Source organism: Rhamphochromis longiceps, linkage group LG4, assembly GCF_057381845.1.
Source record: "Rhamphochromis longiceps isolate RC_006_pf linkage group LG4, R_longiceps_female_GT1.1, whole genome shotgun sequence".
Classification (NCBI taxonomy): Eukaryota; Metazoa; Chordata; class Actinopteri; order Cichliformes; family Cichlidae; genus Rhamphochromis; species Rhamphochromis longiceps.
In genome coordinates, this window is record NC_140560.1 from 9,837,500 (window position 1) to 9,899,845 (window position 62,346).

Consider the following 62,346-nt stretch of genomic DNA (forward strand, 5'->3'; position numbering starts at 1 on the left):
AAAAAGACGTCTTGACTTTTCATCTCGGGATTTTAGAGAAAAAAGTCATTACCCCGGTTGTTTTCACTTGCCCTTCTTTTTTTATCAGACAGTGTGTAGCCTATACCTTATAGCTGCTTTATGTCATATGCTCACAAATGCAGCCACCATTACTGCTGCGGCACAGTGGAAGTGAACCCACTTGGGAATAATGTGAAAGCTGATTGCACTGAAGCTGAGTCCAATGCTGTACGGCCTTCAGGCCTACTGGGACAGATTGCCATTATCAGTCCCACTGACGCTCATGAGCAATCAGTTTCAGCATCCCCTCATTCCCTCAGAAGAAATGCACCATTGTAATATAAACCTCAGACACATAGCATTACACTGTAAAGATGGAATTCAGATCAGGAAACATAAAACCAAGAAAGCGAGAGATATACAGACTTGAGTTTCACCATCTGGAGCCTGATCACTCTGTCTTTAGCAGAATCGTCGTAGTGTTTTAACTCCTGACTAGTTTGAATTTTATTGCATTTGAATTTTATTTTTCATTTCAGTTTAGTGAAGAAGATTTGAATAATTCAGCATAGATATAACAAAAGAAACACAACATGTTTTAAATCCAGCTAGCTCAGTCCTGTAGACATCTCAAATCTGAATCAAGATTTGCACCAAAGCCTCTTATCAGGAAGGTTTTGATAACAAATATGACTGTCTTGATGTACGCTCAATCATCCAAGGAAAGGAAATTGTTACATCCAGATGAAGGCTGATGCAGGACATCTGTGAGGACAGTGAGACCGTGGTCGGTGTGTGGTAGAAGCTACATCTGGGATCAGCTCTGAGCTCCTTGTCTGCGATGGTGATGGATGGTTTAACCAATGAGGTCAGGCAGGAGTCTATGTCAACAAAGATGTTTGCAGATGATACTGGGATCTGTAGTGATAGTAGAGAGTCGGTGGAAGTATGCGCTAGAGAGAAAAAGAAGGAAAATCAGTTGAAGTAAAACACTATACGTGTGTGAATGAGAGGGAGATGGGTGGAACATGGGTGGAGTCGAGGTCCTGAAGATGGGTGATCTGAAATACCTGGGCTCAGCCATCCGAAGCAATGGAGAATGCAGAGGGGAGGTGAAGAAGAGAGTGCAGGCAGAGTGGTTTAAAGCAAGTTTCAGGGGTGATTTGTGGCAGAAGAATAGCAGAAAAAGTAATAGTGAAGGTTTACATGATGGTAGTGAGATCTGCAGCCATGTATGGTTTGGACAGCTGTGATGGTTTCATTGGGAGTGACCACAAGGCAGAGAAGTATAACGGCATTGATCAGATGGACAATTCAGGTTGAGTGGTTTGGAGGTAAAGTTAAGAAGGCATGGTTGGGTTTCATTATCTAGGAAGCTACTTGAGTTATAGGTCCTTCAGATTTTTAGGGTAAATATCTGGAACTATGGATATGCACTGACACATGATTGAAGTTTCTAAAATGTTTAGAGGTCCTTGTGGGCCAGGTGAGTGCTGGGGTTTTTCCACAGAGTACCAGTTTCCACCCCTGGGTGGAGTCGCTGCGTTCCTGCATGTCTCCACACCTGCTGGCAATTGAGCTGCCAGTACTGAAGACCAGCGCTCACCACTACTCGTCGCCAAGTCTTCAGCTAACCACAGTTAGTGCTGGCCGCCATAGTGTTTCACAGGAAGAGATTTTGTTCATAGAAATATTTATTCAACCTGTGTTTTCCTACCCTCAGCCATCCTGTTGTCTGCCACCTCCATCCTCTGACAATACACTCCTTCTTCCTGGAGCGGATTTGTACTCAGCAGCTCTTTGCAACATAGCAGCTCTTGGATTCACTCACCTGCCTGCCCTCCTGTTGCAGTACTCAACAGATCACCTCCTCCTGGAGCCCAAACTGCCTCCTGGTCTTGTTTCCTGTCCCGTGGCCCTGTGCCAATCCCCTCTTTAAAATTCCCCAGTGCCTTTATAAATCTAGTATTTCACATAGTTCAGTATCACTCCTGTTTGTTAGGTTATTAAAGTCTCGTGTTATTCCCCATAGTTCACAGTATTTTTTATAGTTCACAGTTGCGTTATTGTCTCGCCCTTAAAACAACATTCTGTTAATTACCCTCACCCGTGCCTCTGTGTGTGATCTGCATTTGAGTCTTGTCTGGTTCAGCCTCGACCGTGACAGTCCGACCTCTAACATCAGATTCGGAGGCCAGTAGAAACCACAGTTTCCTAGGTGGGTATTTTATTTACAGCTTCTAATTAGTGCTGTCCACGTTAATAATAATGGATTGGATTTATATAGAGCTTTTCAAGGCACCCAAAGCGCTTTACAATGCCACTATTCATTCACTCTTGCACTCACACACTGGTGGAAGCAAGCTACGCTTGTAGCCACAGCTGCCCTGGGGCAGACTGACAGAAGCGAGGCTGCCATATCGCGCCATCGGCCCCTCTGGCCAACACCAGTAGGAGGTAGGGTAAAGTGTCTTGCCCAAGGACACAACGACCAGGACAGAGAGCCCGGGGATCGAACCGGTGACCTTCCGGTTACAGATACGCTTCCCAACCCCCTGAGCCACGGTCGCCCACAACCATAACCGCATTAACGCGGAAAATCTCCGTTAGCGAGTTAACGCGGCTCGCCCTGTGCGTAGGGCTGCACGGCCTGAACGTGTAAGTGCAGTTAGCTCGTTAACGCATTAGTGCTGTGCAGCTAATGTCATCTTAACAAAATTAACGCTGACAGCACTACTTCTAATTTACAAGAGGTGAATTGTTTCACAGACATTAATGATTGAATGTGGGGAAAACACACACATTTTCCTCCAACCTGAATGCAGTATTCCTCAAGTATGACACCATGTACCAAGTACAAATGGCACTCATCCTGTCTTCTTGTATTTGCAAAAATTCATAATGGGAAAATGAGAAAATGGAAAATGAGAAGTATCATTGCCCTCCATGCAAAATGGTTTCCACGGGCCTCCAAATATTTTAGGGACCTTGTGGTAGGACTCGACTTAAGCGGTCAAAGAAGTGCAGGAGACTGATGCTGTCCAGTGTAGCAAGTGATTTATTCACCATTTTGTGGCCCAAACAATATTTACAAAGAAACAAATAAGAAACTCAACTCTATAATTAACTCAGTTCAAATAAACATAACTGAACTTAAATCAACAGAAATTAAGGTCAAACTGCACACAGCTACACTGACCTGGACCTTTCTCCTCTGAAACACCTGAGTTCTTCTGCTTAAATAGTCCACTTAACCAAACAATTTCTCCTCTGGACTATTCCATTCAGTAGGTAGGTAAGATGAACATGATTATATTCAAACCTCTACTACTCCTCTTTACTGGCAACATAAACTCTGGTGTAATCAATACATATTACAACAATAAATCTATTTCTTCTCAAACCCTCTAAAATCAACTTTATTAAATTATAAGAGTTCTTCACCTTCTGCACTTGGTCTCTTCCTGTGACCTCAGATGAACCCAGAAGGTATAAAGCAGGAAGTAAAACTACATTTCCTCCTTTTGTTTCTGCAAGACAGGTAGGTAAGGTAAGTTCTAAAAAATACAAATTTACAGTTGAAATAAAGAACATGTTAACTTAACAAACTTTTAGGAATTGATTTAAACCAAGATGTTATATCATATAATCTGTAAAAGTGCAAAACATAAACAAACCCGGGATAGTAGATGTTTGCCTATTGCAGATTACATGTGAAATATGGTTAAATCAAAACAAGAATGTTAACTAAGAATATAGACAAATGGTCTTCTCACCCACTTTGTCACAGACCTCAAGCATCCATCATTCAGTGCTAACTTGAGGACTCCTGAGAGCACATAGTCATAGTTTTTGATATTGGTCCTTCAAAGAACATCTAAAAGCATACTTTACCTTTATCCATTAAAATACTTTTTTTTACATTTTTGATTTTTTTTTTAGAAAATTGATGAGAGTAGGGACCTGAAGTATTGCATAAATTATAATAATAAAAATTGGATCTTCTCCATGGAACTTTTTGGAAAATTCATAATAGTCAGATGGGAAGTTAAAGGCCATTCAACTGTTTACTCTGTTGATCTTGATAAATAAAATTCAGCAAAGTTCACAGTGAAATGACAGTTTGTCAAACGTAGTTCAAATGTTTCCAAGGAAATTCATATCCGTTATTAATCTCCTAGGAGCCTGCAACAAAAAACAAAACACCTCAGTTTAGTTTTACTGTTTCTCGGTGAAGTCTGTTTAAAGCTGCACATCACCCACTATAAACATATCTACTCCAGAGGGACTGAAAAGACAAACATTTTGCAGTAGTGCTGTGAACAAAAATGATACTTTAGTCAGCAGCCATAGTCACGCTGAGAAACCGGAATAAATAATGCCCACAACACCAACACAAACAGAAGCCAGTATATTATACACATATGTACAGCCTGACAGTAACTGAGACAGCAGAATATGCTTTATGTTCATCTGAACACGGGCATTGACAGTAAGGGTTGTCTTAACCCCTGTGTGGCCCTTTAAAAATGCACCCCTTCCGAGCCCTGGGGACCATAAATGGTCCCGCCCCAAAAGTGCAATAAAAAGATTATATATTCATATTTTTTTCCACTTTAAATTGGTCAGTCTTTTAAAACTACTTCTCCCTGAAATATTCATATAAAGTTTTAATTATATTTTCGTTGTTTTAACCCTTTAAATCCCAGTTTTATTACATGAGCGCCGTTTTTTAGCCCCAAAAAACTAAATATTTTCCAAAAAAAACATTTGAAGTAATATTTCTTTGTTATTATAATTAGGCCTTTAGATGGACTAAAGATTGGCATATACAGTCATTTCGATCGCCTTTTTTTTTTTTTTTTTTCAGGACCAGAAAATGGTCTCCAGGCGGCAAATGCTCCTCCTCTAGGCCGAAATAAGTGCATGTTGCCGGGGTAAGTCGCGACGATCACCGGGGCACGATCACCGGGGACTGCTTTTTCCAGCCCACACGTCCGATACCACGTGACAACAAATACGTCATTTCCTGTTGACTAAAAAAAAAAATGCACCCTCTCATGGTCCTAGGGACCAAAAAATGGTCCCGCCCGATCAGCGGGCGAAGCCGCTGCTGCACGCCGGAAATGAGGCTTCATTTCCCGCAGGTCTGTCCAAGAAGCCCGCTGTTTTCCAGCAGGGATCAAATGTGGAGCAAGGGCGCCACCCGGTGGACAAATAAAAAAATTACAACTCTAAGGCTCATAGACCAAAACGAAGCGGAAACATACGTAATCACCAAGACATTAACGGTAATAATTCTGCAGTGAAAAATAGCGTTTATAATGGAAGTCAATGGGGACCAAAAATGGTCCCCAGGGCTCTAAGAGGATGTGTATTGTTAGCTTAGCCACTGAAGCTAATTTAAGGAAGTCAGACTTGAATTTTGAAATGAAATTATGCCAAACTTTTTTTTAGAGAATTTGGCTATATTCCATTCAACACAGTGCAAATGGCTTGTAACTGAAAACCTAAAGGGACCATTTATGGTCCCAGGGCCACAATAGGACTGAGTCTGGGGCACATTATCAGATTCAGAAAGCAGTTTTTTAGCCTTAGGGAGCTTATCAGTCCTCAGTAAGGCCACACAGATAGCTGTTAGTTAAATATTGAAGTCCTAGCCAACCCACTCACGTATCCCCAGATGATGAATGATACCCTGGAGGCGTCATGAGGAAGATCGGTGCCAGACTGTTAAGCTGTTTCTGCTGCTAAGTGTCTAACTATCCTGTGAGTTTATAGAATTAAATGCTGAGAGATCAAGTCAGTAGCATAGGCCAAAAACTAAAAATAGCTTTCCTCCCTCTTCCTGCATTAAAGTTTATCATCTTAATACCTTCATGCAGTATGCTGGTAAACTCTTTGAAACCTTTGGATTTGTTTGCAGATGCAATATCAAATGCTTTGTATACAAAACATCTCTAAACAGCTGTCTAAATAGCTGGACAAGCTGGGAATTAGGCTTATTTATTTATTGAAAATACAGATATTTTATGGTAGCGTAAAACCTGAAAGCTGTTACTTTCAAGAAATTTTCTAGGAAGCCCTTCTTTTTTATACCTGTAAAGAACTGATAATAAGGGCTCTTGATCCTGTCGGTAAAGTCTTAAAAGTGAACACATATTTTCCAGAATGTTAAAATAAGCTGTGGACAGAAAAAGTATATATAAAAGAAAAAATACAGACAAAAAGCAAATGAGCAGTCAGACTTTATTGTAATCGTTTAGCGACCTTCACTGCGGTGGAGTTCCTGCTGGGCAAGTAAGGCAAGTAGTGCTTGACCAGTGAAATCGGGGGGGGAAAAACAGACATCAATTGAAACAAAGGGAGTGAAAGGGATTTATCTCCCTTTAGACCCCAGTATACCTGCTGCAATGGTCACTATGCTCACCACTGTAACATTGTCTCACACTCACTTATATTTATACCAGCCGTTAAGGTTCAGCTCGGTTGTTTATCATGAGTGTGTTGATGTCCTGTAAACAATGGCCTGAACTTGTCAAGCTGCAAAGCCTGCAGGTTTATCCACAATGAGAATGTGCACATTGTGGATAAACCTGTGCTCTTCGATGGAAAACTGATCAGCATGCTAGAAAAACTGCTGCTGGCTTTGCTTTCACTGCTGTAAGATCAGTTGCCATCTAAGCATTTGTAGAAAGACAGCCAGCATTAGTAAGTAAATGGGTTTCTGTGAGTTATCATCATACCAGATAAGTTTGCTCTTACAAACAACTTTCACTAATATGTGTAGTGTAGAGGAGTTAGAGAGTAATGTGAAAAGGTTTAATAACTCCTTCCTTTTTTCTTTTAATGATAAATCCTTGCAAATTTATTCCTTCATTATTAAACACATAACATCTCCCATGTAGAGTGTACATATAGCCAGAGATGGCACGTAAAGAAGTAACAAATACTTTGTTACCTAACTATTTCTTTTTCTGACAGTTTTTATTGTCCTCGGTACTCCCTTCACACAAATATTTGTACTTTCTGTTCCTTGTATTTTCAAAATAGGCTCATTACCTGGATGGAAATCAGCCAAGGTAGCTCATGAAACATCTGTTTGCATGTCGTTGAATTCAGTCGTGTAAATCCAGAAGAGCAGCAGCAGCACAGGTCAGCTGATCACATAACAAGAGCTCAGAAATTAGTGTGAGTTGTGGGGGTCGTGTAGGGTTCCCTCACTTTAACCCCTTACTGTTCTCATTTTTCTGCTTAGGTGTAGAGGCAAAGTCACCCTCTAAAAGTGCTATACAAATACAGGCCATTTACAATGTGGGAAACAGGAAATAGTTTTGTTTTTTTATTTCTCTTTCACTGCTTGTGTCCTACATGGTAGACTCAAGCTGAGTCCATTCATTAGAATTAGAACTTAGACTGGAATAACATTTGTATTCTTGTGCACTGATATTTTACATTAATATATAAATGGGTTCAGATACCTTTGCATCAAAGTATTTGATAGAATTAATCTTCAATGAGCAACTTTTTCTTTCTTATTTAGTACATTAGAGTCTGCACTTCTCACTTTTACTTGAGTAATGAAGTTGCTTCTGTAGTGCAAATTTTACTGGAGTATGTTTTTTGTTTTTTTTTTACTTTGCTTCTACTTAAATAAAGAATGCCTGTACTTCTGCCACCTCTGCATATGTTCTGCAAATGTAACAAAGTTATTAAAAGAAGATTTCCTGGATCCAAACTGGAAGTTCCCTGACCACACACAGCGATCAGTCTCAATATTAAAACCACCTGCTTAAACTCAGGTCCCCTTCTTGCACCCAAAATACCTCTGAGCCACTGAGACATGGACTCAACAAGAGCTGCCGGTGTCCTGTGGTATGAGACATCCAATCTTGCCAGCATATCCTTTAAGTCTTCACAGCTGTGAGACGGAGTAGCCAAGGCTCAACTTGACCTTTCAGCGTCTCGCAGATGCTCAATCAGATTTAGCTTTGGAGAACTTGGAGACCAAGTCAACTTGAACTCTTTAAATCCCACACATCATTCCTGAAAAGGGTTTGTGCTGTGATCTTGATGAAAGAGGTCACTACCTTCAGAGAATACTTTTGCTTTGAAGGGATGCACGTAGCTGCGGGAATGTTTTGGTAGGTGTTACATGTTCAAGTAGCATCCACTTGGATGTCACGACCCAGTGTTTACGAGCAGAAAATTACCCAGTGTCCTTTTTTCCATTGTAGATAACTCTACTATCTTTCCCACAAGGGAACAATGAACACAACACTAAATCTAAAAAAGATGTAATTCATAGAACATGGCTCCTTCTTCTATTGCTCCATGACCTAGTTTGACACTTTTATTTGGTGCTTTGGAACAAAACTAGAATCTATCTACCTATCTACCTACCAACCAACCAACCAACCAACCATCCATCCATCCATCCAATAGAACTCCCTTAAATCCAAATGTCAGGCTTGACCTTTGACTTGTCTGGAGAAGTCATTGAGTCATCAAAGTCCTCTGAAATTCATCAGTGTCCGTTGTGACACTGTTGTAAAGACTTGCTGAGATATTGGAGTCTGTTCCAAAGTGGTGCCAGGTGGGTCAGTATCACGTCGAACACTCGACTATGAATTATGGCTCATGAATCACCACAGTGGACCATAAATACCCCTGACATAGATAGACGAACTGGCCCTGATGAGAAGCATGAACAAAGACTTTGCCTCCTCCTGTGTCTTATGTTTTACGGAGTCGTGGCTCAGTGAGGACATCCCGGACTGCGCGCTCAAGCTGGAGGGCTTTCATCTGCTGCGCGCGGACCGGCAGGCCGCTCTCTCCGGTAAAACCAAAGGTGGAGGTGTCTGCTTCTACATCAATAGTGGCTGGTGCACAGATGTAACAGTGATTGCTCAGCACTGCTCTCCCTCTCTGGAATATCTTTTTATTCACTGCAAACCGTTTTATTCTCCGCGGGAGTTTGCTTCATTCATCCTGGCCGCTGTTTACATCCCGCCAGACGCAGATGCGCAGGCAGCTCAGTGCGCACTCGCGGAGCAGATTCTCCACACGGAGCGGACATTCCCGGACTCTCTCATCATTGCTCTTGGGGACTTTAACAAAGCCAATCTGAGCCATGAGCTTCCAAAATATAAGCAGCATATTAAATGCCCGACCAGAGAGGAGAGAACATTAGACCACTGTTACAGTACGATCAGCGGGGCCTATCGCGCGGTGCCCCGCGCTTCACTCGGACTTTCTGACCACGTCATGATCCACCTAATCCCCGCGTACAGACAGAGGCTGAAGCTCTCCAAACCTGTCGTGAGGACTAAAAAACTGTGGAGCAACGAGGCTGTGGAGGAGCTTCGCACGTGTTTGGAGTCTACAGACTGGGACACAATGAAGGCTGCTTCTAACAGCTTGGACGAGTTTACGGACACTGTCACCTCCTATATCCACTTCTGTGAGGACAGCATTGTGCCATCACGCACCAGGGTGAGTTATAACAATGACAAACCCTGGTTTACTCCTAAACTCAAAAAGCTGTGGCTGGAAAAGAGTAAGGCGTTCAGAAGCGGAGACAGGGACTGCTACAGAGAGGCCAAGTACAGGTTCACTAAAGAAGTGGACATTGCCAAACATCAGCACTCTGAGAAGATGCAGCAGCAGATCTCAGAGAATGACTCGGCCTCTGTGTGGAAAGGTTTTAGGAATATCACCAACTACAAGCCTAAAACCCCCCACTCCACTGATGACTTGCTCTTAGCCAACACCCTTAACAACTTCTACTGCCGTTTTGACGAGCCATCAGGCAGCCTTCACACCTCCAACGGCCCCAACAATAGAGGCACTTTGGACACTCATTCCCCCACCTCTCCCCCCTCCATAGAGCCATCACCACCTTCAAACTGTTCACCTGCAACACCCGCCCCCTCACCCCACACAAAAGAGGATTTCACACCACCTCCTCCGACCACAACTCTTCATATTCATGAAGCAGATGTGAGGAAGCAGTTTAGGAGTCTGAATGCTCGGAAAGCTCCCGGCCCAGACGGTGTGTCTCCTGCCACCCTCAGACACTGTGCAAACGAGCTGGCCCCAGTGTTTTCTGGCATTTTCAACTCCTCACTGCAGGCATGTCATGTGCCTGCCTGCTTCAAGTCCTCTACCATAATCCCTGTCCCCAAGAAACCTAGGATCACTGGACTAAATGACTACAGACCCGTGGCTCTGACATCTGTGGTCATGAAGTCATTTGAGCGCCTAGTTCTCTCCCATCTCAAGACCCTCACGGCCCCCCTCCTGGACCCCCTGCAGTTTGCATATAGAGCCAACAGGTCTGTAGACGACGCCATCAACATGGCCCTACACTTCATCCTGCAGCATCTGGACTCCCCAGGAACCTACACCAGGATCCTGTTTGTGGACTTCAGCTCTGCCTTCAACACCATCCTTCCAGACCATCTCCGAGGCAAGCTTTCCCAGATGAATGTGCCTGATCCCATCTGCCGGTGGATCACTGACTTCCTGACGGACAGGAAGCAGCATGTGAGGCTGGGAAAGAATGTCTCGGACTCCCGGACCATCAGCACCGGCTCCCCTCAGGGCTGTGTTCTTTCTCCTCTGCTCTTCTCCCTGTACACCAACTGCTGCACCTCCACCCACCAGTCTGTCAAGCTAATCAAGTTTGCAGATGACACCACCGTCATTGGGCTCATCTCGGACGGGGACGAGTCTGCCTACAGGAGGGAGGTTGAACGTCTGGCGTCCTGGTGCAGCCACAACAACCTGGTGCTGAACGCCCAGAAGACAGTGGAGATTATTGTGGACTTCAGGAAGCACACAGCCCCACTCCCCCCCATCATCCTGACTGACACCCCCATCACCTCTGTGGACTCATTCCGCTTCCTGGGTACCACCATCACCCAGGACCTGAAGTGGGAGCCCACCATCACCTCCGTCATCAAGAAAGCCCAGCAGAGGATGTACTTCCTGAGGCAGCTGAAGAAATTCAACCTGCCAACACGGACGATGATACAATTCTACACTGCAATCATCGAGTCCATCCTCACCTCCTCCATCACCGTGTGGTACGCTGGAGCCACTATCAGGGACAAACAGAGACTGCAGCGTGTTGTGCGCTCTGCTGAGAAGGTGATTGGCTGCAGACTCCCATCTTTGCAGGACCTGTACACCTCCAGGACATTGCGGCGTGCAGCCCGGATCTCAGCTGACCCTTCTCACCCTGGACACAGTCTGTTTGACCTGCTCCCCTCAGGCAGGAGGCTCCGGTCCATTCGCACCAGAACCTCTCGCCACAAGAACAGTTTCTTCCCCTCTGCTGTCGGACACATGAACAATAACCATATGACTGTCCCCGCCACTATCACATGACCCTACGCTGTGTCACTGCATCATTTCATGTTTGGCACTGATCACCACCTGCACTCATGTATATATCTTTCTACGTAGCACTCATAATTCTTATTCTCATGTATATCTCATGCACATATCTTTCTTTCTACATAGCACTTTAATTCTTATTGTCTGCACTGAAGCACCGCAGCAATTTCCTAATGTTGTAAACCTCAACATCTGGCAATAAACCCATTCTGATTCTGATTCTGATTCTGATTCTGACATGAGCTCACTGCAGGTTCAGAGTGGTCTCTCAGACGGCACTTTACTTCCACCATTATCTAACACTTTCATCAGTGGATGAGGCTTCAGCTGACAAATCAAACTGATGAATTTTAAACAAATGGGACATGTATTTTAAACAAGTGTGGATTTATGCCCACAAGCCAAAGAGAGCTGCTGGGAACTTTGAGGTGAAATGTTGTCAGTAGTACTTGTGATTGTCTGACCAACTTTCCAGTTTGTTTACTTCGAACTTTTTGACAGTCTGTCCAAAGCATTTCCTGCTTTTCCTAAAGTTTGTGTACGTTCAGGACATCTGGGTCTGTTCCTGTGCAAATTCCTAGGCTAACAATAGTCCGGTTATGACGTTTCAAGTGGCACCTCAGGGATCCAAAGCTCTAATCTCTACAGAGAGATGGGAACTTGTTTTTACCCTCAGTTTTTTTTTCATTAGCTTCTCCAAACTAAACTCAAAACTAAACAAAGGAGAATAGTTGGAAGCATCATGGTGCTGGAAGCCCAAAAAGAGCCAAAAGAATATGCTTATATAGTTAATTTATTGAATTACTTAAAACTAGCCTTCACTTTTAATCCCCTTGAAATTATGAGAGCACAAAACAGTTTAAAGATAGGATTCTCTCTCTCGCACACCGAAAATGGACTAAAAAATTCAACGACACAGCTGAAGTATTTAGCATTTGGTTGACTGTGTTGTCTCGACCTGGTTTGACCCAGAGAATTATTCTTTATCCAGTTTTAATCATGTTGTAATTGTGTTTTTGAACTTTAAATTACTTTTTCAAATAAAGGATTTAAAAGTGATGAGGATAAAATTGGATTATGCTGAGAAGAACAAACATAAAGTGACTTCACATGGAAAAATGAAACGCTTCGACCTGTTGTTTTATAGTTATGGGTTCACGTTATTGATGGCCTTCTCTCTTTTTGGCTTACATTCCCAGTAAATCATGCTCAATATTCACATCATTACCAATATCACAGATATCAGTTATCTGTTTTCTTAACCACTTAGCAGTGGTGTGGGATGACATTCACAGAAGGGCGAGCAGGCATCTTCCTCCACTGTTTACACTGGATCTATTAAAGCATACAGTTTGTGTTGCCTGTCCGCTCTATGCAAACGTCCAGCCGGAAGAATTCTAAAATATTATTACTTCTTTAATTAAAACAATATCTACACTATTACCAAATATTATTTACGGTTAGCTGACGATGAAAGGTGGTGGAAGAATTTTTCAAAAAATTCCTTTAGGAAAGAGGGAATAAAACACTATGAAAACACCTCAGTAAACATAAAACTGTATTATTGGAAAGTGTAGAAGTAAAAATAATTATTCTGCAGAGAAATACCCCCCATTATAATTGATTAATATATGATATGATTATTGGGTTTTTTCTCTTTATGTATTATTGTAGGGTCTACCTTACAATATAAAGCGCCTTGAGGCGACTGTTGTTGTGATTTGGCGCTCTATAATTAAAATTAAATTGAAAAAAAATGAATTAACATGACTGCTGCTATGTTTAAGGTTGAGCTCCTCTTGCTTTGGTATTTGTGTTCGACCCCTTAGTGCCAGTGAAAGAAACTCTTCATGTTCCAGCACACCGAGATATTTTGGACAATTTCATCCTCCCAACTTTGTGGGAACAGTTTGGGAACGGCCCCATCCTATTACAACATGACTGCACAGCAGTCCACAAAGCGAGGTCTGTGAAGCAAGTTTGGTGTGTAAGAATTTGACCTCCTGACCTCAACCTGACAGGACACCTTTGGAGGTGAGCAGAGACTGTGAGCCAGGCCTTCTTGTTCCGCATCAGTGTCCGAATTCACTAATGGTCAACAATTTCCATAAACACACTTATGGACCTTATGGAAAGAAAGGTTTAAGCTGCCATGGGTGCAAAGGGTGGGGCAACATTACATTAAGGCCTATGCATTAAGATTGGCTGTCATTCAGGTTCATATGTGTGTGAAGTCGGGCAGACAAATGCATTTGTCAGTATTGTGCAGCTGCGGTTTTGGACTCTGCATTTTGAAGCATAAACAGTATTTTGGCCGTTGCCTTATTTGCAATGTTGGTCAAGTTACTTGAAAATAGTATTTAGTTAATATCATAGTAATTACTGATTACTTATCCAAGAAAGTAATCATGTTACTTTATTACTTAGTTACTTTCTAAAAACATGATATATAACCTGAATACGTTATAAAGCAATAGACCTTTCAGCCCAATTCTATTTTTTTCTGTATAATCATATAAAATTGAATCAAATGAAAAAGTCTCTTTTTAAAACTTGCACATCAAGCAAAAATGAAATTATATACAGCTGCCTTTGACTGGAAGAAATGTGTTTACACTCACTTTTCAAATAGATGCAAGTAAAACACAGCAAAAAATAAATAAAATCAAAGAGTCAGCGGCATTAAGTCCTGTTGCTCTTAAATCTATTTTTACCTGTTCAGCAGGAGTGGAGCAGGCGGAGGTTTGCCCGGTGCAGCAGCAGTCTTGTCAGTGGGGGATTCAGGGTTTCTCTGTGAATTTCCCAGCCCCATGGCAGCGTGCTCGGTGCTTGCTCAGATTTGAAGTTTAATTTTTCGCTGTAGAAAAAAGGTTTTCTTCCCACAGAGTGTACAGCAGACGCTCATGTTTTTGTCACTTTGTACAGAATCAAACTCAAAGTAATGTCGGTACTTCCAAGCTTCAGACGCTGCATGGTCGTACTCGCTACACTCCATATTATCCATTGTTGATCTACACACGTGTGTTGCTGCCACGAACGTCGCACATGCTTACGTCATCAGAGACACTCTCACAAACAAAATCCCGGTTTAGTAACGCAGTAACACAGCGTCACTGACATTTCAAATAGTACTTAAATAAAGAGTTTTAAGTCTTGAATTAAGCCAACAAGTGCTGCGTTTGTGTAGTAAAATATATTCTAATCATTGATATGAAACAATGTGGCATTCCAGGCTGCTTTGCATGGCTCATAATCAAAATCCCTGTGTAAAATATGAAGACAGTTTCTACTTCTGGATCCTCTCTGTTGATCTCTTTGGTGCTAAATAACAAACTAATTAAAAACATGAAAAATCAAAACTGAAACTGTCCCTTACGCTCACAGCAGACCAATCTTTTTTTTCCTGTTTTACGATGCCAACATCATTTTCAGTGCTGTTTAGTTGGCATTTTCATAAACAGCGCATTCTCAGTGACTCGTAGCTCCTTTGTTGTCATGACGTAGGCTTTCCCTGCTTTATTCACAGTTATGCAATGAGATTTATTCAGAGTGTTCTTGCACGCAACAGTTCTTTTAGTACCGATGCATTTCTTCTTTCTCTTCCTTTGTTTACATCTCTTTGTATTGTTAGAGTTTGGTAGATCTTTCCTTTCCCAGATTTCCTTTGTTTCATTCCTTTCTTCTTAATTACTGAGTTTCTTTCGTCATTTCCAAGTCAAACTGGAACTGCTATTTCCTTTGGTAATAATCATTTTGCTTACAAAACTCTGATGAGTTCTGAGTGCTGGTTTCCATGCAAACTGTCTGTTTTAAGAGCTTTTCCGGTCTGACCTCTTCAAGGTAATAGCTTTCTAATCAGGAAGATGAGTGCAATGACTGTTTATCTTCCTCCGAGTCACACTGAACCACTGCTCACAACAGCTGCATCAGTTTCTTCCATCTACCAATAACTTGGTAGGTGCTAAAATTAAAAGAGCCTCTTCACTGGTGGGCCTCACAGCATCAGCTTCTCAGCATAAATCTTGCATTTATTTTTAAAGTTCATGCAATAAGACTTGAAAGCCCCACTTATATGTTGACTTTTGTTTTCCTGTATTCTGCAGCACGTGTAAAGTATTTTTCCCTTTCAGAATGGCTCCACTGTCTGCATATAGCACAGGTTTAATGGATGATTAAGCGCTGCAGCACTAAAGGGCTTTTTGCACTCTCAAAGGGGCAATGGTTCTCTTTCTCAAAATCCAAACTCCAAATTTCCTGTACATTCAGGTCCACAATCCAATCATAAAGAAATTTGCTTGATTTTTAGCTTTTTAGAAGTCAGATATCTAATACTGACTTTGCACATGCAAAGTAAAAAGAATGATAATCCCTGTTTCCTGTCTGATGTGCGATAAAGGAATTAGAACAGAGGCAGTGACTTGTTAAATGTGGCGACTCTTGCCAAGGGCACAAAGCTGGAGTTCATCAAAAGATCATCACTTTGGTTTTACCAACAGATAAAAACTTCAAGGACCTCTGCTGCTTTCATCTGAACCCCTGTTTTGGTTCGAGTTTCTTTCTTTCTGTTTTTTCCATAACAAAATGACCGCAGTCAACTGCGATGACCTCGCTGAATTAAGGCCGCAGAGATTTCGCTCCAAAAAAGATTTGCGCTGCTGCTCAGGGATCGAGTTGTTTATGCGTTAGCTTGGTGCTATTTCTAAATGTTTACAGTACAGTCAGATACCGAAAGATAAATGCTTTTTTAACAGAAACGGATTTTCACATTCCTTTTTTGACACATCACGGTTGAAATTATGACGTGTGCTCTTAATGAACTGAATCCAAAGGGAGTTATTTACAATATAGAAAAGTCATCTGTAACAATTACCATCTGTGCCTCGGTGACAAAGCGCCAGAGTTTATTTAGTGTTGTGTAACTTTTCTTACATGGCAGTCTTGTTTTTTATTTGGATTCAGACCACAGCGTCTCATGTGCGCAAGGTGTTTGTGTACTGGCCGGCAGTCAGAGAGTAACATTTGCATCTGCACTAGTCATGGTGAAATATTTCTCTTTGTAGATCCAATCCAACACATAATTACTGTCAATTGAGCCTCTTTTTTTTATTCAAACATAAATAAAACTGTTACCAATATTTGTTCTTAAAGGACTTGATCCTTTCTTTTCTCTGATGGAATTTACTCTGGACAGCTCTAGGAAAAGTTGATGCAAACATCAGGCTGTGAAAGCTTTTTATGAAAACATACAGCGCTGGGAAAGAATCGCGAGCCATTTCATTTTGTTTTTGTGCTAGGAAAATGTGAAATAGGATCAGTGATTCTCTGAAATGCGCAAGCATTCATGGAAATACAGCATATAAGCCACAAAAACAATGCTAACAACCTTGAAAGTCAATATTTGGTGTGACCACCTTTATTCTTCATCACAGTCTGAATTGATGCTGATGGAGGTGGGTTGCTAAACAGCTTGCAGGGTCAGCAGTTACTGTATTGATGTGAAAGCAGTCATCAGCTGATGTAGACTAGCACTGAGATCAACTGCTAGAACTTACTTAATTATGTCGATTAAGAGAGAGAAGCTGAAGAGAGAGAAAAAATTCTGGGAACATGCAGGCAGGAAAAGTAATCATAACCAGTAATCACAACTTAATCAGAGTAATTACTTCCATCAGTTAGATAGGTAGAATTCAACAATATATCAAAGCTATCAATTTTTCCTGGCCTTCCAGGAAAAGCAGTTAACTGCAAATGTATTTATAGCGCCCTTTAATCAAAAACTCAAAAGCCAACTGTAATTTAACAGTGGGCGAGTATATTTATTATATGGAGAATAACCCTGCTCTCACGCTCTTCTCCAAATATCAGGCAATACTCCCCCATCTTCCCAACATACGTGGCACAATCCCCCAGGAAGCAGACCATAAAAGGAGTCCAAAGGGGCTGGGACCAGTTTGGCAGTTCCTGAATCCAAACCGCAGACAGGTTAAGTGCAGTTTGGAGGAGAGGTGAGAAACACATAAATTCATCAGTGACCTTTGGATTTTGTTATTAAAACTCTATCAAATTACCTTAGACAGTTTGCAAACGCAACCTGCTGTGTGGCCTCTTGGAGTCGTCTCATCTCACAGTGAATTTCCCATCACTGAAGAGAATAAAAACAATGTGATCCACACACAGATGTTCACAGGAACGTCACAGGACACTTTGGTCCTCTTGGATGGATGTGGGAGCAGCTTTTCCAAATAAAACAGAGGGGGGAAAAAAGCACTTCTGGTCCCAGGATATTTTCATTCACCGGAATCATCTGCCCACGCTGTAAAATCTATACAAACCTGCTTTGACAAAGTGTGTGTGTATAAATGCGGTACACTTGTGTTACATAAGTTTAAAACAATAAATAAATGAATAATAAAAGAGATTTGAGTTTACTGCTTGTCTCTTCATGTAATGCAAGTGAGAGCAAACTCATCAACCTCATCACTGATCAGAATAATTGCTTTTGCTTGAAGACGTGGATCCAGGAGAAGATGTCCTGGGTGTCCGGTCACAAGACGGTTCATTAATGTCTGTCACTCAAGTTCATTTACTTCTTCACTGAGAGAAAAGGGTCACAGTTCATGAATACAGTTACTCTGAGTCCTGTTATTCTGTGATGAAACATTTCTATCTTGATGGAAATGATCTCCTCCAGGATGACCGTGTCTCCATTCAGAGGGTCACTGCGTGTTTTGAGGAGTATGAAAATGATGTGAATCATCTGGTATCTACCCCGGTGAAGACTGAGGAAGAGTTTTGTCACCCATCTATACACAACCTGTTCAAACACCCCCTCCCCAAAAAAACGACAAATCCTTCACAGGATACTTTTTCAGATGCCTGGATCATTAGGAGAGTGCTGCGTATTTGTACTCCTACAACATGTGCTCAGCAGCTAGCTGCTGATTTATTCTGCTGTTGCTTGAGATATTGGGTCCTGTGTTTGTTAAAATCCCTGTGAAGACATCCATTGTGTGCTGATCAAGTCAGAAAGTGGAAAAATATAACATGTATGAAATCATTCTGGAGTACTCATCATTAATTAACATCATTGATTTCACTTCAAGACATGAATGTGGCTAACAAACATCGATCCAGGAAGCCCAAAACATTTAGTCCGTGTCTATCCTGCAGGGTCATTTGTCTCCTCCTGGAGCTTATTGGCAAACATTCGTAGCCCCTCCTCCTTTTACTCTTACATCTTATCCATACTCTGTTGATGCATTTGGCAACCTTTGTGGACAAAAATGAACACGCATAAAATCTCATAAAATCCTCATACATTTTGTTCGGCTTTTTTTTCATAAACCACTTAATCAACTCAAGCCCTTATCAAAATGATCAAAAATTATATCATTTTCACAATTTTAACTCTTTAAATGCCAGTTTAAACATTGAATTTTGAATTATTAAAAAAAAAACTACAAAGAACGAATTCTTTCCCATATAATAAATAGTACAGAGATGGAGCATTGGCGGTGATTAGAGTCTTGGACATATCAAAGATTAGCAACCAAACTGATTTGATTGGAATTTTTTTTGTGTAGTATCAGATACTCTCGACACCTTCATGGCCAAAAACACCCCTTTCACTTCCAAGGAACATTTTTTAATCTCTGCCTTTGCAGTATGAAACTATTCTGTATAGTCAGTATTTCATTTTGAAGAAAACTAGTGATATCTGACATTTCTTCTGTTTTCCATCAGATTAAACCTTGTTCACATTGTAGGTCAATAAATGAAATTATTGTATTTTTGCCTGTTATATTATGGAGCCCTGTGACCATCAGAGGCTCCAACAGTGATTGAAAGACACACAAATACGAAGCAATCTGAGCACTCTTAAAAGTATTTTACAAATGCGTACATCCAAACTTGAATAAATACTCACCATTTACGCACAATTTATTATAAGTTCAACTCAAGCAGGAGGGAGATGACTTTTTTTGGAACCGGAATGATTTTAAAGCCACCACAATCATTCCGGTTCCAAAAAAGTCATCTCCCTCCTGCTTTAATGACTACCGTCCTGTTGCACTTACTCCCATCCTGATGAAGTGCTTCGAACGACTAGTCATGCAACACATCAAGACTGTCCTGCCCCCCTCCCTGGATCCCTTCCAGTTTGCGTATCGGCCCAACCGCTCAACCGATGATGCCATCTCCACTGCACTCCACTCGGCACTCACACACCTGGACAAAAAAGACTCATATGTTCGAATGCTGTTCATAGATTTCAGTTCAGCATTCAACACTATAATCCCCCAACAGCTCATTCAAAAACTGGTCCAGCTGGGGCTCAACACCTCACTGTGCAACTGGCTGTTGGATTTCCTCACCGGAAGACCTCAAGCAGTACGGGTTGGCAGTAATACATCCAGCACCATCATTTTAAACACAGGGGCCCCGCAGGGATGTGTGCTGAGCCCCCTCCTCTTCACTCTGCTGACCCATGACTGCACTCCATCATACAGCTCCAACCTCTTCATCAAGTTTGCGGACGACACAACGGTGGTGGGTCTCATTAGCAACAGGGATGAGACTGACTACAGAAGTGAGGTGAGACGCCTGGCCACGTGGTGTGCTGACAACAATCTCTCTCTGAATGTGGAGAAGACGAAGGAGATTGTTGTGGACTTCAGGAGAATGCACACCTAACATGCTCCTCTGACCATTGACGGAGCGTCTGTGGAGAGAGTGAGCAGCACCAAGTTCTTGGGTGTGCACATCACAGAGGATCTCTCCTGGACGTACAACACCACAGCACTGGCCAAGAAATCACAGCAGCGTCTCTTCTTTCTCCGCAAACTAAGAAGAGCAGGAGCACCAGCCCCCATCATGCACACTTTCTACAGAGGCACCATCGAGAGCATCCTGTCGAGCTGCATCACTGTGTGGTTTGGAGCCTGCAATGCGTCCTGCCATAGAACCCTCCAACGCATAGTGAGAGCTGCAGAGAGGATCATTGGTGTCTCTCTCCCCTCCCTCCAGGACATTTACAGCACCCGTCTCACTAAAAAAGCCCTTTGCATAGCGGCTGATCCCACGCACCCAATGCAAAGCTTCTTCAAGCTGCTGCCGTCGGGGAGGAGACTGCGGAGTCTCCAGGCCAGGACCAGCAGGCTGAAGGACAGCTTCATCCATCAGGCTGTCAGGAAGCTTAACTCCCTCCCGATTCTGCCCCCTCTCCCCTCTCTCCTCCACGGTCTCACTGAACTCTGTCACACACACACAAACACACACACTCTCTGACTCACTCACTGGCCTGCACCAGTTACCAGTCACTTTGTGGAGCATTGGACTGCCATTACCTCATAAGACTTTGTTGTTACACTTTCTCTTACCGTACATTACTAAATCTCCATTTGCACTATTTGCCTATTTGCACTACTCTGCCTGGTTTACACTCAATGTCACTTACCCATTATATTGTATATTGTATAGCTTTCTTGTTATATGTAAAATTGTATTTATTTAAATTTTTACTTTTTAATTATTTTACTTGCATTTTTAATCACTTTTATATTTAAATATATTTAAATGTTCATTTGCTATTTATCTAGGGATTGAGAGTAACGCAATTTCTATTCTCTGTATGTCCTGTACATGTGGCAGAATCGACAAATAAAGTTGACTTTGACTTTGACTTTGACTCACAACTCATTTTACCTTTCTGTGCATACAAATGTTTAAAACTCCATGTCACTTCTCTGACTTCTCGCTCGCTCACAAAACCTATACGTGTGGACGAACCGCCTGATACGCACAGATCATGTCGCATGGCTACGTGAGGTTTTGAGACCTGCTTCACACAGAGCCACAAATTTAAGCTGCTTTCAAGTTCCAGAATAAAATTGGCACATCTGGACTTCTTTTTCTAAAAAAGAAAAAGAAAAAAAAACGTCATTTACCAATTACGGACACTATCGGTAACCTATAAAGGTTAATACATGTTTTAAATAATCTGCTCGGCTGCAGATAGAGAGAACAACATGGGTGCACTGTGGCTCATCCTCTGGAGTCAGAATTTGCTAAATAATCTCTGTATTTTTTGAATGTTTGTTTTTGAGGACAGCAGAGGCAGAAGCACCTCTTCAAACTCATCCCTACAAGATGACTTTTTCAACTATCAAAATGTTTACAAACTCACACACTCTCTCTCACTCACACACACACACACACACATAGAAAAATACAAAAAATACAAGCATTTCATGCATTAGCCTGCAATGTGAGCAAGGTTTCAATCTGTTGGAAAACAGTAGAAATGTCAGATATCACTAGTTTTCTTCGAAATGAAATACTGACTTACAGAATACATAGTTTTAAACTGCAAAGGCAAAGAGATTTAAAAAGTGGTTTCATTGGAAAATAAAGGGACGTGGACTGTGGACTATGAGAGATAAGATAAGATAAGATAACCTTTATTAGTCCCACACGTGGGAAATTTGTTAGAGGAAGCAGTACCTGGAGAGATACTGGCATTTAAAGAGTTAAAATTGTGAAAATGATATAATTTTTGATCATTTTGATAAGGGCTTGAGTTGATTAAGTGGTTTATGAAAAAAAAAAGCCGAAAAAAAAATTCTTGTATGAGGATTTTATGACAGATTTTATGCGTGTACATTTTTGAACACAAAGGTTGCCAAATACATCATCAGAGTATGGATAACATTTTGCTAAAAAGGTTCCCTCAAAACGTCATGCCACCAGCTGTAGTACAGCCAAAACGATCACCAAATTTAAAATAAAATGCACAAAAACACCAGAGGAGGGTGTTTTTGTACATTTCTTGTACATTTTTGGTACATTTTCAAGGGCTACGAATGTTTGCCAATAAGCTCCAGGAGGAGACAAATGACCCTGCAGGACAGATGTTAAATGTTTTGTGCTTCCTGGATCAATGTTTGTTAGCCACATTCATGTCTTGAAGTGAAATCAATGATGTTAATTAATGATGAGTACTCCAGAATGATCTCATACATGTTATATTTTTCCACTTTCTGACTTGATCAGCACACAATGGATGTCTTCACAGGGATTTTAACAAACACATGACCCAATATCGCAAGCAACAGCAGAATAAATCAGCAGCTAGCTGCTGAGCACATGTTGTAGGAGTACAAATACGCAGCACTCTCCTAATGATCCAGGCATCTGAAAAAGTATCCTGTGAAGGATTTGTCGTTTGTTTGGGGAGGGGGTGTTTGAACAGGTTGTGTATAGATGGGTGACAAAACTCTTCCTCAGTCTTCACCGGGGTAGATACCAGATGATTCACATCATTTTCATACTCCTCAAAACACGCAGTGACCCTCTGAATGGAGACACGGTCATCCTGGAGGAGATCATTTCTATCAAGATAGAAATGTTTCATCACAGAATAACAGGACTCAGAGTAACTGTATTCATGAACAGTGACCGTTTTCTCTCAGTGAAGAGGTAAATGAACTTGAGTGACAGACATTAATGAACCGTCTTGTGACCGGACACCCAGGACATCTTCTCCTGGATCCACGTCTTCAAGCAACAGTTTTGTCTTAAGCTTGGATTGCATTTTTACTTGTATTTGAAAGGCATTGCTTCTACTGACAAACACAGGAAGAATTGTTACTCAGTTCTCTACTTCCCATCAACTCCAGTATAGATTTTTAGAGTCTCTTTTGAGTCACTCTCACTGTTCTCAATGTCTTGTTTTACCTGCAGCAGGAAGCTATTATTTGTAAAATTGCTCTATTTACTGCTACTTCTTCATCATCAAACCACAGACTGACTGAGTCAGCCGCTAGAGTTTGGTGTAGCTGAAAGGATAAACTGTTTCTCTCACACTGGTGAAGACCCAAAACAGGGTTTTCAAAAAAAGAGTGAAAGAAATAAATGTTAGCTGCTATGTCAAAAATAAACAAGCATTAACAGGGCTGTATTTAGACTCCTAGATCAACTCACCATGTACATGGAAAACCCGATCTGCAAAGCTCTCTGATGTGGCTATGTATTTGGGAGACGGATGCTTGACGTTCATTTAGAGGCATGTTTATCACTTGGGAAATAAAAGTCCAATATTCTCTCTCCTTTAGCTGCTGAGTGCTCTGCTTTGTTCAACAGCTCGTTGCTACATTGTTTTTGTTGCTACTGGATAAAAGATGCTAACGTGCTATTAAGTGCTCCGCAGAGCTACGGGAACTGTGAAGCTGAGTGCAGGTAAACCTTTTCACACAGCACACAGTCAGAGTGCCACCTCTATCAGTTCTAAGATTGTAAGTATCAGGACATAAAAACAATCTGGTCCTTAGCAGGTCTAAAATGAGTTAGGTGCAACCTCGGTGAACAACAACACGACATATTACACTGTGTCATCGTCAGTGTTGGTTAAGTTATTTGAAAAAAGTAATCAGGAACTAATTACTGATTACTTCCCAAAAAAAATAATCCCATTACTTTACTGATTACTTATTTTCAAAAGTATTTAGTTACTTAGTTACTTTTTAAAAACACGATTTACAACCTGAATAGGTGATAGCGATAGATCTTTCAGTCCAATTCTTCTTTTTCTGCATAATCCATCATACAAAATGTAATCAAATGGAAAAGTCTCTTTTTAAAACTTGTTTTATTAGTTTTAATCTTTTAACTTTATGCATCAAGCAAAAATTTAATTATATGCAACATTCTCTGACTGGAAGAAATTTGTTTAACATTTAAACCTATTTTCTGCACATTCCAGCACATAAAATAAAATATTTTTTTGTGTTTATACTCAGTCTTTCAAATAAATGCAAGTGAAACACAGCAGAAAATAAATAAAATCAAAGACTCAGCGGTCCTGTTGCTCTATTTTAACCTGTATAGCAGGCGGATGTTTGCCCTGGTGCAGGTGTGCCACATCTCTGGTCATCGTTTATTTAACAAAAACAAAGCCATAATGCAGAAGCAGAGTGTGACAAACTAAATGCACCTTTACTGCTTCCACGGGAATTAAGAGCAGTCAGCAGTCAGAGCTGCCGGTCAGATGCACTTGATCAATTGATCATTAGCAGTTGATCAATTAATCACCTCGGCAGCGACCTTAGAAAAACAATTGTAGCTGCTCGTCAGTCTGGAAAGGGTTCTGAGCCCATTTCCAAATAATTTCAAGTCAATCATTCAATAGTAAGGAAGATAATTTACAAGTGGAAAAGATTTGGGACACTTTCCAATCTTCCCTGAAGAATTCCCTGTGAATTCACCCCGAGGTCATACCATGCAATGCCTAGAGAATCTGCAAATAACCCAAGACCTACATCTCAGACTCTGCGGGCCTTAGTTAGCATGTTAAAAGTTCATGAGAGTAAAAAGAAAAGAAAAACACTGAAAAAGGATGACTTGTCTGGAAGGGATACCAGTAGAAAGTCTCTTCTTCCTAAAAAGAACATGGTTTAGGTTGGCAAAGCAGCATCTGAACAAACACAAAGGGTGTGAAGGGGTGATGAGTCCAGCATGAACTTCTTGCTACACCAAAGTAATCTGGAGTCAAATAACAGCTAAAACTGGGCTGAAACAAAGTCATGGAACAGGAAACTGATCCTGAGCACAGCGGCAAATCTACAATAAAGTGGCTGAAAAAGAAAAGAAGCTTAGTGCTGCAATGGTCCAGTCAAAGTCGACCTGAGCGGGATCTTAAGACAGCTATCAATAAATGAATTCCTGCAAACCCGTAAAGAAAATTCCTTCACTGTGATGTGAGAGACTCATAAAGTCATACAGAAACCAACTACTTCAAGTTCTCACTGCTAAAGCTGATTGTACAGGCAGCTGGATCAGGAGCTTTTTACACGCTGCTTTTGCATTTTGGTTTAGTTTTTTTTTTTGAGGAATAACACACGTCGTATGTCATGTGTTGACATTAATCTGAAGAAGTGGATAGTTTTCATTATATTGTGTTATAGCGTTTTTCTTTTTATTAACATCGGTCCCATGTATTAGAGCATGCACAAATGTGTCCGCTTCCCCTTTTCACTTTACTTGATTTCCCTTCTGGAAGCTGTCATGATCAAAACCCCCAGAGCAGCTCAGTGTTCAGTTTTAGTTCTTTTCCAGGGGTAAGAATGAAAATTGAAGGCTGTGTATCGACGCCTGCTGAAGCCGTGGCATTTTGATCCTGATCACCGTTCTCAAGTAACTTTGCTGTTTTATTATTTACACTCTGTGATTTAGACAGAGATCATTTAAACACTGCTAACTAATATTCCCCCCTGCCACCTACAGCTGGGGTGCATCCCAAACCTGCTTGAAATGAATGCAAACTGGAGCTTGTATTCTAGCTCCCCCTAGCGGTTTGATAAAACAATTAACCAAAGGCTTTTGACACAGCCGTCAAACATCACCGCCGTGTGACGCAACAACATAACAATAAAGACAAAGATTCGGTGTCTGAAACTGAAATCACATTTATTGTTTGTTCTGGAGTTGATTTACTTAAAACTTAACCCTTCGTGTACAGTACAGTTCTTTTCTTGACTGCATCTTTTTCTTCTCAGTTAACATCGTCATCTATCTTTTTTTATTAACACTCACACACACACACTCTCACACACACGCACACACGCGCGCACACAAAACAGCCAGTTACACCAGCTGAGGCTTAATCGGGTGATCTTAAAAGGGAACTAATAATGCACCGGTCTCCAATTCACACCTCACGCAGCAGTGCAGCCACAAACCTGCAGGAGGCAACAGTGTCTATTACTCTGTGAATGCAGACAGGAAGAATTATATCTCACCTTGCAAAATGGTCCCCTTTAAGGCCCGCTTATTAGAGTCCTTTTGATACCAGGACGTGACAATCATATTAAAAGGTCTTCCTCGCGTTCAGTTCAACCAGCTCCCGACCTACAACGCACTCGCCAGCACCAAAAGTTTCAGCTTGGAGAGACTAACAGATAAAATAAAAAATACTCTAAGATTCACCTTGCAGGACTGCAAATACAGAAATGCACAGAGCAATAAAAAATACATAGCATCAAATGTTGAAATCAAATCACAATAGAGGAATTAAGATCACTTAATTTTTAAACTACCTCGCTAATAGAACTGCAGACGGCTCTACTAGCATCAACAGTTTCTTAAGTACATGTAGTTACTGTATATAGTATGCATCTATACTCCATAAAAGGGTTAAGGGTATCGTTTGGATCAAACAGTCACGTTTCAAGCATGGGCAACACTGGAACAAACTCTAAAAGGTTGCCCGCCTACATGGACCCTTTGAGTTACTGCTTCGGTTCAAGGTTGATATGAGAGAGACTACAGACCTCCGATCCTCAGGAGGCCGAGGTTGACTGCGTTTCTGCATTTGGACTGAGGGCTGACGGTTCTCCAGAGCCCTGCTTTGGAATCAAGTTTGGCTTGTGTTCACGTTTAATTGGAAAAATCTAACCCCCACGGAAACGAGAAGCCGCTTCAGCAGCCCGAGTCTTTAAAACTGGGGGATCCACCGTTGGTTCAGTCCATTGTTCTGCGTGGGGGGCCCTGGGGGAACCCGGTAGCTGTGCAGAGTTTCCTCCACTATCAGGTCCAATGTAAACAGCTTTTACAGAGGCAAGACAGGGAAGTAAACAGGCTCTTTGGCACATCCTAACAAGACGATGGATGCATGTAAGTCCAGACAGGCTCCCACATTTAGTTCGTTTTGACCTTAATGAGGTGTCTTTGTATCGAGCGCGTTTACGTCTGTCTCTCTCTCTCTCTCTTTTAAAATGGGGAAACAAATGCACATTTGCTCTGTATGTACACCGACATACAAACGAACACGCTGGCATAAAAGCGCACCGCCGGCCTATTTTCAAAAACATTCCTAAGTTATACTCTAGCTTTTAAATGACCTAGCTTACCACATTCAGAAGCAACATAATAAATAAATAATTTGGGTTACATTGAAAAAGGCAGGTAGAAAATGGCAACACTGTGAATGGAGATGTGTAACCTTGAATACTGTGGCCTCACGTCTCCAAGATTAAAAAGAAACTGCAGCCCTATCTGTTGAAAACAGCAGGCTGTGGAGTGGTAACATCGTGAAAGATAAAACTGTTACCTGATTTGTAGTACAGGGCCTGTGTTTGATTTGAGTATGAATGTGTGCGTTTAAGGTTTTGACAGGTGCTTTAAGCTACATTCAAGCGAAACATATATTTTGGGGAGAGTATTACTTCATAGAGTAAGGAGTTTCCCTTTTTGGGTGTGCTTCCACTTTTTGTTCCTTCAGTCAGTCGGAATGTGTCTTTGTCAATCCGCATTAGGGATGCACTGACTCCGGGACCTTACAGGTAACAATTTATCTAATTTTGTTTATGTTTTTGTTGTTCTTGGACAGGGGTTGCAAACCTGTGGTTCTTTTGCTCACTTCCTATGACACATTTTTTAAATTTGACGCATGAACAATACAGGATTCTTAAGACTGACACCGGTACTGATATTTGGTGCTTTAAAAACTCGAATATTTTTGTGCTTTCAGACGCACGAAACATACGCAGATTTGTCTAAAATTTGTTATGTGCAATTATTTCTTTGCCCTGCCCGACTCATCGCATCAGCTGGTTGTTGTTTTTGTGGCATTCTATACATTGTAGCCAACAGTGAAGTTGCAGAGTGCCCTCTGGTGGCCAAACTGTGCAACACTCATAACATTCATAACATGAAGGGTGTTTCTCCCACCTCATCGTTAGTTTAATTTTCATTTACTGGTTGTTCTAAAAGACAATATAGATAGGCTCAACTGGCTGATATCAGTGAGCTCAAGTTTAAATTTTGTATTTATTAGCGGATATCAATGTGATTGTTTGTAGATCAGATGGTTGATTGTAGCTGAAGGGGGGGAAAAGGAGCACTGCCTCCTACTAAACTAAATTTTAGTCAACATTAAATTTAAAATGGGGATTTTTACTTGTACTAATTTTAAAGCTGTTTGGTTGATGTTACTTTATTATCAAAAAGGTTTCTAATGCGATTCATTTGCAAAAACGCTAGCAGTGGCCTGTATAGCTTTGTCTAATTTCAAGTAAACACATGCTAATTGAATTTTTTTCCAGTGCTTAATAATTATTTCATTTTGTTGGCAATCCAAAACGATAGTAATCAATTTTCACTGTAGTTCTAAAATTTTTATAAATGTTGCAACACAAGGAATTACTGTAGTGCAAAGTTAAAGTAAGGATGATCACCGGTACCTCACACGTAATAAAGATTTTAATTATTTACCCTACTAGTAAGGTTGATATGCTAATTTATACTTCACTCGTGTCTTTCATTTTTAATTTAGGTTTCATTAAAATCCTCAAATAGGTTTGAACAAAAATTGCTCAAAGCCGTCTCTCTTGACAGTAATGGCTGCAGACCCCCGTTCTAGGAGAACAAAGAAATATTTATTAATTGACTTTTCAATATTTCCAATATTTGTTACCTTAACTTTACTGTCTGGAATATTTATTCAAACTATGCCTAAAAATTTAGTTTATTGAACATTTTCTGATGGATAAACTGAAAATAAATTGCACTTGGGGGAAAACCCCACAGCTGAGCCAGTCAACCAGAAAAAGTTGCCTCCTAGGTGATGCTGGCAATGTTTTCCATCTTTTACCTGTGGTCAATTTAAACCACAATATTTCAAAGATCAGGCACAGTTTGAATTTTTAATTTAAAAATTTTGTGACTTTAGTCTGGATTTCCCATGCTGTGTCCCTTTAATCACAACAGGCCACCGATTCCTGTAAGTCCCATCTTATTTGCCAATGAGCAGATATCGTTCAACGAGGCCAACATCGACCAATATCAGTGTTAGGCCCATATATCGGTGCATCCCTATATCATATTAACCTATTCAAATTGTATCATTAAGTGCTGAGTGTCCACATTAAAAGTGCCTTTATTAACACTAAGTGTTATCACATGTTTAAAGTCTGAACCGCAAGACTAGCATGATTAGAACTGTCGCTTAATCTCAGTCAGTCAAAGCTACCAACATCCTGGTAGCAATGGTCAAAATCTCACAGGTCTTTTAATGCGCTGTTCATAAGTAGAAGATTGGAGGGAAGGTTGTAGTAGACAAGGTGTTAAAGTTTAATAAAGGGTTATATTAAACCCTAAATCGCCCAGTGAATGAGAGAGGTACAGTAACGATCCACATCTGAACATTCAATATAAACAAGGCAAACACAAACATTAGTCCATCTCTCCTTATAACCTTGGACATTTCCCGTAATCACCCATCCCTGGTGTGCAGATAAGCCAGTGGAGCTTCGTTCTCATGGCAACGGGACTTAGTAACAGTCTAGAAAGCTGCTTCAAAAGGTGCTTGGGGCTCAGAGGGCTCTTTGGGAGGGAGAATGCTCCTCCTAAACACCACTTTGTGAAGGCCAAAGGACAGAAACGGGTGAACAAGTAGAAACTGGAAGAAATAAAATGAGTACAGGTGATGAATGTGAGCTTACGCTGTCTGGGTGGGGAGAGGAATAGGAGTTGGAGTTAGGGTTGGCTGCTCCTCTGAGACTTGAACTATCTCTGTGGCAGTGATGGCAGGAGCGCACTCGTCCACGGGCGAGGGGGAGAGGCTCTTGGGAGTCGTGTTGCTGTTTGAGGTGGAAGTGAGAGCCGGTGCGGTAGAGGTGGTTCTGGAGGTAGAGGTGGAGGCTGGGACAGAGGCCTGGACCGGCACAGGATCGTCAGCTAGGGCAGGTGGTTCGGTGGCTGTTGCTTTGGCAGCAGCGGGCTTGTTGTAGTTCATCTTGAGAATGTGCTGCTGGAGGTGTCTGATCCAGTCCTCCTGCACCGACAGTGGACCGTGGAACTCGACCTCACAGAATCTGATGAACAAAAACACACTTTTTAGGCTGGAAATTATCACTTACGGCGTTACCAATAGCCAGTAAAATGAATGCAACTACTTATGCTCTAACACAAAGAGATAAAACACAATCCGATGCCGCTAAGCCAGATTCTCTGTCTCTCAGCGGCGGCCCATTCTGCCACTTGTGCTGCAGCTATATCAGAACTTAAGCACTCATTCATGTTCCCTGAAAATCCCAAATGGTTCGCTCTTCTCAATATAGTGCATTAGCAACTAAAAGTGGAGTACTGCTCGACAGGGCGTGGGAACAGGGATTGCTGCTTGGGGGATTAACAGACTATTTAAAACATAGGCAGACAGTCCTATTAATGCTACAGTCTCCAAATTTCTAATGCTAAGAGCCCTGAACAGTTTTTCCTGGGTCCTGGAAAGCTATATCCCAAGACACAAGTTTCATATACCGGCACTTCAGGGTGTAGAACTTGCCCACCACTTTGACCAGCGGGTAGGAGGGTGGTTTGGGCACCAGGGCGGGGACGGTGCCTGTGCGCGGGGGCTTAGGAGGGCCGCTATCCCTCTCTGTCCCGTCCGGGCAAGATGGGTGCTTCAACGGCCGACGCTCAAAACCTGAGCAAGAGGAGGAGGTAACAAAGGAGGTTGGTGCAAAGTAGAGCTGCACCAAAATGCTTCAATGTCAGTATAGCTTAGAGGCAATTCAGTCATTTAAAGTCAAAAGGGGTTCAGTTTTCTGCCTAAACCTAAAAGATGTATAACATTGTAATATTTCCTTAACAATATAATGTAAAATGGTTAAACACTGACTGAAAAAAGGGAAAAATTAGGGTAATTTCGCCTGTCAAGGGCTTGTTAATGCCAGTATTAACAACTGATTTTTTGAGAATATATAATACATTGTATATGTATGCACCTATGTGATTGAGAGCCAAGACATATGCTCTATCCTCACGTACCTCTAGGCAGGCGGACATTGAGCTCACTGCGCGCCACCTGTGCTTGAAGCGTGTGGCCGCTGCCGAGCCGCGAGAGACTGGGACTGCTGCGACCAGCCCTGATGGGAGCACCCTGGAAGTTGGTACCAGTTTCTTCCTCTGCAGTCTTGGAAGAGCCCTGGCTGACTTCGTGGCTCAGTGGACGCACCAGGCTGACAGCCAAAGAAGAAGACCACTGAGAGGAGGAGGAGGAAGAGGAAGCCTTCTGCGATGAGATGGGGAGGATATGATCAGAATCCGCAGTGAGCGGTGAGCTGCTCTTCTGGAACATGGAAAGAATGAGTGATCCTATCAGCAGTAAATTACAAAAAGACTGGCGAGTCCTGGTGTACTTGTTACCATGTAAACAGAAACACTGGCACATTAACAAAAGTAAATAAGAACCCAGATAAGACTTTGAATTTCTTCCTATATACCAATAAGGCATATGAACAGAGTAAATATGTAACTTGGAAGCAAGAGTTAGCTTAGTTTCAAGCAAAAAAGTAGACGGTTAGCTAGGCTGGCTCTATCCAAAGGTAACAAAATCTACCACCAGTTCCTCTAAAGCTCATTACTTACTAATTAAAAAGTTATGTGACTTTTTTTGAAGTCATTTTGGGGAGGATATCTGCCAACAATTTCCTGGCCTGGTGCTGGGACTGACATGCTAATTTAAGCTAGCCAGGAACTAGCATTAGCCTCCTATTTAGTGCAGAGACAGTATTTAAACTACTATAATTTTTGTTGTTTTATCTTCACTTTCTTTAATTTAAGTGGGTTTATATCATCATCATCTGTCTATCTTTTTTCAGTAGATTAAGCTTATATTGCTATAAGGAGAACTGTGCTGTAATTTGCCCCTTTCAAGTACACAGCACCCATATTAGTGGGGTTCATAAGTACCTGGACACAAATTGTTCTCAGCAGCTGTTAATCAGCACAAAGTTAGTTAAAAGATGATCACCTGTGTCTGAGAGGTTTGAGGTGACGTTTAGATTGATACTGACTTTGTCTCTTCATAATCTGACAAGTCCTGTGCTCGATTTTGTCCAGTTCTGACACTTTCCACTTTACAGTATTGTAGGGTGGCTCAAACTCTATTTGTACTTTTCTGCATTTATAATTACATCAATTCTAACAAGATTCCCAGAACCACTGGCTGATCCACCTCTCAGTGTCAGGTCTTTGTTGGATTTCTTAAGGACTTCAGCTATAGGTTGTTTTTAAGGCCCACTACATTTGTCCTCCAGTTGTCCAGTTTAATCAATTTAAGAACACACCATTTTAGCCTAATTATTTGGGGGGTTCACCTTGTTGGTACAAAAATACTATTTTATGTCTCTCAAACTGTGTAATCTTTGACATTTTTAATAGATTCAGTTAAATAATGGGGAAATTTTTGTTTTTTGCAACAGGCTAGTTGGCTCTTTGCTAAGTTGTCCGTTATCTGTAGACACAACAAAGAAATGTTCAAAGACCTTCAGAAAGCCTGGAGAACTACTGGACTCCTTGGAAGCAAGATATATAGAAATGAGGGGGTGGCTCAAGACTTTTGTACAGAATGTTTAAGCCCTTAAAATCTGAGCACTACATGTTAAAAGGGTTTTATCTCCCACCTAGTTCTTTCAGCACGTATGCAAAAAATGTGTAATCATGCACATAATTACAATAATTACAGTCTGGACAGTGCATCTAACTACAACCAATCTAGCTGTGTTAATGAATTAGGCAGCTGTAACAGAAAAGATTCTCTCTACTTATTTTAAAATTACCGTATTACACACTATATATCCAGCTGTCCCAGCTGACCTTTCTCTCACACCTGTCATGTATAAAGCACTAATTAGAAGTCTGATTACAATAAAAGCACTTAGAAATTAACAGACCCTCCAATGAGCTTTACAAAACAAATGGATGAAAAAAATGTGATTAATAAGGAAGGCAAAAGATCTGCAGACATATGGGGACCTAATTTGGGCTTCTACTGACACCAATGCATCAAATAACGGGGACCTATAGCTGAGCTGAGCATCAGACTCGTTCTATTAACATGGATAACTGCAGATATTGGCAACACTTAAAACTCACTGATGGAGTTTCAACCATCAGTGAAAACCACAACCCTAGCCATTGTTGTTTTGGAGACCAGCAAAAAGGTTAACACTTTATAACACAACGCATGACTAAGGGTGTAATTCCCCTGCAATAAAATTTTATTTCAGTGTATTTTATTTGAAAGTACAATATAACAATATTTACCAACAAATTCCTTAAAGGCAGGAATGGCAGAATAAGGTGGTAACAAGTCAGGTTTTTACAGGAAGAAATTAAACAATCATACCAGTAAGTACATTTCAGCACTACGTATGCAATTATAGGTAGTACATGAGTAATTTTAAGCATAGCATAACCTAAGGTATTTTACAGAAAAGAAAAGAAATTGTAATGTAATGTAATTACATTTAAGTACTGCATAAGTAATTTAAAGTGGTGTGCAAATTTATTGCAATTTTGGAGAAACAATATTTCCCTATCTTGATGCATGCTCAATCATCCAGGTAAGTAGATCTCCAAAAGTTGACTCTGTTCATCTGGCCGTAGCGTTTTGAGGGAGAAACATTTCATCACTCATCCAAGTGACTTCTTCAGTCTCAGCTGACTGCAGGTTTCCCCAATCTTATAAACAGTACATTTGCATAATGACTGAAACCAGCACCACTGAAGGAACAATGGGCTGGCAGGTCAGTTCCTTAATCTTAATTATGCAAATTCTCATGACCATTGAGCAACAACCACTGACCAAAACCCACTGATCAAAGCTGACATGTACCGTAAACCTACACATACGGATCAGTATTTAAGGTTTGACTCTCATCATCCACTGGAGCACAACCTGGGTGTCATCAGGGCGCTACAACACAGAGCGAACACCATCCCCACAGACACAGCGGCCAGGGAGGCAGAAAAACAGCACATCAAGAAGGCCCTGAGTAAATGTGGTTATCCCAGCTGGACTTTTGTCAAAGCTGGGAAGGCGCCAAAAGAAAGCTCCAGCCGATCCAGGAGAGAAGGACAACCGCTGCCCAAGTGAAAACCTGTAGTGATCCCATATGTGTCAGGAGTATCGGAGCAGTTGAGACGCATTTTTTCTAAACACCGGGTTTCTGTGGCTTTTAAACCCCAAAACACGCTGCGCCAAAAATTGGTCCACCCCAAGGATCAGGTCCCCCGACACAAACAGAGTAACATAGTGTACGCTGTTAAGTGCCAGGAGGATTGCCAGGATTTATACATCGGGGAAACCAAACAACCTTTGGCGAAGCAGATGGCACAACACAGAAGAGCTACCTCGTCAGGCCAGGACTCTGCAGTCTATTTACACCTACAGGCCAGTGGACACTCTTTCAATGATGAGGATGTTCACATCTTGGACAGGGAGGAACGCTGGTTTGAGCGCAGAGTCAAGGAGGCCATTTACGTGAAAAGGGAAAGACCATCTCTGAATTGAGGAGGGGGCCTAAGGGTACATCTTTTGCCATCTTACAATGCTGTGATTGCAGCCATTCCCCAACTTTCTGTGAATGGTACTCATGGTTGTTGATCAATGGTCATGAGAATTTGCATAATTCTGATTAAGGAACTGACCTGCCAGCCCATTGTTCCTTCGGTTGGCTGGTTTCAGTCATTGTGCAAATGTACTGTTTATAAGATTGGGGAAACCTGCAGTCAGCTGAGACTGAAGAAGTCACCTGAATGAGTGACGAAACGTTTCTCCCACAAAACGCTACGTCCAGATGAACAGAATCAACTTTTGGAAGAATATTTCCCAAACTTACATCGTACATAAGCTGTGTATTTCGGGGTGAGGGTCATGTTATGGGTGAATTAAACCACTGTTAAAACATAGCTTTTAAAGAAAAGGAGTGTCTCTTTTCCTGTAAAATACCTGGAAGTTAGGCAATGCCAAGACTCTCCATAATATCACCCGGATGTTAAAAAGCACAGCATTCGATGCAAGATGGCGAAATATTATGTTTTTCTGCAAACCTACCAAGACATTCTGCAGTTATTAAAACTACTTACAGAATTATTTGTCTTCTTTCCTGTAAAATACCTTAAGTTATGCAATACTTTAAATTACTCATGTACTACCTAAAGCTATTTCCGCAGTACTTAAATTTACTTAGAGTATACTAATTTGTTTGTTTCCTGTAAAAACCTGGCTAAAAAAAACTTATTCCAGTGCACTTACCTTTAAATGTTTATAGGTAAATATAATTAAAACAAATAATAATGTGATTCCATTTAATGTGCTAAGTATGTGCTGCAATTGTGTCTATGTGTTTGTGTGGCAGGTACTAGCCAAGATATGCTCTGGCGCATGACCCCAGTGAAGCTAACTAGCTTTTAGCTAAATATACTGAAGAGACACGGCCTCTGGGTCTGAAAAGTCAAGCAAATGAGAAAGTACCTTAAACCTGCATTTTGAATAGGCACTGAAGGAATGTGCGGCTGCATAATGATTGTAAGTCAGAATGTATAAAAGTCTATTGAGAAAATGACCCTTGATCTATAAGCTCATTAAACGCTTTTCTAATGAGTTTACCACCTAAATTGCTAGTTTCAGGTTCTGATTCATATACCTCACTGTTCTTGTTGGGAAGTATGCTCCCATTTACAGTAAAACAGACAATAAAGCTGGATATGTGCACATCCACTCTTCACTTGTGTCATCTAGTCTCAAAGAATACACACTGTTTGCTATAGTGTACAGATACAAAGTTTTTGTAAATAAATACAACCTCAGAAAATACATTTTAATGATGTCAAACTTCCTCTTTTAGAAGAGTAGTCTACCCAACATTTACCTAAGAAAACAGCACATATACTATGAAGAAAATCTAAGAATCATTCCCCCAAATATCAACAAATCTCCAGCTTTAAATGTCACACAGCTGAGACACTGAAACTAAAGAGGCGACTTTTGCGACAGCACAGTTGGCCCAAGCAGACCTTAAAATCCACGATGATGTACTTGAAGAAACACTAAAGGCTTTGATGGGGCTCTTATGGTCCCCTGACTTAAATCATTGGAAACCTGTCATGCTGTGTATGCAACTAAGCCGAAAAGATCTCCAAGGACGAGTGACTGATCTCTCAATCAAGGACAGACAGGTTTAGCTCGCTACAGAAAGTGTTAGAAAGGCCTTTTTATCGCCCAAAGGGCAATACTGCCAACTGACTAGTGGCAAAACGTTTTGCCAAAACAGCTCCAATTAGATCAATTATCCCAAATAGTGCCTGGATCAGCAAACTTACTTATATAAGTTATATTGGCCTTACTGACTGGTCAGAATGTGTTGGTCTACATGTCTATAAAAAAGAGCTATCATCACAAAAGTTGTCTGAATGTGGGTGTTCAAAACGTGTGCTAATGCGGTATTTCTTCATCCAAGGCAGTCCAGGCTCACTGGGTTGATGACACCAATATTGTTTTGCGGTTTTTTCCTGTGATATTGGTTAGAATCATTCCAACATATCATACCAGTAAAGTGTAGAACCAGACAAACACTGAATTTCTGGAGCCAGTGTTAACAGAAGCATCAGGGGCGGTGACCCCCATTACAGCCAGCGGCAATGATCACAAAGAGAGAGACGGAACAAAAGATGAAACAGACAAATAAGACACAGGCCATACCTTTCCAATATGAAGTCTATACCTGCTTACAAATAGCCATATTTACTCCACTTTAAGACTTTAAGGAAAGTCTGAGTGCTGTGGTTCATGCATTTAATGTCTACCTACAGTGGTGTGTGTCTTGAGCCACCGCTCATTTCTTTATGTTTTGTTTTTAAGGAGCCAGACCTTCTTGCAATTTTGTAAAGTGGTCTTGTCGTGGTGTGCAATGAGGCATTTTTTTTTAAAAGTAGAGCAGATGAAGAGTATCTCAAAGTCGTGTGAAACAGAAAAATCCAGCAAAGGGATGACACACGACTTGAAAGATGCATCTGGACTTTTAATTGATCCATCTACTGTTCACTGACGGCTCATCAGAAATGCTCTCAGTGGAAGGGTGGCTGTCAAGAAGCCATTCTTAAGGAAGGGAAATGGAAAAAAGCTGATGTTATGCCAAATTACACAAGAATCTGAACAAAAATCAGTCTGATACGACTGATGAATCTTTTTTTTTGTTCAAATTAACATTAATATATATGGATGAAGTAGTGGAGGCTTCATTTTGCTATGCCACAGTCATACTAAGTATACCCGGAAAATCCAAAACAGAACACCATCAGTCATGGATTGGCCTCCCCAGAGCCCGGACCTCAACATTACTGAAGGAGTGTGGGATCATTTTGACAGAGAACAGAAGGAAAGGCAGCAACATCCAAAGAAGAGCTTTGAATGTCCTTCAAGAAGCCTGGAGAATTATTCCTGAAGACTACTTAACAAGAAAGCTGCCTAAATATTACTTAAATATTTACACTGATGCTTGTTAGAATTGTACAAATTCTGATTTTGCCTCATGAATGTTTGCATGTTTCAATACATCACTGCATCTATTTTCCGTTTTCATTTTTCGTATTCTTTGTGTTGTTAAAGCATTGAACCCATTTATGACTGTAAACTTAATGTAGTATATAAAGACGTGTTTTTACTAGTCACTATTAGCTTCAAGCTAACATTAATGGGGTGTTTTTCCCTGTGGATTTTTATAAGTGGATAAAATCTCCCCCTAATTCAAAGATGTCACGGTATAATAAACTGTTCTTTATGTCAAACATATTAAGCAATAGGAAATAAAAGCGACACGTCCTTTCCACTGAAAAGGTCAAATAGTTGCCCAGGTTTATTAGCTCACTAATAATATTAATGGTATTTATATTATTACACCCTTTTTAACCATGACATCAGTCATTACTTAGGCCAATCAAATCCTACAGCGAGGTTGGTTTGACTACGTCTGTATGAAAAAATAATATGATTACAAGGACATTTAAAAGGTAATTCATTTTGTATGTGTGTCACATCACCACTCAGGGAAAAGGTGTGACAGTGACGCAAATGCACCAGAAACTAATTCAGGCGGGGAGGGAAAAAAAGGGGAAAAAAACATAAATTTTCTTCTATCAACAGCATGCCATAATTTATCTGAAGATGAAACATAAGCTGCCAGGCACCCTGGTTACTATGGCAACTATCAAGTCAATAGCTGAGTTGTTCTGGCATCTGTCCCCACAGTGATTTTTGCTTGGTGTAAAAGACACAGGATCTACAGTAAGGCTCAAAGCTGCGAGACTACACGTCTGAGGCTTTCCGTGACACAAAATGTCTGTCGTGCCACCAGCTGGGGCTCGTTAGATCTCCGAGCATGACGCCTATTCAAAGACACTGAGAGGAAAGTGAGCGTGTCAGGAAAGTAGCACAGTGGGTTATGATCTCTCGCTGCATAGCTGTGACACTTTTGTCTGAGGCGCGGGCTCCTCCGCTTACAACTCCCAGTTTTTTTGTTTTAAAATCAAATGTTCACAGCAGTCACAACGGGCTTTGAAGTATCACAGGCCTAAAATAAGACCAAGCGGCTCAGCTTGCTGCACTGATCTGAGTTATTCGGCTGAAATGCGTTACCAAAGACTGACTGCCACTCCTCACCTTCTTTAGGGTGGTGCGGTTACCCTGCATGTAGCTGCGGTGCATCTCCAACACCTTTTGCGGCCTGCTACGCATCCAAGCGCTAAGCGTCTCGATAGGGGATCCATTTACACACCACTCGGTCACGCCAAACTGCCTCAGGTGGGCTCGCGCGTGGCTGGCTAAAGCCTTACGGTTCTCAAAGAAGAAGCCGCACAGCTCACAACTGGGATCTGAAAAATACAGGGGAGGAGTAAAGAGAAGACCTTTTCTTAGTGGATAATGATCGGTATCAGATGAAGTTCAGGGCAAGTGGAGAAAAAACTGCATCTTACCCTGGTGTGCATGTTTGTCTGGGGAAGGTTTTCTTTTGAAGGAGAAATCATGTGGAAGGGATGAGAAAGTCTTAAGCTGATGTGGAGATGAGTGCGCAGCCTCCACTGACTGGGCCTCCTCAGACAGAGGCCTTTTCCCCAGTGGGGACATCCTGAAAAACTTCCCTGCAGATGGGGTAGCAGATGGGCCCACAGACCCCACACCCTGCTTATGGAGCCTTGACCCTGACTGCTGCAAGCTGAGAGGAGATTTACGGAATTTGGAGGACTGGTAACCCGAAGCGCCCAAACCCTCGGAGCCGCTGGCGCCCCCTGTGCTCTCCCAGGAGGGACTGTTCGCTCCTTGGCTGGACTCTTTCTTCACTCCTTGGTCTGACTGCGAGGAGCCACCCACCCCTCTATTGTGCATAACCTCCCTCAGGGTGTCGATGGGCGAACCATTGACGGACCACTCTGTGATGCCCATCTGTCGCAGGTGGGAGCGGGCGTGGCTAGAAAGGCCTTTGCGATTCTCAAAATATTCCCCGCAGAACTCACAACGGATATCCCTCGTAGGCTCCACCTCATGGGCCATGGCTAAAGAGATACCAGGTGAAAATGTGCACACGATTATCACATACAGTGGATCACACACGACTACCGAATACAGTTATTTTTACCAGGAATACACTACATTTACATGCATTGTTTGTTTAGCGTTACATGAGATACACGAGAAGACCTGTCCTACTCTAATCTGTAAGACAGACTGTATGTAAAAGGTGGAAGTAACGGCCAGATGTCTTAAACTTGTAATTTTTCTAATGACCAGTAGGGGGACATTAGGTTATATGGAAGCCTATGGGCATGACCCACGGCTCACTTTAACTATGACCTCAGCAAACACTTTCCTGATGCGTTTATGGGCAAAAGTGACTAGTAGTGCAGTTTTAGTGACTAAAACATGATGTTAATTTTGTAAACCATCGCCTAAAAGGACAATACAGTGGTCCCTCACTATAACGCGGTTCACTTTTTGCGGCCTCGCTGTTTCGCGGATTTACTTTGTGCAATTTTGCATGCTTTTTCTTTCTTTTTTTTTCTACAGCGCATTTTGTTTTGCGTCCTGATTGGCTGTAGACCACTGTCAGTCAATCTCCTCCGTACCGTGTCTCATGTACAGTACCGAATGCGTTCAGTCAAATTTACATCAATCTTCGATCGCTAGCAGTGTGACTCTGAAGTGCTGTACTGTATGTTTGTAAGTTTTCTCCCCAACAAACACAACAATGTCGACGAAACTTTTTGCACCGTCAAAGGCACCTGCGGTAGCATCCGAAAGGCAGAGGAAAATGCTAACCATCGCACAAAAAGTTGGACTTCTGGACATGCTAAAGGAAGGTAGAAGTTACCGTATTTTTTGGACCATAAGGCACATTGCATTATGAGGCGCATTAAGCGAAACCAAACAGTCAGATAAGTCAAACTTTACTCAACTCATTCTTCTTATTTCCTCTACTTCCATACCATTGATTCATAAATGTTGAATTCTCTCGTAGCTGCTCTATTCCCATGTTCTGGACCTGAAAGCAGGGTTTGATCTTTGGTTTCATTCTATAATACTGGACTTATTTTTTTACGAAGGTTTGAACTTCGAGAGTGTTTAAACAAGAGAGAAAAGTGTGGAAATGTTCATGCCTGTCTGAGAAAACTGTCTAAAGTGTGTAGTGAGGGGTTTTACAGCCTTAAAACATCTATAATAATTGTAAAAAATAAAGTTGGCTACTTCGCGGATTTCACTTATCGCGGGTTATTTTTAGAACGTAACTCCTGCGATAAACGAGGGACCACTGCAAATCAAGATTTGCTATAAAATTTGACTGAAAAGTGGTTAGCCCATGAGCAACCAGTGCCATCACACATATTTGCCATCACACAAAGATGCTGAAGTTGAGGCTTCAAAAAAGGACATTGCCAAATAATGGGTCGTAGCACAGTAGCTAAGACCATCTTTTATATACAGTCTATGCTTTGTAAAACTTACCACATATTCTCAAAAAGGGGGAAAACAGCCTGCATGCCTTAGTCCAAAAGTTAATCATAATTTCCCTGCTTTTAAAATGTTTGTTTTTTTTAAATAATTTGATCAAAGAACTAAAATCAGAAAAAACAGTTTGTGGTTTTATGCTATTATTTACAGAGATGTTGCTTGGCTTGCACCAAGTAGCCGCTGATTGTCTTAAAAAATGCTCCTGACTAAACTGAGGTTAATTCAGTCGGTGAAGCAAACAATAATAAATGATTAATGAATACAAACTAGACATGCCAGTACGTTTGAAAGTGATTTCCCTTATCTATAAATTATTCCTTAACAATTGTTAAATAAGCACTGAAGACAAAACAGGATTCAAATACCTAAGTTGAGAGGAAACGCACTGTCAGAGCTCCTCCAGCTAGAGTTGAGAGACTCAGCTGAAAACCCTCCAGATCTCCCCACAGCTCCAGGCGTGGTGACCTCTACCTGCACCGGCTCCGGCTTCAGCTTGAGAATCAGCCCACTAGAAGGCGTTGATGGAGCCGAGCTCGACTTGGACACGGCGGGCTGAGGACTGGAGGGGCGGGCGAAGGCGAACGGCAGGCGACTGAGGAGAGTAGCTGAAGGAGAAGAGGACACCGAAAGGGGGGAACGAGGCGGTCCTGGAGAAGATGGCGGTGGGGTTTTGAGAGGTTTTAGCGGGAGGGCGCAAGGCAGGCCCCGTCTCGTGATGATCTCCCTCAGGGTGTCGATCGGAGAGCCGTTGACGGACCACTCGGTAATGCCCATCTGACGCAGGTGAGAGCGAGCGTGGCTAGACAGCCCTTTGCGATTCTCAAAATATTCCCCACAGAATTCACAGCCTATCTCCTTTGGAGGTTCACCTTAGGGACGAGAAGGTTTGACCTTGCGTTAAACAGAGAAAGCATTATGCTTCTATAAATTGTCTAATTTCATGGATACTACAACACTCACTGTGTGGAAGGGCCATGAGTTCCCCACTACTGAGGCGGAAGACCTGCATGGAAGAGGACTTGAGACGCTTGGCAGGTGGGCTAAGTATAGATGAGGCAGAGGAAGAGGTAGCTTTGGATGTTGATCCACTCCCGGTCGTAGTCACCTTGTACAGGAGTGATGAAGAGGAAGAGGAGGAGAGTGTCAGCAAGGATGGCTTTGAGGAGGAGAGCGTAGTGGGGGCGAGGCTCCGTGGCTCTGTGTGGTTGTCGAGCTGCAATGCACTGGCTTTGTGCTTAAAGTCATCCGTGTCGATGAGCCGGTTCAGGAGGCTGATGGGAGACCCCTTGGATTCCGAGTACTCCACCCCAAAGTGCCGCAGGTGAGCTCGAGCATGGCTGGATAAGCCTTTCCGGGTTTCAAACCAGGCGCCGCACAGCTGACAAACAATGTCTTTGTTGGGGTCAACCTCCAGTGCTATGAACAGAAGAAAGAAATGACTAAACATGAAGCAATGAAAAGATAAAACAATCATCAGCTAGGACAGCGACACTTACTGAGGTTAAGAGGAGCATCATTCTCCTCTGGCGCCCAGAGGGGTTTGGCTGTTGTTGAGCCGGAGAGGTTAGAGGTCAAGTTTTTCATGCCCCCTGCCTTGTGCTCAGGAGAGCGCAAGGGGGAAGACACAGGTAGTAGAGAGGAAATGGGGGCTTTCTTCACTACCGAGGAAGGGGAGCCAGAGTGAGCCAGAGCTGGAGAGGCGCCCGGAGAAGGTGTGGAGGAGGACGAGAGCGGCACTGCTTTCGCTGCTTTGGCCAAGAGGGACAGAGGGATGGGTTTCTCGTCTAAGTCCATGTCCTCATCTTTTGGGGCAACGGACGGGGAGGGGCTCTCAGCTATGAGTGGCTCCTGAAGAGACGAGCTTATTTTGCGCTCCTTGGCAATCCGGCGGAGGAGCTCAATGGAGGTCCCGCTGCCATCTGAAACGGTGATGCCCAGCTGGCGCAAGTGAGAGCGGGCGTGGATGGAGAGGCCGCGCTTGGTCTCAAACTGAGCTTCGCACACCTCACACTTCAAGTTGTTGTCTGCACAAGTGTGAAAGACGGCATAAGACTGGGTAATAAGCTGTGTCTTACAAATGTTATAAATGTTTCAAACCGCTACAGATGACATCTGTTTTTAGGCAGCTTGAGCACTTACATGGTGTTTTTCTACTCTGCATACAAAGCATCTATGCTACGAGCCTTATTCACACACACATTCATCATAATCTAACATTCACACTCTGATGAACCAGGTCCTAGGGTTCAGTATCTTCCCCAAGGATACTTTGGTATGCAGACTGGAGCAGTCAGGGATTGAACCACCAACCTTCAGATTAGCAGACAGCCTGCTCTACTTCCTGAGCGACAGCCACCCCAGTTTTAAAACCAGCAGCAGGTGGCTCGGGTTATTCTAGAGACCACAGATATCCCAGAATACACTTACACAGTACTAGGGGTGCTCTAATTACCCCCTAAAAGATTTGTCTTCCTCTCAGGATTTCCCTTGTGATAACCCCCTCTCTTGTAGCATCTCTGTTACCACTACAGTTTTCCCACTGACAGCTATGATGAGGCTTGGCTGTAGCAAATCCAATCCCCTGTAAACACTCTGAGGTCAGCATTCCCACATTCCTGCCTCACCCGCGGTGTCTGCATCCTCCCCAGGAGAGAGGCTGTCCGTGTTCACGCCGCGCGGACCCGTTTTCCCGGGGCTTGAGCTCAAACCGTCCAGGGCTGAAAGCTGCTGCAGCTCCTCCTCATCTTCTTCCTCTGCTCCCTCCTCGTCATCGCCTAAAAACACAACCGTATCCGTGTTAAGTGCAGAAAATCCACAGTAATTAGGCTAAGTGATGAATGTCATGACAAATCACATTAAATAGCAGTCTGAGGGATGCATCTCAAAGCTAATTATACATTGGGGGAAATAAATAAATAAACTTCATCAAACGCATATGCACGCATTAAATGCATGTATATGTGGATAAAAGAAGAAAAGAATCAGGCTGTGAGCTGAAAAATCAGCTCAGTCCTGTGAGCTCAATGCCCTGTTATTTTCTCCCTCCTTGTTACAGCAGCGCGTTGTAATGCATTCTGTGGGGGAAATATGCATAAAAACAATTCAAGTAATGAATCCCTGTCAAAAAAAAAAAAAAGCCAAAGAACAAAACAAAAAAAGTAATAACTGCACTACAGTATGAAACAAACGCGGCAGTCTTGGTTCCCCGCAGTCAGACATTCCTGGGACAAAAGTGCCATTTTCTGCGACAAATCGGTAAATCAAAAGAGACGTGGAGACAGACAATGCTTTTTGTCTGGTGGGCGGCTCTGCGCTTGTCAGTTCATCTCTTGACTGTAAAAGAGCAGCGATGTGACACCCCGGAACGCAGCGTTATAACACCGTTTATTATGCTAAAGACAACGCCAAATAATCACAGGGCTAATTTCTAAGATCGGAGGCAAAGTGGCAAACGCTAACTTTGTGCCCGTTCGGGCGGAGAGAGAGTGAGCAACCCGACACTTCCAAGTAAAAGTGATACTTCCATTATACTTGGTTGATCCGGATAAGTTGCAATAAGATTACCAGTTACTAACTGCTGCTACTTTGGGTCAACAAAGTTACCACGTTTCCCGACTATTCTCGCGGTCAGTTTATTGTAGGGGGAGAAAAAAAGAGACATGCACAAAAGCATGCACTTGAAGGCACAGCGTGTCCTCTATCAAAAATCAAAGCAAAGTAAAATGGCGAGGATTGGGCAACTGTAGGTAATTTTAGAGATCCTGCAGCATTGGAAATACTGGACGTCATTCGATACGTGTATAATAGAGGGGGGGAAGCACACAGACATACACACTCACATAAATATGTATTGAAAAGAAAAAACAAACTGCAACAATAGTATCACAACAGCCAAAATGCACACAATCTATCCCCGCGTGCAAAATCAGGAAACCCGAAACAATAACAATGACCCGCTTTATGAGCTTCTGACATGCGTGTCACAGGCTACCTGCACGCGACACTCATTTTTTTTACGCGGTCTCCAACGTGATAAAGAGTTTTTCTTTCTTTCTCTCTTTCTTTCTTTTTAATGGCTGTTATCTGGCTACATTGTGACAGAAGATGCGGCGCCAGACGTGCAGTGCGAAGAAGCCGCCGCGCGATCCGAGGGCACGCGGTGCACGGGAATTACGGCGCGCGGTACTCACCGGTCCGCAACCGCAGTGCATCGGACTCCCGGCAGCTGAAGCCAGACAGTTTTTCCGCTATTGTTTGGGTCTGCGGGGAGGTGGAAGCAGCCATTTTGCCCCCATATGCACCGCTAAGCTAAGGCGTGACCAATCGAGTGGAGGCGGAGGTTGGGATAAATGCACCGAGTGCCACATCAACCATGGGCATCAGGGATTCTCTCACTCTTTCCAGCTCTCTCCCTCACACACACACACACACACACACACACTCGCGCAAAGACTGATTTTTCTCAGCAGCCACCTGACTCCAGTACTTCCCACCGAGGACAGGCAGTAACTTCAAAACACATTTCTAACTGCTTTATCATTATCTCCTTCTATCTTGGTTTTATGAGGCAACAGAGAGCCAAGCTCAAACTTCAAACGTGGACAAGGCAGTGACCCATCAGAGCCATCAGCAGCCAGCAGATTAATCACACAACCAATAAGTAAGGTCTGTTTATCACATTGCCATTTTTAAAGATGGACCAATAATAGAAACTCACCTTTACACTCTTCTGCTCCGTCCCGCTTCTTCCAGGATTGGGGAGATGCTGAAGGCAGCACATCAGAAACAGCAGCACTCAGGGTCCTTTCGCTTGTCTCCTCCTCCAGCTTTACTTTAACAATTCCCTCCCCTTCATCCTCTAGGTCTCTCTCGTCTTCATCATCGTCCTCGTCTTCCTCCACTGGAGAGCCAGAACTCCGAGGGGGAGCCGTGGGGATTACGAGGTCAGGCCTGCTGGAGAACAGCTCCCTCAAGATGTGGATCGGGGAGATGGTAACATCCCAGTTAGTGATGCCGAAGTCACGGAGGTGGGCCCGAGCGTGGCTCGACAGGCCAGCCCGGGTATCGAAGCCAGCACTACAGAACTCGCAGTGCATCACGCTGAAAGTGTCCGGGTCAAAGTTGGCAACTACAGGGGAAAGAAGCAATGCAAATGATTGAATGTAAAGTAAGGCATGTCATGCTAATGGTTCCCGACCTTTTGTTTGTTTGTTTTATTGTGACCCCCACAAATTGATGGAACAACTTTTCCTTTTAAAAACCCACACACCACAATGCTGGTGTGTTGGTCTGTTGGTCATTTGCTGAGTTACCACTTTGGTCAAGCCAACCACAAAAATAACTGCCATGAAACTTTGAATAATCATGGCTCTCAAGAGATGAATTCTATTCATTAGTGTACTGAACTTTCCTTTAGCACCCCTATCTGGGTGGTCTCAAGTGAAATCTCTCATGCCTCCACCAACTGTTGGGTTATTGTTGGACTTATCTGTAGGAACAGATATCTGGATATGAATATGCAGATCAAAGATTAAACTTTCTGGCGTCTGCTTTCTGCTTGTTAATAAGCAGAATATGAAGGTAAAGAGTCTCTATAAAAAGTGAAAGTCGGATTGCATTTATTAAAATGTAATTCTGATCTACTAACCTGGTATACACCTGCGAGATCTTTGAAGTCTGCGGACCAAATGTTCCTAGTCGTCCCGAGGTCCAGATTAAAACACAGAGAAGACCAGGCATTTGTGGTGACTGTGCCTAAATTGTGGAACACTTTGCCTCTGCATATCAGGACCTCCACAACACTGGATACTTTTAAAACCCATCTAAAGACTCATTTTTAAATCAGTATGAGCCTGTTACTATTGTTTTTATTTATCATCATTCTATAATTCTATTCCCTTCTACCTTTATCCTATTTTATGTCTTTTGCCTTGACTATTTTTATTGTACAATACTTTGGTCAACAGATGTTGTTTTAAAAGTGCTTTATAAATAAACTTGAATTTGAACTTGAACTAATCCAAAAACCGTAAACAAAGAAAACACGGGAAGAGACATGCAGGTTAACTTTCGGAGGTTTAAGTCATCATTGGTGATGATGACCCTAACACTAGCCAATTATTGAATTGTTCTTCCGAGTCTTGGCAATCCCAGAACAAAGAAAACTAACACACAAAAAATGTTCATACAGGGTTAGAGTTGGGTTAGGGTTATGAAAACTTGGGCCTCTAAGTTTTAACTTCTCTCAGTTTTGAGGTGAACAGTTGAAGCAAGGTTACGAGTGGCTGACATGTAAATTTATCAGATTAGCTACATGAACATCTGCGAACATCAGCTACAAAAATAGCCATAAATATGTGGACATGGTTTAAGCCAGAGAACTAGCCGGTAGGTTATAAACCACTTACCAGTTATATTATAGAAATTCAATATACATTTCTCAAAGTGTTCATCACATCAACAAAAAATTAAACACGGAGACAAATATGAAAAAAATGTAAAACCTTGTATAATGTAAAAAAAGGGTATTAAAGTGAGATATGATAGCCTACATCAGAGTCTTCATTGTAAAGATGTTTTACTCCAAACACAATAAAAAGACAGGGTTCCAAATCTGCAAAGACATCTACATAGTCTAAGAAACACATGCGACAGGGTGCTGACCTTTTTTTTTCTTCTTCTGATAAGAAAACTTCTTCTCAATCGCGTTGACTTCCTCCGGGGATATGAAGTGACGCACGTTGTAGCTGACGCCCACACGGTTCAGGTGGCCTCTCACGTGATTGGCAAGCCCAATTCCATTATGAAATCGATCGGGGCAGTAGGGGCATTTCCTCTCCACGCTCTTCAGCGCCTCTGTGTCCTCATCAATCTCGTCTTTGTCTTCATCCAGGACGCCCTCTGACAGGAAACGTCGCACGCGTTCCTCGTCAATGTCTTCGTCGTCGTCGCTGTCAATTTCTACAGGAGCGGCAGCGACCCTGGTGCTCCTCCTCAGAAAGAAAACCTTCCCGTCTTTTTCCGCTTCCTTCTTGTCATCGTCCTTTTCGCTCTTCTTGGTGGGGAGCGGTAATGGAGCACTCTGCAGCGATGAGCCATCATCTATCAAGGAAAGAAAATGAACTTTTGATTAAAATTATCACGAAATCTAACTCAAACAGCAGGCAGTGCATGCGCATCCAGAAATCTGAATAAAAAAATAATAATAATAATAATTAGCTAATTTTTTGTCATTTCTATCAATCAAGGGTAAACTATTACTCTGAAATTAACAATTGAGTTCTTATTTAGTCTCACCCATGTTGGATTGTGCTCTAGTCTGAGGCCTGACTGCCACTGATGAGCTTTCCTCTTCCCGACACAGCTCTGTCTTAAACTCTGACTTCTGATCTTGGTCCTGCTCTTCCTCTTCACTCTCAGGCAGCTTTTCACCATCCCCAGTGGTGTCAAGCTTGGCCAGATCAGTCCAAGGTTTGCCTCTTGTGCTGAATCTCCTGTTACAGACCACCTGTCTCACAGGCCGAGCTGTAGTGCCGTCTGGTGTTCTGCTGTCATCAGAAGCAGTAACTGCTCGCTGGCTTTTGCCTTGAGTTGCGTCATGCTGAGATCCGGATTCAGAGACGAACTCAGGGTCTAGGTTGGGTTTAAAAATTCTTGCTCCCATACTAGCCTTTAAACGCTGTCCAGACTCGTCGATCTCTCCTGGATGAACGAGTGCCTGGTGTTCCCTCAGTATGGATTCACTTGAGGTCAGGAAGCCACAGTGACCACAGGTCAGGGAAGTAGATGCCAAACTCAGTGGTGAGCCAGAGGAAGAAGAATCTGACTGGAGAGTGGGCTTTTTCCTGGTGTGGGTCTTGGAGTGATTAGCTAGTGCTTGGGATGTTCTTGTGCTGAAGTTACACTTGGTACAGATAAAGCGGCGACGGTAGGCAGAGAGAGCTCGGGTCTGAGTTGGAGTTCGAACTGAATTTGGCAGGGGTGTATTTAGGTCAAGGACTCCTGGGTCTATATCCAGTGTTGACACTGGCGATAGAGGTGGAGATTTGACCGTGTCTGGGTCTACCACCTTGCTTAGTATTGAGCCTGGGCCAGTATTTTCTATAACTGTCGGGTCTATGCTTCTATTTTTCAACACCTTGCTGTCCAGTGTCTGAAATTCTTTTGCTTTCCCATTTTCATTCAGTTTCTCAATTTCTTCCAGGATCTTCAGTCGTGACTCTTCGTGCCTTCTATGGTGGTCAGCAAGTGCAAGTCGATTTGGCAGGTTCCATCCACACTCAGTGCACCGAAAGCGGCTGCCCTTTCCTAACCGCCTGACACCCCCTGCGCCACTCTGATTGTGCTCAATCATGTGTTCTTGCAGGTGGACCTGCTTTTTAAAATAAATGCTACACTCGACACACGTGAAAATCTCTTTATCTGTCTCCGCTCCACTTTCTTCTCCTTCTTTGTCTCTTCTCCCACCTCTGTCTCTGAACTTTATGGGTTCCACCCCTCCCTCTCCAAAGCTGACCTCCTCAAAGTCATAAACCCCTCCACCTCGATTTAGCTGTACTGTTTCAGATTTTTGAGGACTAGGTCTTGCCAATTTGGCAGTCTCAGGCAACGTACGCTTTAAGGTGCCAAGTCCTGAGAAGGGCCTGAGCAAGACCCTCTTTTTTCTGCACCGCTGAATGAATGTGCAATGAGCCCAGGGGGCAGGAGGGGGACTCTCTTGGTCTGAGTCTCCGGGGAAGGTGTACACATCTCTCTCAGGCTCCTTGGTTTCCTTTCCCTTGGGCTTTTTTTCTCCCTCCCCGTTGTCCAGCACCACCTCCTCCTCCTCCTCCATTTGGCAACCTTCCTTTGGTTTTACTTTAGACAGGAATGGCTCAGCTCCCTCAGATACATTCCAGAATTTGCTGTCTGCTACTGCAAAGAAAGCAGGAGAATTCTCAGTGAAAGAAAAGATTTTAAAAACAAAGCTATCGAGTGTGCAGGCAGACTAAGTTTATTCAGTATGGTACTTACATTCTGTTTGGCCAGGCTGGGATGTATTTGGCTCCTCTGTCTTTGTGCTCTCATTGTTATCACTGTGCCCCTCAGCGGGTGTAGACATGCCAGTCTTACTATGGAAGTGTTGCATTTTATCAGGTACTTGGTCATCTTCACTATCAAGTCTGGATGCCATCAGAAAAAGAATTTATTACATTATATTCGTAATAAATTTAAGAAAAGTATCTGCCTGTATTCAGGAAAAAATCAGAAATCATGTTTGGCCTCATATTTCTTATTCTCAGGCCCATTGCCACCACTGAGGTCGAGTCCCCCATCTTTTCAGGGAATTTCGTGGGTTTTAGCTAACTAAGGGATGTGTAATTATAAACATGGAAATGCTGGGAATGTTAGGCCCATAAAAATTTGGTAAGAGACAAGTTTTTTCTAATTTTGGTTCTGCACACTACCACAATGATTTTAAATGAAATAACTCAGATGCAGCTGAAGTACAGACTTTCAGCTTTAATTTAGTGGGTTAAAAGAAAAGACTGCATAAAAATGTGAGGAACTACAAGCATTTTTAACACAACCCCTTCATTTCAGGGGATCGAAAGTAATTGGACAAAAATAAATATTATTATTATTATCATAGTTATTTCATTATAATTAAATAACTGAAGATAAAATGTTCATTTCTAATACCTGGTTGAAAACCCTTTGCTGGCAATAACAGTCTGAAGTCTTAAACTCTTGGACATCACCAGATGCTGGGTTTCTTCCTTTTAATGAGGGAACCCTTTTTTTTGCCAGGCCTTTACTTTCAGTTGCTGTTTGTTTGTTTGTTTGTTTGTTTGTTTGTTTGTTTGTTTGTTTGTTTGTTTGTTTGTTTGTTTGTTTGTTTGTTTGTTTGTTTGTTTGTTTGTTTGTTTGTTTGTGGGCCTTTCTCTGCAAAGTCTTCAACAAGTGAAATGCATGCTCAATTGGGTTAAGATCAGGTGACTTGCTTGGCCATTCAAGAATAATCCACTTCTTTGGTTTAATAAACTCCTGGGGTGCTTTGGCTGTATGTTTTGGGTCATTGTCCATCTCTATTACGAAAGCCAGCGCAACTGTATTTAGCTAGATTTGAGCAGACTGTACATCTCTGAACACTTCAGAGTTCATTCAGCTGCTTCTGCCCTGTGTCACATTATCGATAAACACTAGTGTCTCAGTGCCACTGGCAGCCATGCACGCCCAAACCATCACACTGCCTCCCCTGTGCTTTACAGATGATGCGTTGTCCTTTGGTTCATGAGCTGCTCCACGCCTTTTCTTGACATCATTCTTGTAGAGGTTGGTCTTGGTTTCATCTGCCAAAGAATGTTTTTCCAGAACTGTGCTGGCTTTTTTTTTAGATGTTTTTTTTTTTTTTTTTAGCAAAGTCCAATCTAGCCTTTCTGTTCTTGAGGTCTTGCACCTTGCAGTAAACCCTCTGTATTTACTTTCATGCAGTCTTATCTTTATGGTAGACTTGGATATCGATACGCCTAACTCCTGGAGAGTGTTGTTCACTCGGTTGGCAATCATCCACCACTGTTATCGTCCATGGATGTCCAGGTCGTTTTGCATTGCTGAGTTCACCAGTGCTTTCTTTCTTTCTCAGGATGTACCAAACTGTAGATTTTGCCACTCCTAATATTATAGCAATTTCTTGGATAGGTTTTTTTCTGTTTTCCCAGCTTAACGATGGCGTGTTTCACCTACATGGGCAACTCCTTTGACCAAATGTTGTCTGTTCATGGAAATATCTTCCAAAATGCAACCAACACACCTCAAATGAACTCCAGGCCTTTTATCGGCTTAATTTATAATGATATAAAGAAAGAATTGCCCACATCTGTCCGTGAAATAACCTTTGAGTCAATCGTCCCATTACTTTTGGTCCCCTTTAAAAAGAGGGTGACCTGCATTAAGGAGCTGAAACTCTTCATTGAATTTGACACACAAATGAAAGCTGAGAGTCAACACATTAAGTCCATTATATAACTATAACTGGAATACGTTTTAGTAAAGACAGTAGTGTGTTCAGCACTTTAGGAAATACACTAATATGCTATCTTTCAAAGAATCAGGTAAGATGATTCTTTGATAGATTCCTGTGAGCTAAATGTAAAAGTTGAACATGCAAGTTCATAACATACAGTTAGGTCTAATTAGATTTAATTTTGCCTCTTTACATCACCACAGTGGATTTTAAATCAAACAATCAAAAAGTTACTAAAGTGCAAACTTCCAACTTTAACTTGAGAGGTTTAAAAAAAATTGCATTGACTGCTTAGGATTTACAGTCAGGTGCAAAAGTAATTGGACCATACATGGCCAGGTGAGGCCTGTTCCTTTGTTATTCCTTGACAAAACAAGTAGATCTATCTAGAGCCAATTCCAAGTATTCAACTTGCATTTAGTATCCGTTCACTAGAACTCTGAAAATGAAGCCCAAATAGATGTTGCAAGTGAGGCGGGCCATCGTTTGGCTGAAAGATCAAAATAAACATATTAGAAAGTTAGAAGAAAGGAGGGGGCAAGTAAACAGTTTGGTACATGCTTAAAATGAATGATTTCAATGGCCAACTTCACATCGCCAAAAGGCTTGAAAGGCCACAGAAGAAAGCTAAATTGGATGATTGCAGAATTCCTTTCCAAGTTAAGAACACTCAAAGAGATAGACGTATCATTGTCAAAGTCTACAATCAAGAGACGCCTTCATGAACGGAAACACAGAGGGTTTACAAGGTTAAAATAAAAAATAAAAAAGATTAGAAATATAGATTAGAAAAAATAAATATGTTTAGTGTACAGGCCTATACTCAGATTCAAATACATCCTGCAAAACTAATGGAACTGCACTTTACTGTGTTAATGGATAATTACTCAGGGTAATTGAAACTCAGAGTTTCTCAAGACAAAGGAATAAGGATATTCTTAAATATCCAGTTACTTAATCTCAATGCAGGAGAACAGTTTTCAGTTATTTAATACAAAGCTGAATGCAGACACCCACAAACAAGTATTACCTAAAGGAGCCTGCAGTAAAGGCCTAGCAAGCATTTCAAGGAAACACATGTTGATATGTCTATGTGGTCCAGTCACCTACTGCAAAGGATCTCATCTAGTATTTGTTGAGAATCTAGAGAATCTGCAAATATAAAGACTCTTAAGTCTTTATATTTGCAGCGAGTAAAATAAGTATTGAACACGTCACCAATTTTTTAAGTAAATATATTTCTAAAGGTGCTATTGACATGAAATTTTCCACACATGCAAAGAAATCAGACTATAGATGTCTAGAAACGATGTGATACAAAAGCCTTTGTTGGTGATGACAGTGTGAAAACTCCTCCTGTGTGGAGAAACTATGCTCAGGTGTGATTTTGGCCCATTCTTCCACACAGTGTTCACATCCTGAAACTTCTGTGGGTCCATTCTTTGAACCCTGAGCTTTAGTTCTTTCCACACATCTTTAATTGGATTCAGGTCATACGATTGGCTGGGTGATTCTAGCAGCTTTATTTTCTTTCTCTGAAAGCAACTCGGAGTATCCTATGCTGTGTGTTTTGCATCATTGTCCTGTTGAAACATCCACCCTCATTTCATCATCATCATCATCCTGGTATAGGTGGCAGCAGATTTTTTTTTTTTATCAAGAATGTCCCTGGACATGTTTCCATTCATCTTTCCTTCAATTATATGAAGCATGCCAGTGCTGTATGCTAAAAACAGCCCCACACTGATGTTCCCACCTCCAAGCTTTACTCTTGGTATGCAGTGCCTTTTGGCCTCCAAACAGCTCAACTTTGAGCTCATCTAACCAGTCTACATTCTCCCAGTTTTTCACAGGCTTGTCTAAAGCGGGTCTAAAGTTCAGCAAACTTTAGACCCGCTTCATTATGAGTTTTCTTCAGCAATGGAGTCTTGCATATGGCGTGCATGACTTTTCATTTTCACTGGAACCTTCACTAGTTTAGAAATTCTTCTGTAACCAATGCCATCAATATGTTTTGCAACAATAAGGTTGCAAAGGTCTTGAGAGAGCTCAGTGGTTTTACTCATCATAATATGTTTCTAATGTGACACCTTGATAATGAGACATCTTTTATAGGCCATCATTTGAGTCTGAACCAGCTGATATTCATTTGCACTAAGTGGCAGGACTGCTTTCTGATTACTGATAGATTTCAGCTGCTATGACTTCCCATGCCCTTTTGAACCTCCCTTTCTTCAATATTTTTCCCTATGTCATTTCTCATTATTAAACATCACTTAATTTATGGACATCTATGGTTTGATTTCTTTGCATGTGTGGACTGAATGAGTTGTTACTGACATCTGATGAGAATTTCATGTCAACAGCACATTTAGAAATATCTTTACTTAGAAAATTGGTAACGTGTCTAATATTTATTTAAGTGTAAGTATGTCCAACTGCTTCTGTGGCTCTGAAAATGGGAAAAAACATGTTTAAAAAATAACAGTAATTCCTAGAAAGTCCATTCAAAATTTTTGTTAAACAACTTGAATTAAAGCTCTGCACTTAAAGATTATGGACCCAACTATATATAAGTAACTAACTTGTCTTATAAGGGGTACATAGAAGGAAAGGCCCATTTTAACATAAGACTGTTGTAGGCCTTCAGTTTCCATCATTGTTTCTTTTTTTCTCAAAGGTGGAAACCGAGACCTATGTTTTTCAAATGCTTTATGGTGCCTGTTTGAGAAGGTATACTAACTTTTACAGTATATATTTTCTTGCTACGTCAAGTACTAAACTCTAAACTATATTGCTGTAATTTAAGAATGTTGACAAGTTTGAGCACTTGTCTTATTAGGAAATGTTGATTGTTAGGAAAGCTGTAAGTGCTTTACCCAGCAATAATAACTCACTTAGGTAATAGGTAACAGAAGCCTTTTGACAGCTAACTAGATACAGGGAGCTAAAATTTATTATTTTTAGCTAGCTAAAGGCATTTGTTGACAATTCAGGGATGAGCTGGGTTTTCAAAATATGAACACTGCTCTATGTAAAAGCTGCAAACTAGCCTGCAAATAAATCTTCCAGTGAAATTAAAAGCAAACCATCGTCTTGTTTATTATCCAAGCTGACTCTCAGGGCTGTAGTTAGCAGTGTTGTCAACTCCTCAGTAAGGAAAATCGCCATTGGCTGTCCTAAAAGTCGCTAGAAGTCGCTAAATGACTTCATCGCCTAATTTGCACAATAGGTCATGCTTATGTCATTGTAACCTACGTTGTTGGAGAGAGAAATATCATCGTGGAAGAGACATAAAGTGAGTAAAAAATGCCCTAAATGCATTTAGAATTTATTTGGAATTACAAATTAAATTTCTTTTAGCAATTATTGTTTTTTAATGTCACAATTCCAATCCTGATCCTTTATCCGGGCTTGGACTGGCAAAAGTGACCCGAAATTGGCACTCTGGTGGAGTTACTTTCTGTGTGTGTGTGTGTTTATAAGTAGTTATAAACTTTATGATCCACAAAACAGCATAACAGTAAAATAAGAACCGACTGCGTTACAGTCAGTGTGGGAGCAGCGGCTTCACTCATGCGCGATTCATTTGCAGTTTGGACGCATAGATGTGAACATCTTCTGCCCTGATAGCAGCTGGGGGAGGACTATCCTCCGCCTGTGAGCCCTTTGGCATGGGCGAGGTGCCCACGGCAGCACCCGCTGCTTGTTGAGAGTAAGAGCGATACGCGTTTTCAAGTCAAAAAATCGTCATAAATAAGTCTCCAGAAAAAGTCGCCAGATTTGTCGCTAGTCGCTTTTTAGAAAAAAAGTCGCTAAGGGGGTCTGAAAACTCGCTAAAAATAGCGACAAAGTTGCTAAGTTGGCAACACTGGTAGTTAGCTTATAGCATCTGTTCAAATTCAAATAAATTCAGTTCAGTTTTGTTTATATAGCTCCAAATCGCAACAACAGTTACTGCAAGGCACTTATTATTGTAAAGTTAAAACCCTATAATAATACAGAAAACACCAACAAACAGATAACCGCCATTGAGCAAACACTTGTGAAGGACAAACTTTGGAAGGAAAAACTCCCTTTTAACCGGAAGAAATGTCCTGCAGAGGCTCAGGGAGGTGCAGCCATCTGAATAACTCATATTGCACTCAGTACGTTCCCACAAATAATGCAATAAAACACAAAAGCACCTTTATCTTTATACAGACTAAAGTTAGCCATAAACTGAGCTTGGCTTTTAAACGTTTGTGCTTTTATGCTAAGCTAACAGCTGCTCTCGATAACTTTGAGCCACCTCTCAGCTAAAGAGTGTTGCTAATGTTGAACCAGTGTTTTTTTCAAATGTTCCCACTCACTCAGTAAGCAATGAGTTAATGTAAGTAACTGGTATCCAGGCCCACTTTGCCTTATGACCTCAGTATTGCTAAAGTCTTTGCTGCATACCCTTATAGAAAAGAAAAAACCATGAGTGATATATTATAGTTCTTTAAAGGATAACTACTTATTCATGAAAGTTGCCCCTTTTCTCTGTAAATTCTTAAGATATTTATTAAAAGCTAAATATGACTCATGTAAACATTGTGCTGTAAATAAAAAATGTTAAAGGAGCACCTTTCATGACTAAATATATATCTCTTGAAATTAATGGGACTTTTTAGAATATTATATTTCTTTTCTACGTGGGTATTCATTAAAGTCAAATTTCATCACCCTTCGTCCTACACCACCTCCTCCTCACCTTAGTCCAGAAGAAGGAGATCCTGGACTGTGAGCAGCCAGACCGTGAGGGTTAGAAAAGTTCTGTAGCTCCTCCTCTGACGCACGACAGCGCACAAAACAAACAACCACAGAAACATCACTTCACAGCTTCACAGGTAAAATCCACAGTTAAAGAAAGTGCTGGGCAGATTACAGAGAGAGCAAACTGAAAGACTTCTGACTACAGCACACTGGAAAAACATTTAAAACAATAAGGGGACAACAATGATAGGCACATAGGCACAGTACTAGTTTAGCTTTCCAGCAGAATGCATTGCTACCGTTGTCTTTACATGCGTGCAACAGGTGTGTTACCATCTAGTGTTTCCTTCTCAGAGTCAGAGTCCCAGCTTAAGGAGGAAGGAAAGGCTGAGGATTTGAATCTCCTCTGTGCGCTCCTCCCTTGGTTTGCACTGGACTGGGGGCCCTCACTCTGCTTGGAGCGCTCCTCCCCAGTGAGGCCCCACAAGCATTTGGCAGATATCAGGCCATCTCTCAGATTTGGAGAACATGAAGACTAGAAAGTAGTAACAATAAACAAAGAATTTATTGTTGATGGGGGTGAAAATGGCAGCACTTATGACCACACACATATATATATATATATATATATATATATATATATATATATATATATATATACACATTGATGCCTTACCTCTAAGGTGCTGTTGAGGAAAGTTGGGGTGACGGGGTTTTGTGCTGAGTCGATGGGTGCGGGCCCATAGCTGGTCCCTGGGGTTAGGGGTTCCCCTTCTGGCTCCATGGTCCCCCCCACCCCCCAGAGAACAGTATGGAGTCCCACTAGTAAACAGCCTGCCTACATCGTGCAGCCTCCTCTCCTTCTGGAAAACATTCACACATGAACTCGCACTGAAGTTTTTCCGTGATGGAAAACTTTCCTGGAGCTAATTGCACGGAGAATGATTTTTAAACCAGCATAAAACACACCATGTATCAGCCTCATTTAATGGCTTAATCTGGAGAATCTGTCGTGGTTCAGCTGTCTTGTGTATTTTCTCTTTAAAAAAAATTTGGCAGCTGCAGCTTTCGGACTGTCTGACCTATTTTCACAATATGTCTGGTTTTAAAGAATGAAACGGAGCGCTCGAATGGTTACATAAATAAGTGGCCTTTATATTCAGGCCCTTGTCCTCACTGCTGCCCCTCTAGAAAAAAAAAGACAGGAAAATGCCCGGGCACATCAAGGTGTCCCACGGGTTGGCCTCTGTCGCTTCAGAGGACGTGGCTCTTATCGATCCGGTCGCTGTCAGGTGATTTGGAACAGCAACGCATCCGTGCACGTTGCCTTTGAAACCCAGACGCCCATAAACTGCAGGTTTTTTTAGGGGTTTTTTTAGTGCAAATACTCACTGAAATCGGCCTGGTTTGCGGATCGCAGGGAAAGGCTGCCTCTTTAAGCACCGTTCGTCATACTTTGAGGACGGAGCTGAAGCTTTACGCACCGCGACGATGCTGGCAAGAAGCTTTGACTGCTCCCATGGAGGAACTTGCTCTTTTTAATCGGCGCTCGGGTGTTTTGCAGGGATCCCTTGGAGATGCCAGGGAGAGGACTCCATGTTATTTGGCTTGCAGGCACGCCACGGCTGCGTACGTAAACGTCAGCGGGGAGGGTGACGAGAAGAGTTTCGAGTAACCCACCGGAGGCAAGTTTACTATGTCAAACTTTTACGAGTGCTTCGATCGCAGGCTCATTTCTCTAATTCTGTGCGTATTTATGTGGCGGACACTTTATTCACAGCGATCAAATCATGGTGACTCTGTTTTTTTTCTCGGAGGGAAATGCACGCGTGAGCAGCGTAAGCACGCCACAGTAATAATATTTCTTTAAATGCGTTTTATTTTGTGTAAATAGGTATACTATAAATAAAGGTTATGCGGTATCTGCGTACATTTGTCAACACCTATGTGGCTCGCCATAGTAACGCTGTTGTGAATGACATATTTGCGTATCATAATATGTAATAACACTGTGATAGTAACACCTGAACAATGTTTGTCGGTTACTTTGTGTATCAAAATCCCCCAAATGCTAAACAAAATCAATATATGCCTTTCCGATTGTTATATGTCGTCAACCTGCGCCCCCTGTTGGTCACACCTATCTGTAAATATCCATATCTCGTTGCATGTACCAGAGGTGGGACCAAGTCATTGTTTTGCAAGTCTCAAGTAAGTCTCAAGTCTTTATCCTCAAGTCTCAAGTCAAGTCTCAAGTAATGTCAGGCAAGTCAGAGTCGAGTCTCAAGTCACTGGTGTAAAAGTCCGAGTCAAGTCACAAGTCTGAAACTTTGAATTTCAAGTCCTTTCGAGTCTTTAAAAAAAAAAAACGAAAAAATAATGTTGCAGTTATGCTAAATGTAAATATTAGACCATGTAATTTTAAAATCTGTGTTTTTCTCAACACATGACAAAATAGTGAACTTAGAAAATATACACAAATTGTGAAATTGCACCTCTTTAAAATGCAGCTCAATTAAACCTAGCTCCAAGAATAATTTTCACCGACAGTTCTGAGATAAGCTGCATGTTATTCTTGGATGCGGTTGTAGGACCAGCTTTAAAATCGCATGACAAAAATATCATACACATTAAAAAAAACTGTATCACCAACGTAGCCTGGACAACATTTGCTAGTTAGATGAAGTCAGCTATCTCATCTTAGCATATTTATATGCATATTTATAATCATACGGTTCTTGGAGTGAGCGCATACGATCATGAAGTTTAGTAACTTCAGGTCACTGCAACAAGCCCAGGTACAGTTTACCGACGGATGGGTAGTAGTAGTAGTGGGTAGTAGTGGGATGGGTAGTAGTGGAAATAATTTCTGGTACCCATCACAGAAATGTAGCAGTGACAATAATATTGTATGCTGTAATCGTACTGGGCAATTAGTGATACAAAAAACCTGTTTTATCCTGTGAATAAAAGTATATGTTTTTGTCAATGTACCATAATAACAGAAGCGAAACGCAATATTGTGTCAGGACAATTCACTATTTATGCACAATAAACACAATAAATAAAGGAGCATAGCGCGACAATTTCTGTTCAGCGCCAGACTTGCTTGTAACCTATATCACCAATTATGTTAAGAAAAATGACGCATTAACTACAACAGCAGACTGACCTTTGTGTAAATGCTTGGAGCAGACTAACCTGTGAGCTGGAGGGTTCTGGGACGTTATATTTGATCTTTGAATGGCTGCAATCCAGGCCATCCGTCGCGTCTTTGTTACTTCGGAAACATGGCTTGAACAATTTCTCTTCAACGACGTAATCCGAAAACAACCGATCTCTTTACCCGTCGGCTTCCCGTGGCTGTCATGCGACCGGCTATTGCAGTTAATAATACAACGGCTTCTTGACATTTTTGTGTTTCTTTTTATCGCTGTATAACTGATTTTAATTGAAAGCCTGCGTGCGCTAGTACCGCTTGCCACGAGTTCCCAGAATCCTTTGCGGTTCTACCCGTGAATGACGTCACATTTTCAATCTCTATATAATATGCATGTTAAATTTTATATTTGGGGTAAAATATCAAGTCTTTTCAAGTAAACCGGTTCAAGTCCAATTCAAGTCCCAAGTCATTGGTGTAAAAGTCCAAGTCAAGTCACAAGTCTTAGAACATTTTTTCAAGTCAAGTCTAAAGTCATAAAATTAATGACTGGAGTCTGACTCGAGTCCAAGTCATGTGACTCGAGTCCACACCTCTGGCATATACATGTAAAAAATTGTAAGGCAGGATTTATGTCAGGATAGGGGGCAAACAGAAGGGGGAAAGTGATGATTATGAGTTACTAAATAGTGGAAAAGGGGCATTAAATAAGCTAATGCTTCTTCCTGCTCCTTTTTGAACATGTTATTTATTATGATTATGATCATTATGTTTTGTTTTGTTTCTCTTTGTTCTTGTATTGTTTGAACATTTTCAAAATAAGGCTACAATATGTAACTTTTCAGAAACTGTGGGTCAGTTTCTCCAAATTCTCTGCACGAAATGAACGAAGGTCACCGCTTTGATAAGTTACTTTGCATCTCATGCAAAAACACGTTCCATCAAATTGTTTCCTTCCACAAAACCAATACACACAGCTATGAAAAACTGACATCTTGCTGATGGATTTAAAACACTACCGTCAGAAGTGGTCAGTATAGGCTTCTTGAGGCCATGTTACACACACACACACACACACACACACACACACACACACACACACACACACACACACACACACACACAGAGAGAGAGAGAGAGAAAGCTCTTCAGCTGAACTGACAAAAAAATAAAAAAGCAAATTGCCTGCCACTGTCTGTGTTCCTGCTGCTCCATCTTCTTGCCTAACACCTGGATGAGTCACTTAAGATCCCTTTTGTATTCTGACACATACTGAAATGTTCTTCCGATTGACTTTGCATAAATGCAGAATGAGTAATTGGAAATCTGCATTTTGAAGCCCAGTGTTCCTAGGTGAACAGAGCGTGCTAAATGATGCAATTTGAGTTTGCAAAACTGTGATTTAGAAAGATATTTGAGTAAGACCAACAGAAAAGGGCAATTTGGAATCGTCGATACGTGAGCTCAGTGTTTTCAGCACTGTGTGCATGATTTCATTTGTTAAAATAAGCAAAACTGCTGTAGTTAAACATCAAAGCAAAGGCATACTTTCAAAAAATACATTTTTCTGATTAATTAATATGTACATCACTTAAATGATGCAGCTGGTGAAGGTGTTTTTTAAGTACCTTGTACACTTATAAGCAATTTGGGAATTTCCTCAGTGATATATAACACTGTAATAACCACTGCTAATACATTTTTAGTTAATTACACTTTACTGTACAGAACGGTGTCACTGCTTATTTTGTCATTTTGTAATGAATAATTATATTCTGGTCTGCCAGTCGTTAGTTATGCTATTATTAGTAGTATCTTTGTTACAGGTTTATATATGAGTTATAAACTGTGTTGCGTGTTGCATCATAGATGATATGAGACAATGACATCTGTACACATAACACTTTATACACTGTGTTCTGTGTTTGGTTAATGATTACAAATGTTATTATCTGTTTTGTATATTACTGATCAGTGAGACTGACCTTACTGTAAATTCATTGTGTTTTGATTCAGTGGACAAATTCCAATCTGAACACAACTGCTTTTGTGACTAAACAGGACACAAACTGCAGTCCCCAGTGTTGTAATGTATGGCGGTCCCAGTACCCCTGCCTACTTATACATAGCATATGACAATAATTTCCTACAAAACAACTGTTACCAGTAAGTAAGCCCTAATATTTATGTTGTTGTTAA

The 62,346-nt window shown here is 41.6% G+C and overlaps 1 protein-coding gene across 5 annotated transcripts; it reads right to left on the minus strand.

The window, feature by feature from the left end:
• Positions 1-29,505: 29,505 nt before the first annotated feature.
• wizb (WIZ zinc finger b) lies at positions 29,506-58,604 on the minus strand. 5 transcript variants are annotated; one of them, XM_085403165.1, is made up of 18 exons: positions 58,380-58,604; positions 57,664-57,847; positions 57,321-57,522; positions 56,986-57,061; positions 50,258-50,406; positions 48,542-50,158; positions 47,909-48,346; positions 45,963-46,373; positions 43,870-44,019; positions 42,742-43,269; positions 42,206-42,661; positions 41,611-42,114; positions 39,217-39,792; positions 38,903-39,114; positions 31,228-31,528; positions 30,718-30,883; positions 29,901-30,272; positions 29,506-29,814 (listed from the first exon to the last, which is right to left on the minus strand). In XM_085403165.1, exons 2-18 carry the CDS (start codon positions 57,769-57,771, stop codon positions 29,805-29,807), a joined length of 6,276 nt encoding a protein of 2,091 aa, XP_085259291.1. In that variant the 5' UTR covers positions 57,772-57,847; positions 58,380-58,604; the 3' UTR covers positions 29,506-29,804. The 5 variants fall into 5 exon arrangements, with proteins under 5 accessions (XP_085259291.1, XP_085259293.1, XP_085259290.1 ...); XM_085403167.1 differs by having other exon boundaries at positions 31,228-31,471; positions 57,664-57,850; XM_085403164.1 differs by having other exon boundaries at positions 57,664-57,850.
• Between the last annotated feature and the right edge of the window lie 3,742 nt (positions 58,605-62,346).

What these genes read in the sequence shown, in the direction of transcription:
- wizb (XM_085403165.1), bottom strand. Translation starts at nt 57,771, where the DNA reads ATGGAGCCAGAAGGGGAACCCCTAACCCCAGGGACCAGCTATGGGCCC. An exon ending in TCCTCAACAGCACCTTAGAG is followed by an intron (nt 57,523 to 57,663) that starts GTAAGGCATCAA and finishes ACTACTTTCTAG; the next exon opens with TCTTCATGTTCTCCAAATCT. An exon ending in TCTCCTTCTTCTGGACTAAG is followed by an intron (nt 50,407 to 56,985) that starts GTGAGGAGGAGG and finishes GATGGCATCCAG; the next exon opens with ACTTGATAGTGAAGATGACC.